The 72,089-nt window shown below is 42.2% G+C and overlaps 1 protein-coding gene across 2 annotated transcripts; it reads left to right on the top strand.

Annotated features, from left to right (window-relative positions):
- The first annotated feature begins 58,331 nt into the window (after positions 1–58,331).
- On the top strand, positions 58,332–65,607 carry LOC123403010 (serine protease SPPA, chloroplastic). Of its 2 annotated transcripts, XM_045096988.1 has the most exons (13): positions 58,333–58,772; positions 59,127–59,310; positions 59,397–59,534; positions 59,867–60,037; positions 60,109–60,212; positions 60,999–61,066; positions 62,009–62,175; positions 62,484–62,553; positions 62,638–62,792; positions 62,982–63,087; positions 64,439–64,526; positions 64,598–64,741; positions 65,166–65,607. In XM_045096988.1, exons 1-13 carry the CDS (start codon positions 58,425–58,427, stop codon positions 65,397–65,399), a joined length of 1,977 nt encoding a protein of 658 aa, XP_044952923.1. In that variant the 5' UTR covers positions 58,333–58,424; the 3' UTR covers positions 65,400–65,607. The 2 variants fall into 2 exon arrangements, with proteins under 2 accessions (XP_044952922.1, XP_044952923.1); XM_045096987.1 differs by having other exon boundaries at positions 58,332–58,772; positions 62,638–63,087.
- The last annotated feature ends 6,482 nt before the right edge of the window (positions 65,608–72,089 follow it).

Genomic DNA, 72,089 nt, shown 5'->3' with positions numbered 1-72,089 from the left:
GGCGGTTTCCAAGCGGAAAGGTAAAGGTTATGACTCCATTGGGAGTTTTTGTTTGATTATTTGAGAGATCAATTATTTTTACAGTTTGGGACTGGGCATCCCTATTACCGCCCTTTTCTCATGCGATGGCGAGTGAATAAACACTCGACCTGAGAATAACCCGCTTAGCATGGAAGATACCAACTACCTCCTGTCGTTCCATGAACGATCCAGGCATACAAAAAGGATATTTATTTGAAGTTTTTAGACATGGCACATGCAAATTTACTTAGGACAGCAGGGTAATACCGCATATAGGTAGGTATGGTGGACTCATCTAGAATAACTTGGGTTTCAGGTTTTTGATGTACAAGCAGAGTTCCCACTTAGTACAGGCGAAGGCTAGCAAATAGGTTGAGAAGCGGCCAGCTAGAGAGCAACAACGGTCATGAACATGCATTATGCATAAGTAACATTGGATTCTAGCATGAGTAGGATACGAACACCATGAACATAAATATAATAGAGGATATGTTGGTTTTGATTCAACTACATGCATGAACATGTGCCAAGTCAAGCCACTCGAACATTCAGAGGAGGATACCATATCATCGTACTACATCACAATCATTTTAACGCAATGTTGACATCCAAGATAAGTCATTATTCACTCCTAGATACTTATGCATGGCATGAGGAACTATAATCTCTAATTGTCATAGCAAACATGTTTGATCATAATAGGCTGAACCATGGATACTAGGTCAAACATATTTACAAAAACACAACAAGTCGAGTTCATACCCGTTTCTCTCTGCCACGGCCAGTTCATCTAATATCGTCATTATTGCCTTTCAGTTGCACGACCGAATGATTTGAAAATAATAATAGTGCAAGAGTGCCATGGACTAAGCTGTAATTTGGAAACATTTTATTCAAGAGGAGAATACAAGGTAATATGGGCTCTTTATCAGATCAATAATGATGCAAATGAGAACCACTCGATATTTTCGTCGTGGTCTTCTCCTTGGTATGACTCAATAAAAATAAAAGAAATTCACAGAAACACACTAACATATTTTTGGACTTTTTGTTTTTTCGCAAACGAGCAAATGAAAAGAGAAAAGCAAAAACGAGAAAAACTATTTACACGGGAAAGCTCCCAACAAGTAAAAGAAGAACAAGGAAATCTTTTTGGGTTTTCTTTTTAGTGCTACAACAATTTAAACTAGGAAGAAAAAATCAAAAAGAAGCAAGAAACATACTTTTGGATTTTCTCAAAGTTTTTCAAACACACAAGAAGAGAACAAGAAAATAAATTAAACATGGATGATACAATGAAAAAGTGTGGACACCGACAACTGGGATGAAATGTGTGAACATGAATGTAATGTATGTGGGAATACATACTCCCCCAAGCTTAGGCTTTTGGCCTAACTTGCTAATCAGTGAGTAGCATGTGTAATGGTCGGAGTGGTAGCTCACGGAGGCTCTCGATGTGGATGCCTCAGCCCGCTGTGCAGCCACAACCGTTGCATTATGAGCTTGGGCCTCGCTCTCAAGAATGTAATATCTCCCCCTGTTATGAACATCAAAGAGAGCAGGTGCAGGCAAATATGTGTCTACCACGGAGTCCTTGTTAAACGTCAAATTATAAGTGAAATTATGAGGATCACCTCTAAGGATCTTATGATGTTTCATAGCATCAAAGTCTAGGTATTGCATGGGTAAAATAGGATCATAGGGTAATGGTGAAACACCCAGCGCTATGGCTAAGCGTGTGGCATAAATTCCAACATAAAAATATCCACTGCCAGTGTTGTGTTGTAACCTACGTGCAACAATCGCTCCAAGATTATAGCTTCTATCACCATAGAGAGCGGTGTGTATGAGGCTCAGATCGGGAACACAAAGTGTACTGCAATATTGCTTGCCTACAATACATTTTCCATCAAATAATGCAAAGTACTGAATTGAAGGAAAATAAACATTCTTTATTCTACCTTGCATCACTCCCCTGGTTTCACCATAGCAAAGACTAGTCAAAAATATTTCAAACTCGGACCTCGGTGGCTCATCGAGCGAACCCCAGAATGGGAATTTGCACATGTGAGCAAACCTTTCTAGAGAAATGGTAAATGGATTTTCATACAGTTTAAATGACACCCTAGACTCATGGGGAAGGAATTTAAATTCTTCGACAAATGATTCAGTGAGGATGAGGTGTTGAACACACTTATCTAAAATGTAGGGACTGAGATCCGCATTGTGAACATATTGCTCAAATTCCTCCTTAATGCCCACGCACACCATATAATCGTTGCATGACCATAAGCATGTTTTGGTGGTGGCACTTTGAATGGAACTCTCACTTGGTTCAACATAAGACCGGCGAGCAGAGCTGCTGCTAGAAGATGCCTCCGAGGATCTCCTCCTCGAAGAACTCCTTCCAAAGAAGTTCATAATGTTCACGTACAATTTTCTGAAGAAAAAAATTGGTCACTTTTAAAAAAAAACTTCATAAGAGTGGTAACAACTACTCATATGGATGCATATTAGGCCATAGCAATCATTCAAACTACTTAGAACTCCAAGAATTCAACGTGCAAGCTCATCTACAGCAGCACCAACAGTAGCTAATTAATCCAAATATAAACCACTAAAACAAAAACTAAATGGACATATGGAGGAGTCACAAACCAAGCAACAAATCCCTGAAACAATTTCAGAAACGGAGCTTCGAGCAAAGAGATCAAAATCCACAGTTTCGGGAGTAAGAACACGAGAGAGAGAGAGAGAGAGAGAGAGTGGGAGTGATTTTTTCTGGGTGAATGGAGTGATGTGGGAAGAAGAAGTAAGCGAGGAGGGCACGTGGGGACCACAACCCACCAGGGCGTGCCTGGGGGTCCTCGCATGCCCAGGTGGGTTGTGCCCACCTGGTGCACCTCCCTCTGATATTATTTGCACCAGAAATTCAGAAATATTCAGAACAAAAAATCGTGTTAAATTTTTAGGGCATTCTGAGGACTTTTATTTTCGGGTCATTTTTTATTGCACAGAAAACTCAGAAAACACACAAAGCATGGCATTTTATTTTATTTAACTAAGAAAAAGAGAAAAACAAAAGGTAGGGACACAAGGTAGTGCTCACTAAATTCATCAACTTCATACCTCTCAAAAATGACCCATTAATAAGGTTGATCAAGTCTTATTAACAACCACTTTCGATTAATATGAAACCGAAGAACTTTCGTAAATCACTAAGTTACCTCAATGGGGATATGAATGTCCCCCACAATAAACATTTCATATTTCTTTTAAACAGTAGGTAGGGGTAGTTGAAAACTTCCAATATTGATTTTCGGAGATTTTTCAATAACATTAATACCATTCACTTGGAATTGTTTCTTCAGAAAGTGCACCGTATGCTCATTGCCATTGATATGAATAGTGACATTGCTTTTATTGCAATCAATAAGATCCCCTGTAGTACTCAAGAATGCTCCATCAAGGATAATCGACATGTTGTCATCCTCGGGCATCTCAAGTATAACAGTCAGTCAAAATAGTAAGATTAGCAACAACAACGGGCACATCCTCACAAATACCGATAGGTATGGCAGTTGATTTGTCAGCCATTTACAAAGACATTTCAGTAGGTGTGAGTTTATTCAAATGAAGTCTTTTATATAAAGAGAAATGCATAACACTAACACGAGCTCCCAAATCACATAAAGCAGTTTTCACATGATTTCTTTTGATGGAGCAAGGTATAGTTGGTATTCCTGGATCTCCAAGTTTTTTAGGTACTCCAACTTTAAAAGTATAATTAGCAAGCATAGTGGAGATTTCTGCTTCCGGTATTTTTCTCTTATTGGTGATGATGTCTTTCATATACTTTGCATAAGGAGGCATTTTTAAGATATCAGTCAAGCGAGTTCGCAAAACGACTGGCCTCACCATTTCAGCAAAGCGTTCAAAGTCTTCATCATATTTCTTTTTAGTTGACTTAGGTGGAAAGGGCATAGGCTTTTGAACCCATGATTCTCTTTCCTTTCCATGTTTTCTAGCCACAAAGTCTATTTTATCATATCTTTCATTCTTGGGTTGTGTGTTATCAAGATCAACAATTGGTTCTATCCCAATATCTTTATCTGGTTCTTTATCATTTGTTTGAGTGTCTTCATGAACCTCATCATTATCTTTTTCATTATCAGAAGGTGAGTGTTCATTATGAGATTGAGTTTCGGCATCAGAGATAGAAACTTCATTATCATTATCAGGAGGTTTTTCTATTTCAGGTTCACTAGAGGCAGGCAAAGTCCTATTATTTTTCTTCTTATTTTTCTTTTTAGAAGGACTAGGTGCATCAGTGTTAATTCTTTGAGATCCTTGTTCAATTCTCTTTGGGTGTCCCTCAGGATAGAGTGGTTCCTGAGTCATTTTACCTCCTCTAGTGGCTACTCTAACAACAAAGTCACTTACTTATTGTTCATTTCATCAAGTAACTCCCTTTGAGATTTAGCAACTTGTTCTAATTGAGTTTGAACCATAGAGGCATGCTTTCCTACACCTCTAACATCATTTGAGATTCTAAATAACAAGTCACTTAAGCGAGCAATCATATCAGAGTTGTATTTCAATTGTTTCATAACATTTGCATTGAAGTGATCTTACTTTCCAATGTAATTATCAGACTCACAAAGGCATTGACTAGGATGTTTATTATGAGGATCATCATCACTATCATTGAATTTCATTAAAGATTTTACCTCTACCACCTTAGGTGGTGGTGGTGCTTCAAGCCCATGTATTTCTTCGATAGGTGGTAAAATTTTAACATCCTCGGCTTTAATACCTTTTTCCTTCATAGATTTCTTTGCCTCTTGCATATCTTCAGAACTAAGATATAAGATACACCTCTTCTTCGGAATGGGTTTAATAGGTTTTTCTAGAGGAGTCCAACCATCATAATTTTTCAATATGTTAATCAATAATTCTTCAGCTTGCCCAATAGTTCATTCCCTGAAAACACAACCAGCACAACTATCTAGGAAATCCCTAGAAGCATCGATTAGTCCATTATAGAAGATATCAAGTATTTCATTTTTCTTAAGAGGATGATCAGGCAAAGCATTAAGCAATTGGAGAAGCCTCCCCCAAGCTTGTGGGAGATTCTCTTCTTCAATTTGCACAAAGTTAAATATTTCCTGCAAGGCAGCTTGTTTCTTATGAGCAGGGAATTATTTTTCAGAGAAGTAATAAATCATATCCCGGGGATTACGCACACAACCTGGAGCAAGAGTATTGTACCAAGCTTTAGCATCACCCTTTAATGAGAATGGAAATAACTTGAGAATATAGTAATAGGGAATCTTCTCATCATGAGCAAAAAGGGTGGCTATATCATTCAACTTAGTAAGACGTGCCACAACAGTTTCAGTTTCATAACCATGGAAAGGATCAGATTGAACCAAAGTGATTAACTATGGCTCGACGGAGAATTCATAATCCTTATCATCAATAAATATAGGTGAAGTAGCAAACTCAGGATCACATTTCATTTTAGCATTCAGATATTTTTCCTTATACTTGCATAATAATTTCTCTAGATCATCTTTATCCTTACAAGCAAGAATATCTCTAGTTGCCTCCTCACTCATAGTTTAACCTTCCGGTACCTTTGGCAATTCATATCTAGGAGGACTAGTTCTAGTAGGTGTTTCAAGATTCTCAGTTTGAAGTTCATCATCAGATTCAACAATATCATGCTGTCTTACTCTAGCAATTTGTTCATCAAGAAATTCACCTAGTGGCACATCATCATTAAGCAAGGTACTAGCATCATCATGAGTAGTATTCATAGCAGAAGTAGCATCATCAATAACTTGGGACATATCAGAATTAATAGCATGTTGTGGTGTTGCAAGTTTACTTATAACAGAAGGTGAATCTAAAGCGGAGCTGGATGGCAGTTCCTTACCTAACCTCATCTTAGAGGGGAAAATCATAGTCTTAGCATCCTTTCCATGGTTCTAGGGATTTCTGCACAAAAACAAAACCATGGTAGTCCACAAAACTTTTATTTCTGCACAAAAACAACACCATGGTAGTTCTTCTAAAAACAGCGTCAATCCGGGGTTAGTTTCATTCAAATCATGCAAATTAGAGTCCAAAACAAGAGGAAAAGCATTAGGAAAAGTATATACGTTGGAGACGTATCAGCGGTAGCACCGCTCTATGCGGTAGTGCTCTACTGGTGACTCTGGCCTGTACTGCTCTCCAAAAGTGCAAACACTTTTGTGGACGAGTTTTGCGGTAGTACTGGGTGGTAGTACCGCCCGCAGAGCGATACTACCACTTGTTACTACCGCTAAGGGCGGTACTAGGTGCTCTGCCTCGGTTCTAGCCTGGCCTCCCTTTGCCTGTGCGGCAGTACCGCTCCCCTGAGCGGTACTACCTTTTATAATCGGTACTACTGCTCCGAGGAGCGGTAGTACAACTCTGACTCATGCATAGGGGGTGGGTAACGGGTAGATTCCCTCCCCCACTATATAAAGGGGCTCTTCTTCCGTGAGAACCCTACCTTTTGCGCCCTAATCTCCATTGTTCCTCCAAGCTCCATTTTAGTCCGATCTGTCTCCCTAGCCAACAAAACTTGTTGATATTCTAGGGTTTGGTGGAGAAGGTTGATACGTCCCAAACGTATCTATAATTTATGTATGTTCCATTATCTTTTGGGTGACATTATTATATGTTTTGCTACACTTTCATACCTTTTTACACATATTTGGACTAACCTATTAACTCAGTGCACCCATTGCAGTTTCTATCTGTTGATGTCTTTTTTGTAGGTACTTTTACCCCAATTTACAGAGTCCCAAAAATCCCGAGAAAAATATATAAAAATCAGCGTGACGGAAGCTTCGAGAGGCATCAAGGTGGGCCAGAGGGGAGCGAGGGCTCACCCAGGCGGCCTCCCTGCACGGGCTACCCCTAGCCGCGCCACCAGGCCGCCTGGGTGGGGCCCACCTCCTTTGGTACCCTCCTTCGGCCTATATCTACCTCTCCGATAGGAAACCCTCATACATGATCCAGAATCGTGAATTTCTCCATCGTTCCGCCGCCGCAGTGCTTCCGAGATAGGGAGCGTGAGAAGACCTCTTCCCGGCACCCTGCCGGAGGGAGGATTGACCTCCGGGAGCTTATCCACCACCATGGACGATTCCCGGACGTGACGTGAGTAGTCCTCCTTGGACCATGAGTCCATGACCAGTAGCTATGTGATTTCTTCTCTCCAATCTTGTGCTTCAATGATTAGCCCTTGTGAGCTGCCCTACATGATCAAGGCATCTATGTATTTTTGCTGCTATTGCTATGCTTGGTTTGCTGGAATCCGATGGATTATGAGATTATGTTCGGATTGTGATGAGTTATATATTTGGTTCTACTTTTATATTATGTTCTTTGGTAATTCATGCATGTTCTCCGTTGTTTTTTACTGCTTTGGCCGAGTAGTAGATTGTAACTCCAAGAGGGAGCGTTATGCATGATTAGGGTTCATGCCCCCTCATGTCTAGCTTGAGTGACAGAAACATGAGACTAGGGGATGTGTTGTTGCCACCAGGGAGAAAACAACGGTGCTTGTGACCACGGTTGCAAGGATTGTTTAACTTACGCAAAGTTTGTTAATGCAGTTGTCTGTTGCTTTGAGTTTACACTTTGGGTGGGTCTCGCAACTTAATACCAGCGAGATATTCTGGATAGATATCTCAAGGTGGATGATTAGTAAGTAGATATTGATGGATAAGCGGTCTACTTGTCTTGGCGTACTGCCCATTACTTTTGAGCCTCTAACTTTCTTGTAGCATGATTAGCATTGCGGCGCGTTTATAATTCTGTCAATTGCCCAGCTGTAATTTGTTTACCTAGCATAGTTGTTTATCGTCTTTTGGGAGAGAGACATCACTAGTGAACTTCATGTGACTCCGGTCTATATTACCACCATTGCTTACACCTCCACCATTTACTGCTTTTATTTACTTTTCCGTTGCAATCATTATCACTATTCCCACCTGTGTTTTGATCCTTTGCAAACTACAAGGCCGGAGAGATTGACAACCTCTCTGAACTCGTTGGGAGCAAAGTTATTTGTTGTGTGTGCAGGTCCACGTCTTCCGCTAGCGCCAGAGCAGCGGACACCTACTTGTTGATCCTCGGAGTCCTCCTGGTTCGATAAACCTTACAGTCCCCGTGTAAGGGAAATCTGCTGCTGACTACATCTCCACCTTCCACTTAGGGTAACCAACAAGGGGCGAGAAGTATACCCATCAACTCGTCATCAAAGGCCGTGATCTACACTTCCACCAAGAGAAGTTTGATTCCCCCCCCCCCAATCCCTTGCGGATCTTGTTACTCTTGGGTGTTTGAGCACCCTAGACGGTTGAGGTCACCTTAAAGCCATGTTCCATTGTGGTGAAGCTTCGTGGTCTTGTTGGGAGCCTCCAATTAAGTTGTGGAGATTGCCCCAACCTTGTTTGTAAAGGTTCGATTGCTGCCTTCAAGGAACCACTTAGTCGAATCACGGCACCTCGCATCGTGTGAGGGCGTGAGGATAATACGGTGGCCTTAGTGGCATCTTGGGGAGCATTGTGCCGCCACACTGTTCCAACGGAGACGTACTTCCCCTCAAAGGGAAGGAACTTCGGAAACACATCCTTGTCTTCATTGGTTCCACTTGTGGTTATGTCTTACCTTTACTTGTATTTACTACCTGCTTATTATTGTTGTTGTTTGCATCATATAGGTTGTTCTCGTAGTTGCATATCTAGACAACCTATTTGTTGCTAAACCTAATTTGTTTAAAGAAAAGTTTAAAATTTGTTAGTTGCCTATTCAACCCCCCCCCTCTAGTCAACCATATCAATCCTTTCAATTGGTATCAAGGCATGGTCTCTTTATTAAGGGTTTCACCACCAAAAGAGTATGGTTTACGATGGGGAACGGGTTGGGGAGGTGCCCGAGGGAGTTGCTCCAAACTTGGTCACATGAGAGCAATTAAATGAGGTCATGTCCACATTTAAATCCTGTGTGGCTATCGAAGTCAAGAACATGCTTAAGGATTTCCTTGATATTTAAAAACCGCCTACCGACCCATTGTTGGTGGCTAATCCCACAACTTCGGATACAGGGGGAAATTATGAAAAGGAAAATGCTACTAGTGAAAAAGATAAAACGCCTCAAGGAACGAGTGGGGGCAAATGCCTTTGCCCCAGTTCTTCCTCCCATGGTCTATGGAGGATCCACCCACCGCATATTATTAATCTTGGTCCTCCACCAAAGCTTGTTAAGAATGATTTTGCTAACTGGGTTTTTCGTATCAAGTCTCATTTGAACCACAGTTCAAAACAACTTTGGAGAATCATTGAGCAGGGGTACTACGTGCATGATCCAAGAAATCTCATTCCTAGAGAAGAGGCCGACAATCAGCTCAACCACTCCACCTTGCTCATTCTTCAAGCAGTTGTACCTGTTGAAGACCTTCCTCACTTGCGTCCCTTCACTCATGCAGAATATTGTTGGGAGCACATAATCTCCATGTACAAGGGAAGCTCTAGAATTCAATGGTCCAACTATGAAGTGGTTCTTGATGAGGCCGATGAATTTGCTATGAGCGAGGATGAGGACCCTCGTGAGCTATATCGAAGAGTTACAACTCTTGTTGTTGCTCTTGAGGATCATGGAAGCAAAGATGTGGATGGCACTTGGATTAAGCGTAAGTTTCTCAAGGCCATCATGCCTTTCAACAAGTCCATGTCCTCCGTCATCCGTCGAAGGCCGGACTTTCATTCCTTGTCCTCAAGTGCTGTGTTGGGTGAGTTTATTGCCATGAACATTTTGAACAAGACCGCTGACAATGCTCTAGCCCGAGTTCAACGGTCAAGAAAATACTCCCCCAAGCTTGCTTTGAAGGCCAAGGTTGCTTTGGAGGAAGATGAGGAAGACAAAGAAGAAACTTGTCCTAAAGACACCAAGTATGCTTACCACGAGCACATGCTCTTGCATCAAGGCAGTTTTGGGGCAACAAGAAAAACTCAAGGCCCTGCTTCTCCAAGAACAACTCAAATGGGTCCAAGGGAAAGCAATGTTTCAGAACTTGCTACAATTGTGGCAATGTGAGTCACTTTGTGGCAGATTGTCCCTATGAGCAGAGGGAAGACAATGGTGCCAAGCTCATTCGCAAAGACAAGACCAAGTCCTTCCCAAACAAGAACAACTTCCCCAAGAAGGTGCCCCAGAAGGTTTTGGTGGCTCAAGAAGAGTACCTCTGTGATGAGGATGATGACGATGAGACAAGTAGTGAAGCAATGGGAATGGCCAAGGTGGCAATGTGAGTGACTTTGTGGCATATTGTCCCTATGAGTAGAGGGAAGACAATGGTGGCAAGCTCATTCGCAAAGACAAGACCAAGTCCTTCCCAAACAAGAACAACTTCCCCAAGAAGTTGCCCTGGAAGGTTTTGGTGGCTCAAGAAGAGTAAATCTGCGATGAGGATGATGACGATGAGACAAGTAGTGAGGCAATGGGAATGGCCACAGTGGCCATTGCATCCTCTTCTCCAAGCAAGGCATCTCTCTTCAAGACCCCCAACGAGAACCACATTGCCAAGTGCCTGATGGCAAAGGCATCCAACAAGGTAACCTCTAACGCTCAAGCTACTAGCATCAAAGCTACCATTTCTGCTACAATGGATAGCGGAGATAAAAAGGAAGAGGTAGAGGAGGAGGAAAACTCATTTGGTAAATTCGGTGGGAAACTCAAGGGTAAATCCAAGAAGCATTTTGTTGCTCTCTTGGAACAACTCGGAGAATCTAATGACCTCATTGAATCTCATGAAGAAACTATTTATACATTACAAGGTCATAGTCGTGACTATGCCGATAAGATTGCCGATCTTTCCATTGCTCTTGAAAAGCAGCAAGGACTTCATTTGACTCTTGAGGAATCACCTAACGATGATCTTGCTAAGTTAATGAAAGATCTTGATCATGCTCTTATTCTTACCCATGTGCTTCAATCCAAGAAGAGTGCACTTGGGATTGATCATGTTAGACTCAAGAAAGATCTTACAACACTTGACAAGGCTCACAAGGCCTTGAAGAGTGCTCATGTATCTTTAAAACAGTCTCATGCTCAACTCCTTGCTCTCCATTTGTTTAGTTGATAATGTCCATGCTACTAACACCTGTTGTGAGCATGCACATCTTGTGGAGGAGAACTCCAAATCGAAAGAGCAGCTTGAGAAAGGCCTTGTGACATGCATCCAAGGGGAAAAGATTCTTAATGACCTTTTGAGCAGTCAAAAGGAAGTGGTTGCAAAGGATTCTTAAGTTGTGGAGATTGCCCCAACCTTGTTTGTAAAGGTTCGGTTGCCGCGTTCAAGGGCACCACTTAGTGGAATGACGACACCTCGCATCGTGAGAGGGCTTGAGGAGAATACGGTGGCCTTAGTGGCTCTTGGGGAGCATTATGCCTCCATACCACTCCAATGGATATGTACTTCCCCTCAAAGGGAAGGAACTTTGGTAACACATCCTCGTCTTCATTGGTTCCACTTGTGTTTATATCTTACCTTTACTTGTATTTACTCCTTGCTTATAGTTGTTGTTGTTAGCATCATATAGGTTGTTCTCGTAGTTGTATATCTAGACAACCTATTTCTTGCTAAACCTAATTTGTTTAAAGAAAAGTTTAAAATTTGTTAGTTGCCTATTCACCCCCACTCTAGTCAACCATATCGATCCTTTCAACTTGGTTATCTTGGAGAAAATTAAATGTCTTCAATTTGCTAATTCTAATTTAGAGATTGTTCTCCCTATGGATTTAGATCCTGAAAGCTTAGACCCTATGCATATTAGTGATAAGGATATGACTGCTCAATTTCCTAGTTCAGGATGCACTGCTTACCTAGAAGTTTGCAGTCCTGTTCTTAATACTAAAAGTAGGCCTTGTGGCTTGTCCCATCTTTTTAAAGTTAAATGATAGGGGCTTTTTGGAATGTTCGTGGTTTAGGGCAGCTAGGTAAAATACAGTGCCTAGGAGATTTCCTTAATAACAATTATGTTCACTTTTTTTTGTTTCTTTGAAACTAAGAGAGAGAACATAGATAATAATATGCGTCAGAACATTTCTCGCAGAAATGATTTTGAATGGTGTATCCTACGTGCTATTAACACGGCTGGGAGGATCCTTGTGGGTCCGAAGAGAGATATCTATGAAGTTGTGGGGGTGGTTAATAATAAATATTGTGTCATAGTCACTCTAAAGAATAAAAATGATAGTTTTATGTGGCATCTTATTGTTTTTTATGGTACTTCTTACCATGAATACAAATTGGGAATTATTGCAAAACTACATGAGGGCATGTCTACGTTGACACATCCAACCCTTTGTGGGGAAGATTTTAATCCGGTTAGATGTGTGACAGATAAGAATAATGGTGTTATTAACTTCCAATTCTCTTATTTGTTTAATGACCAGATTAATAAGTGAGCCCTGATGGAAATTAACATTTCCAATAGGAGTTTTACTTGGAGTAATAATCAAGAGAATCCCATCTTTGCCACGATTGATCGAGTTTTTATGTCTGGCTCCAAGAATAATAAATACTATTTATCTATTCTATCAGCTTTGCCTAGGATAGGAAGTGATCATACTCCTCTTATCCTCAATAATGGGGCTCAGAGGGTTACCTCCCAGAAAATGTTTAGATTTTAAAAATGGTGGCTTGACCACCCAGACTTTAAATATTTGGTTAGGAAAATTTGGACTACACCGGTTTCGGGGACCTGTGCCATGGATATATGGCTAAACAAAACTAGGATTTTTAGGAAAAAAAATAAAGGTTGGAGTATTAATATTGAAGTGGCTATTAAGAAAAATAAGAAGGAATTGATGTTGGAATTTGATATTCTAGATGTGTTCTTTGAAAGGAATCAACTTAATGATGGGGACAAAGCCAAAATGAGTGATATTAACAAAGAGATTGAAGATATTTGGCATAATGAAGAAGTTTCCTTGTGGCAACGATTAAGAGATGGGAGGATTAAGGATGGAGATAAAAAACACTGCCTATTTTCACGCGCTCGCTAACCACACACATAGGAAAAATAATTTGGTTGAGCTCAATGGAGAGAATGGTCGTGTCCACACTACTAAAGAAATGCTTGACATAGCTTCTTCTTTTTACAAAAAAACTTTTTGGGTACGAACAGAAACACAATATTAGCCTTGGGCCTTCCTTTTGGGTGGAAGATGAACTTATCACCCAAGAATAGAATGATATGTTGCAAAAATCCTTTTTCGAGGAAGAAATTAAAGCGGTAGTCTTCGGCTTGTATGCTCACGGGGCCACTGGCCCTGACGGACTGTCCTTTATGTTTTATCATGCCTTTTGGGAAGACGTTAGAACTGATTTAATGGCTTTAGTTAGAGATTATGAGTTAGGAAATATGGAGTTACATAGGTTGAACTTTTCTTTAATTGTACTGATCCCTAAACAAGAAGATGAGAAGGATACGAAGAAGTTCATACCTATTAGTCTGAGTAATTGCAGAGTTAAAATTCTTTCTAAGGCAATGACCAATAGGATTTCTCCCATTGGGAAAGGATCATTTCTTCAAATCAAACACACTTTATTAAAGGCATGCATATTTTAGAAAGCGTGGTTATGGCTCATGAGGTGAAAAAATATGGCACTCCTGGGTTAGTGTTTAAATTAGACTATGAAAAAGCTTATGACAAGGGTAGATCGGAGTTGATGTTTGATATGTTACACTGTAGAGGATTTGGGCAGAGGTGAATTTCTTGTATCAAGAGCACATTGATTAATAACACTTTTGGTGTGAGAATCAAAGACACAAATGTACCTCATTTTGTGTGGGGGGATTAAGCAAGGAGATCCCTCGTCTCCTTTCCTGTTTAATTTAGTAGCTGATGTTTTCATAAAAATGCTTAAAATAGCCTCTTCTTGGGATTTAGTTTTCGGGCTTCTACCTCACATAATCCGCGCGGGGGGGGGTGTTAGCTTACAATATGCTGATGACACCCTACTTTTCTTGGAAAATTCAGTGGATAAAGCTAGAAATTTCAAATGGATATTATCCTATTTTGAAAGTTTGTGTTGTATGAAAATTAATTTCCACGAATGTTATGTTAAGACCATAAATGTGAAAGAAGATTTGGCCAACCTTTTTTCTCAAAACTTTTGTTGTAAGGTTGGGGATTTCCCTATTAAGTACTCATGAGTGCCTCTGCACTATGACAATCTTAGGAGAGAAGATCTTCAACCTATTATAGATAGTATTATCAAAGGTATCTCTGGATGGCTAGAGATATATATTACTTATAAGGGGAAGATCATTTTTCTTTGTGCGTGTGTAGTTAGTATCCCTGCTTACCTTATGTCCATGATCGAATTTCCCAAATGGGCTATCAATGCTATCAACTCTCACATGGCTCACTTCTTTTGGGGTAATCTGGGAGGTCAACATAAATATCATCTCGCTAATTGGGGTTTTGTGTGCAGGAAAAAGGATTTGGAGGCATGGGTGTTCCTAATATTAAAGAATTTAATATGGCTTTGTTAGCCTCCTGATGTAAAAGATTCTTTGATAATGACAATAGTGACTGGAAGAAGATCATTTCTGGGAAATATGAGGTGAACTCCCCAAATATTATTTGGGCTAGGAGTGGTGTAGGCTCTACCTTTTGGAAGAGTACCACTTGGGCTCTTAATGCATCCAAAGTTTTTTATAAGTGGAAATTGGGGAATGGTAGGAACATCAGTTTCCCTCGGGACACTTGGGTTGGGTATTGTTCTCTTAAGGTCCAATTTTGGGATTTAGTCTTTATTTGTAACCAACCAGAATGCACTCTTGCACAAGTCTGGGATGGTAGAGATCTTAAACTCTCATTTAGACATTGTGTTGATCAGGATGGTATGAAAATGTGGGAAAAATTGGTGGCTCTAGTGAGGCAATATCCTATTAGTAGTGACCATGACACTCCTATTTGGACCTTGGAACCAAATGGGGTGTATTCAGTTAAATATTTTTATAATAAGATTAATTTTGGAGGGGTAGCTTCTGCTATGGGGGACAAACTCTGGAAAAATCTATGTCCACAGAAAATTCATGTGTTCTTATGGTTGTGCATTTATAACAAAGTGCTTACTAGGGATAATTTGGCTAAAAGGAGGGATGTTACCGATTTAACATGTCTTGTAGTGAAAATGAGTCTATGCAACATCTACTATTTGATTGTGTGGTTCCGAGGCATGTATGGACCTTTGTTGCTGAATGTTTTGGCACTAAGATTATTGATAGTTTTGATGATATCTATGCTTTTTGGCAATCAAAAAAGAAACACTTGGTATTGTATTTGGTAATTGTCGCCTCCTTGTGGAGTATTTGGAAACTCAAAAATGATTTCTGCTTTGAGGGACGCACGTGGAGAAGCATGAATTGCGTCCTTGCCAAGATAAGTGCTCATCTGCATCAATGGAAGGTTCTCAGTGTTGATTCTTAGGCCACTTTGCTGATGAGGTGCATTTGTCTACTCGAAAAAAAACGCGGAAAGGTCTTAAGGATTTCGTGGAGATGATATGAGGACCCAATGAAGGAGCCACTTTCTCTGTGGACCCTTTTCCTTCTCCTGGGTATGTAATAAGTTTAAGTAGAATGTGTGATGTGTGCTGATGAGAGAACTTCTGCTCTCAGGATTTGTAGTTTTTCGTTTTTAGTTTCCCCCGTGGGACATATACATTTTAGTGGCTGAACTATTTTTGATAGAGATTGGGCGGTATGCCTCATTTTAATAAAATGGGACAGGGGGAAACCGCTTTCTATTCTAAAAAAGAATTGGGGGGATACGGAAATGGGGCTCAGGAGGAGGAGCTAAGTACCCATTGGAGCATAGCACTGTCACGATGGAATCCGCTATAGCACATCCCGACCGAGGTCTCCGTGCGCCTTGTTGAAAGTGCATGTAGTCCCCGTGTATGGTTTTGGTAATTGATGACAATCCTAATGGACTAATGTTTGCATTGAGTTATACATTTGAAGGAATGTCATATTTGCAATCCATTAAGAATATTGGATGAATTGAAGGATGTTTGTTCCATGAAGATGCAAGAAGGAGCTCGAGTGAATTCTAAATGAATGTCATATACGTATTTTTGTGCATGCATCAATGATGAGCTTAATGATTGAATCAAATATGATATGATCAAGATGAATTCCATGTGATTTACAATATGTGATCTATGTGGATTTTATTGAGGATCTCAGACATTCTCATGCTTTTGCTTATGGTTTGAACCATGGTGTATCAAGATCTTCAGAGAATAATTAAAGATAAGAATTCTACATATGTCTTGAAAATAGGACCATGATGAGCTCATATGTTCAGTCATGGATGATTATGTCTTCAAGCAAGTAATTCAAGTGAGGAATTCATTATGCCTCTCAGGAGACTATGTTGTGTCATGAAGACGAGAAAGTTATAGCCAATGTGAGATTCATGGAGAAACTTGATATGGTCATGGTGAATCGAGATATTGATAATAATGTCTTGAAGCAACAAAGCATAGTGAAGAAACCAAAAGGGCCTTCAAGACAAAAAAGTTTAATCATGGATCAAGATAAATATTGACCAAGATGAAGATCAAAGATTTAACTCAAATATGACCATCACACAAGCGCAAATGATGTACCACATGGGATCTTGTGGTATGGTAAGTAATTGTCGATTGCACTTTGTGTACTAAACCAAACTATGTGTTTTCTATATCTATGTTGATTAGGTGATTCACATGGGCTTGCATCAAGAGAAAGATTCCAAGTGTCCATGAGAGGATGACGTCAAGGTATGATGATCATGGTTGACAAGGGCAATCTCAAGATAAGCACCCCGAAGGATTACATGCTTGAAGCTTATGGGTGATCACATGATATAAATGTGAAGATAGAATGCAATTGAATAATCCCCACATGGCATATGTGGGAGCTATCTAAAGTCTTCACAAAATGGTGTGATCAAGGTCATGCTTCCATCTTGAGCCAATAATAAATGCCAACATCAAGCTCAAGTGGAATGCTCAAGTCAAAGGTATTAGTTCCTTTGGTTGTAGTTGCATGGATCAACGACCATAAATATATATATGTATATTCCCAAGACCATGGCTACCCTAGCGTTGTGGAGTAAAAAATTCAGCAACGTTACTATAGAACTTTCCAAGTCATGGACTCACCTAGAGGAGTTGATGCACATGAATGCCGATAGGCGAGATATTAGAAGGGTTACCAACAAAATGAATGAACTATTTTACCAAGAGGAGATGATGTGGTTACAACGGTTGATAATCACGTGGCTTAAAGAGGTCAACAGGAACACAAAATATTTTCAGAGCAAGGCCATGTGGAGAGCTAGGAAGAATAAAATTCGAGAGCTTACTATTCCATTGGGATGTACATTCAGATTTAGCTGTAATGAAGAATATGGCAATTGAGTATTTTAAGGGTATGTTCTTGGCTGATGTTAATCTAGATGCTAGTCTAGTGCTGGACCTCTTAGATACATTGGTGACAACAGAGGATAATATTCGATTGTGTGCTGAGTTCTCTAACAACAAAATTTCAGATGCATTATTTCAAATTGGGCCACTGAAATCTCGTGTCTCATATGGTTTTCCTGCACGCTTTTTTAGTGGAATTGGAGCACACTCAAGGATAGCATGCTGGCGGCGGTTAAGGATTTTTTAAGACCGGTATTATGCTGGAGGGTGTCAACTCTACCTCCATAGTTCTTATCCTAAGATATCTAACCCTGTTAGATTGTCTGATTACAGGCCAATAAGTCTTTGTAATGTGATATACAAAGTCATTTCCAAATGCTTGGTGAACCGGAGCACAGTGCTTTCATCCCAGGTAGAATGATCACGAATAATGCACTAGTGGGCTTTGAGTGCATCCATTTTATCAAACAGGAGAAAGATCCAAGCAAAAGTTATGTGCCTATAAACTTGATTTATCAAAAGCCTATGATAAGGTGGATTGGGTATTCTTGAAGCACGTGATGCAAAAGTTGGGTTTCTCTCAACAATGGGTGGACTCGATAATGTCTCGGGTCACACCGGTAAGGTATTCTGTCAAATTTAATGCGACCCTCTTGGATTCATTTGCACCGTCACGTGGTCTTCGAAAAGGTGACTGCTACCTCTTGAGCTTGCGTCGGTTTTTCCATTGAAGAGGAAAGGGTGATGCAGCACAGTAGCAGTAAGTATTTCGCTCAGTTTGAGAACCAAGGTATCAATCCAGTAGGAGTATCAAGACAAGTCACCAATGTACCTGCGCAAAAACAAACAAACTTGCACCCAACGCTATAAAGGGGTTGTCAATCCCTTCACAATTATTTGCAAGGTGAGATCTGAAGGTGGAAAGTGCAACAAAGTAAAAGTGTAGAGCTGAAAATATGATGTGAGGTAGACCCGGGGGCCATAGTGTTCACTAGAGGCTTCTCTCATGATAGCAAGTATTACGGTGGGTGAACGAATTACTGTCGAGCAATTGATAGAATCGCGCAAAGTCATGATGATATCTAAGGCAATGATCATACATATAGGCATCACGTCCAAGACAAGTAGACCGATACTTTCTGCATCTACTACTATTACTCCACACATCGACCGCTATCTAGAATGCATCTAGTGTATTAAGTTCATAACAAACGGAGTAACGCCTTAAGCAAGATGACATGATGTAGAGGGAGAAATTCATGCAATATGAAATAAACCCCATCTTTTTACCCTTGATGGCAACAACATGATGCGTGCCTCGCTACCCCTTTTGTCACTAGGTGAGGACACTGCACGGTATGAACCCAAAACCAAGCACTTCTCCCATTGCAAGAATTATAGATCAAGTTGGCCAAACGAAACCCACAACTCGAAGAGAATTACAAGGATACGAAATCATGCATATAAGAGATCAGAGGAGACTCAAATAATATTCATAGATAATCTGATCATAAATCCACAATTCATCGGATCTCGACAAACACACCGCAAAAGAAAGTTACATCAGATAGATCTCCATGAATATCATGGAGAACTTTGTATTGAACATACAAGAGAGAGAAGAAGCCATCTAGGTACTAGCTATGGACCCGAAGGTCTATGGTGAACTACTCACGCATCATCGGAGAGGCAATGGTGTTGATGAAGAAGCCCTCCATCTCCGAATCCCCCCTCCGGCAGGGCACCAGAACGTGCCCCAGATGGGATCTTGCGGAGACAGAAGCTTGCGGCGGCGGAAAAGTATTTTCGTGGCTCTCTATGGCGTTTTTAGATTTTTGGAGAATTTATAGGTGGAAGAAGTAGGGCAGAGGAGCCACGGGGAGCCCACAAGCTTGCTAGGCCCGCCCCCCTAGGTCGGGGCTAGGTGGCTTGTGACCTCCTCCGAGGTCCCCTGTCTTGGTTCTCAAGTCTCCTGCGTATCTTCTATTATGGAAAAAATCATTCCGCAACTTTTATTCCGTTTGGACTCTGTTTAATATTCTCCTCTGGAAAATGTCAAAAACACTAAAAAACAGAAACTGGCACTTGGCACTGAGTTAATAGGTTAGTCCCAAAAAAGATATAAAATAGCATATTCATGCATACAAAACATCCAAAGTTGACAACATAATAGCATGGAACCATCAAAAATTATAGATACGTTGGAGACGTATCAAGCATCCCCAAGCTTAACTCCTACTCGTCCTCGAGAAGGGAAGTGATAAAGACTGAATTTTTGATGTGGAATGCTACCTAACATATTTGTCCTTTGTAACTTCTTTCTTGTGGCATGAATGTTCAGATCCGTAAGATTCAAAACAATATTTAGTATTGACATGAAAAAAATAATACTTCAAGCAAACTAGCAAAGTGATCATGAACTTTTGAAGTAACAAGGCCAAAGAAAGTTATCCCTACAAAATCATATAGTCTGGCTATGCTCCATCATCCCCACAAAACGAATTTAAATCATGCACAACCCCGGTATTGGCCAAGTAATTGTTTTCACACTCTTACTTTCTCAAACTTTTTCAACTCTCATGCAATACATGAGTGTAAGCCATGGATATAGCACCATAGGTGGAATAGAGTGTGGTTGAGGTTGTGAGGCAAAAAGGAGGAGATGGTCACATTGACACGGCATATCAATGGGTTATGGAGATGCCCATCAATAGATATCAATGTGTATGAGTAGGGATTCCCATGCAATGGATGCACGAGAGCTATAAGTGTGTGAAAGCTCAAAAGGAAAACTAGTGGGTGTGCACCCAACTTCCTTGCTCACGAAGACCTAGGGCAATTTTGAGGGAGCCCATCATCGGAATATACAAGCCAAGTTATATAATGAAAATTCCCACTAGTATATGGAAGTGTCAAACCAAGAGACTCTCTATCATGAAGAACATGGTGCTATTTTGAAGCATAAGTGTGGAAAAAGATAGTAACATTGTCCCTTCTCTCTTTTTATCTTTTTTTTGTTTGGGCTCTTTGGCCTCTTTTGATTTTTTTGGTGGGCATCTTTGGCCCTTTTTTTTATTTCCTCACATGGTACAATGCTCTAATAATGATGATCATCACACTTTTATTTACTCACAACTCAATACTTAGAGCAATGATGACTCTATAGGAAATGCCCCCGGCAGTGTACCGGAATGTGCAACGATCTAGCTTAGCGTATGATGTTGAAACATCTCGCAAGCTATCTTACGATCATGCAATGGCAATATGAAAATGACGGCACAAGTCATGAGACGGAACGGCGGGAGTTGCATGGCAATATATCTCGGGATGGCTATGAAAATGCCATAATAGGTAGGTATGGTGGCTGTTTTGAGGAAGGTATACGGTGGGTTTGTGCACCGGCAGAAGTTGTGTGGCACTAGAGAGGCTAGCAATGGCGGAAGGTAAAAGTGCATCTATACCATGGACTCACATTAGTCATGAAGAACTCATATACTTATTGCGAAAGTTTTATTAGTAATCGAAACAAAGTGCTAAACGCGTACTCCTAGGGGAAGGGTTGGTAGGTGTTAACCATCACGCGATCTCGACCGACACACAAAGGATGACAATCAATAAATCAATCATGCCCCGACTTCCTAACATAGCGGTTCACCATACATGCATGCTACGGGAATCACTAACTTCAACGCAAGTATTTTTAGATACACAACACCCTACTAACATAACTCTAATATTACCAAATCCATTTCTCAAAACTTAATTGTTAGGAATCAACCTTCTCTTACTAATCAATGCACTAGAATATGGAAGTTTTTATTATATCCTATTTGGATGCCTATCATCTTTAGGACCACTTTCATAGCACACGCCAATTACCAAGTTACTGAGAGAGAGCACTCTCAAAAAGATATAAGTGAAGATCGAGAGTTTTTATTTCTACAAAATATGACACCGCCGTGCTGTACAAAGATTTAAGTGAAGCACTAGAGCAAAATTATCTAGCTCAAAATATATAAGTGAAGCACATGCGAGCTAAATTGCCTAACTCAAAAGATATAAATGAAGCTCATTGAGTATTCTAGAAAATTCACGATGAGTGCATGTCCCTCTCAAAAAGGTGTCCATCAAGGATGATTGTGACACACACAAAAAAAAAAGACTCCTATAATACACGACGCTCCAAGCAAAACACATATTATGTGGTGAATAAAAATATAGCTCCAAGTAACATTACCGATGGATTGAAGACGAAAGAGGGGATGCCTTCCCGGGGCATCCCCAAGCTTAGGCTTTTTGGTGTCCTTGAATTTGGCTTGGGATGCCTTGGGCATCCCCAAGTTTGATCTCTTTCCACTCTTTATCCCATTGTCCATGAGAACATCACCCAAAACTTGGAAACTTCACAACACAAAACTTAAACAAAAACTCGTGATATCATTAGTATAAGAAAACAAACTACCAACTCTTTAGGTACTGTAGTAAACTTGATTTCTGTTTATATTGATGTTATATTACTGTATTCTCACTTTTCCATGGCTAGTACCCCCCGATACTATCCATAGTTTCATCAAAATAAGCAATCAACACAACAAAAACAGAATCTGTCAAAAACAGACCAGTCTGTAGCAATCTGTATACTTCGTATAATTCTGGTATCCCAAAAATTCTGAAAAATGATGAAAATTAGGGCAATTCGCATATCAACTGTAACATCCCAATTTTCCTAATTGGGAATGTTCTACAAATGTAGCTAAGCATCTATGCATTTTGTTTGCAATAAAGTTTTGCATTTGATTTCCGTCAAATACTTGCTTTTGCTTTTCTATTTTTCCTCCTCCAGAAAATGCCCCGACAAAATTCTTGCAAGCAAGAAAGAGCGGAGGAAAATGACCCTCCACAATGTGAGGCATTTTTGAAAATTTGTTGAGCCAAGAAAAAAAAACAAGTTTATGGGGAAAATATTTTGCCAAAAGAAAATATAGCATAAGGATTTTTTCTGAAAAAAAATCATTTTTTTAAGTTTTTATTTTGGTTTTGGAAAAATGATAAACAATTAGGAAATATGTTTCTGATGAATTTGGTATATAATACCCTATATTAATTATTTTATTTTGTTTCCTTTTCATTCTTTTAGTTTATGTTTTACTAAAAAAATCCAAAACGGGAATCTTTTAATAGGAAACCGCCCTCAGGTGTTTTTTTTCTTTCTTGGGCCAAATCCCACCGGGATCCATCCCCACGCAGCGCACCCCCCTCTTCCTTTTCTTTTTTTTCCTTTCCTTCCTTTCTTCTTCCTCCTTTCCTTCCCCACGAGCCCCCCCTTTCCTTCCCAGCGCACAGCCATGGCGTGACCTCCTGCCTCGCCGGGATCCGACGGGATCCACCCCGATCTCGGCCTCCCCCTTCCTTCCCTCGCCCCCCCCTCTCCCCCCTATTTAAGCCGCGCCTCCAGCCCCCCTCGCCCCCTCCTCCCCATGCCAGATCGCCCACGCCACCTCACTGGAGCCAGGCTCCAGTAGAAGAACGCCCACGCCACCCTGCGCCACCCCTCGTCCCCCCGCACCAACCAACCCCACCAGAGAGCTCCCCACATCCGTAGCGCCCCATTTTCCCCTCAGATTGCCCCCTCGCCGCCCTACGCCTCCGCCCCTCCACTCGTCGGAGTTTGGCCGACACACGAGCTTCCCAGCCTCCCCGAGCTCTTCCCCGGCCACGAGAAGCTTCGCCGTCGGCGCCATCCGACGGAGGAGAACCGCCGCTGTCGTCTGGTGCAGCTCCCCACGCCGAAACTTCGCCGGAGCGATGCCCTCGACTACCGCCACCTCCCTGCTCGCCGGAGAACCTCCTGCCACGGTGAGCCAGCCCACTGTGAACCCCATCACTTCCTATAGCCGTTGGATCTAGTATAGACGCGCGAGATTAGATGTTAGATACCCCTTCGGTCTTTTAGATAAAACTGAACGGTTTTTATCTTCACTTATTAGTTAGTCGGTGCTTTTGCTTAGATTGCGTCCATTCACTTGTTATTCACCGCAGCACGCACTCCCTGACGAATCAGGAGCTGCCACCTAACCCCCCGTGTCCACTAGCAGTTTTTCTTCTTTTTCTGTTTTAGATTAGAAAACAAAGTAAGTTCCAAATCTTGTTTTGATCATAGCTTTTGATACAGAATTCCAATGGAGTTGAAACTTGTTCCAGTAGATCACAATTGTTCTGTAGTTTTCAAAAACATATAATTTGTCTATGTTTGAAAATTTCAAATTTGAATTAGATCAGATTTAGTTTAAACCTTGTTTTGCTTATTCCAGGAGTTTAAAAATAGCTTTTAATTTGATTCTTTTTGCTACTGCTTCCTAGTGATTATAACTTTCTGTAGTATAAGTTTCAGATTTTTTTAATATTTTTACTTGGGGTTTTAACAGAAACAATTTATGCCTTAGTTAGGTGAAGTGAATTCTTTCACTTTATGCCATAGGTACTTTATGCTTGTGATGTATTTTACTTGTTGATGATTGTAGTACTTATGGTGTGTAATTGTTTGTATCGGTAGATCACCCGGAGTGCGAAGCTTGTTACTTAGAAGCGCTCGATCAAGACAACTATCATCAAGGCAAGTCATTTTGATCATACTATTCGCCTATGTTTTCTATGCATGGTAGTTTCACCTTTCTTTGCCCAATTGCATGCTGAGTAGGTACTTGGAAATTATAGTTATAGGTTGTAGTATCATGTGGTAGGCACACAACAACCCCGATACTTGGCCCGGGACGACAAATTTCATATTGCTATGCTTGAGTAGACGGGATTTTGGTTGAGTGCATAACACGAGTGATGCGAGGATAATTAAATAACCAAGACCGGTTAAGTCAAGATTTTCAAGACCTCGTGAAGCAATGCAACTTTGGGTGAAGGACGGTTTGACGGGCTCCCTGGAGAAACCAGTGGACGACCCCAGGATGCTGGAGACGTGCCATGACATCCTGCGGAAAGCTTCACCCAGGCTCGAAGAGACGGACGGAGGCTTCAAGACCCAAGGCTTACCTGCACAGCCCCAAGTCATTATGGGCTCTGGCTTGGTTGGACAATGCGGCGACTCTGGAAATGCGGTGCTAGCAGATGTAGAAGAACGGTAGGAATGGATGGGCACCGACAGGGATTCAGAGGGACCCGTTGAAAGACCATGTTTTGATCATCCGGTCTTCAAACACGCTGAAGTGCGAGGACATACTCGGAGGCGATCAAATCTTGTGGGGAACGTGTGCAAAACTCTGCAGAGTGCCCAAACCTAATATATTAGTCGTGTCAACGGTCATGGACAACTTGAGCCGAAGGCATTGAAATTTCCCTGAACTCTCGACACAACTTAATAATGATGTGGGAATTATCAACAACTCGGGTACGAGAATTGGTTGGCGGAACCATCTCGTTAACAACAAACAATGTAGTAATATTTTGTTTTCAGCCCTCTCTTGTTGTAGGAGAAAATTTGCTTTATGCTAAAACTTATAGCCCCACCTGCCAAATATGCATGTAGAGATAGTTGGTTATTATTTTTCCCCTCTCTTTCATGACTTGCCGGCATATTCCATATGCTGACCTACACGGCTGCAATGTATCATGTTGCAGAGTACTTTTCCGACCAGGAGTGAGGCTACGATCTACGCTCAACGACATGCCCTGGAGTCGGATGGACTCATCTACATGATGCTTCCGCTAGTCTTCGTTAGATATCTCATGAGACGGCCTTCAGCCACTTTATTGTAATTCATTATTGTAATAAAGTACTCGATATGAGATTTCGATTAATAAAGTTGTGTGATTGAACTCTTGATATATACATTGATGTACTGAGTGTGTACCAGCATGATCTTGGGATGGTACGGAAACACCAGAGGCTTGACTCGTATTGAGTCGGGTCGCTACAGAAATGGTATTTAGAGCACACGCTGATCGTAGGACATAACCTCTAGGAATGGAAAAGCCTTAGGAAGAAAACTATTTTCTTACGTCTATAAATCCTCTATTTCCTCTTCTCATCATTTCTGACTTCTCTCTGATTTTTCAATGTTTTAGATGGCCACCTTCATCCCCGTTAAGTTCACGGAGTTTTGCCAGCCCGACGCCACTATGCCTTTCGGAAAGGAGCTGATACAGATCACCAAGGACTTGAGGATTGCTCTGCCGACTATCAGAGGGAAGCCTACTTCGTCTTACCCGGAGGAATCACGCTACATGATTGAGGTGCACGTTCCCGGAAGGACATTCGAGTCGCGCACTGAGCCTGTGGACTTCAAGTTCATCACACCCAACTGGATTCTCGGAAGGGACATGCGGTCCATTGTGCACTCGGACATATCAAGGAAGTGTACAGAGGCTGCCCTATTTCACCGGACCTATTCACGGTATCCCGGAGAGGAGAAGATGGAGAAATCATCTCAAGCAAGACCAAGGACGCTCTCCTGTCCTATGCCCAGACCTTGGAGAAGCACAGCGGGACTTTGGAGCATCGTGTGATCAAGGACGCCAGGAAGTTCAAGCAACTGTCGCTCTGCGAACTCGAACTCGAAGAAGCAGCCCGGGAAGCCCACTATGAGCACGAATTGGAGGTGAAGGACTTTCTGGAGAGGATCGAGAAGCTGAAGACTCGAGTCACATACCTGGAGGAGGAACTGGACATGGGCGAGAACCTTCATCCCGAAGGAGACGTAGCCCCCTTGATCAGCAATGTGGAGGACTATGAAGAAAGCTCCACCGAAGGACCCACCACCATGCTTTTCTGAGGAGGACACTTAGACTAGTCCACCAAATTTATCTTATCGTTAAACGCTTAGGCTGATGTTTAGGTTATCGAATTTTGTATCCCTATGTGTGAACCTTTTGTGATGGTATTGAATAAAATGTGTGGGGTGATACTTGTTTGTTGCATTTCATATGGGTAGTGTAATTACTCTTTAGACCATTGTTCTATGCTAATCTCACCCCTCTACAAACACCAGATGCCTCCGAGACGTGCCCCCGCTTCCAACTTCCCGCCGGAACTCACTCAGTTGATTCAGCAACCGAATACCCTGATGCAGCTGATCATCCAGAACCAGAACAATAACAACAACCATCATCCACCCCAGGCCGACAATCTCACCCGTTTCCTGAGGTTAAACCCTCCGACTTTCTCCAGCAGCATTGAGCCCATTGTGGCAGATGATTGGCTCCGCAAGATGGAGCGGGAACTAATCACTGCTGGTTGTACTGAAACTAAGAAGGTGCGCTTTTCCGCACATCAACTTGAAGGCCCTGCAGCTGCATGGTGGGAGAACTACACCACCACATACCCCATTGCTCGAGTCACTTGGGAGCAGTTCAAGCAAGCCTTCTGCACCGCACATGTCTCAGCTAGTGCAATGAGTCTGAAGAAGCGTGAGTTTCGCAACTTACGCCAGGGAAATCGCTCTGTGGCTCAGTATGTCGATGAATTCAGCATGCTCGCCCGTTATGCGCCTGGAGATGTGGCCGATGATGCGGCCAAGCAGGAAAAGTTCTTGGAGGGACTCAATGATGAGCTGAGCATTCAGCTGATTGTAGCCAACTTCAACAACTACCAAGAGCTGGTAGATAAGGCCCTCATCTTGGAGGGGAAACATCAGCAGATGGAGAACCGCAAGTGGAAGTATGGCAATGGAAATTTCAACTCCGGCAGTCAGCAGAAGCCTCGCTACACCCCCTATTCAGGGAATACCAGGACTGGATCCGGTAAGTTTGGAGGACACGTCCAGCATAACCACCCAGTGCACAACCATGGAGGCCACAACCATGGAGGAAATGGGAACCACCGCAACAACAGCAACTTCAATAATGGCGGTACCGGCACTCAGCATCATTCAGCTCCAGCTCAGAAGGATCTAAATCACATCACCTGCTTCAAGTGTCAGAAGACGGGACACTACGCCACTGAATGTCCCCAGAACAAGCAGGGAAATGGAAACGGCAACGGCAACTCTGCAGCAAAGAAGCCCAATCCTTTTCCTCGAGCTCAGGTGAATCACATTGATGTTGAAGAGGTCTATGATCACCCCGATACTGTGGTTGGTAAGTTTTTGCTAAATTCACGTCCAGTATTGGTACTTTTTGATTCTGGTGCAACGCATTCATTCATATCAAGGGTAGTTGTGGAAAAGTATAGTTTGCCAACTAGAACCCTCAGCCAGCCTATTAAGGTCAGTTCCCCAGGAGGCATGATGACAGCCGGGATAGGATGCCATGCTTTGAGTCTCAACATCGGGAACCATAAGTTTCCCACCGACCTCATCGTATTAGAGTCTCGGGGATTGGATGTAATCCTAGGCATGGATTGGTTGGCCAAGTACGAAGGGAATATTGATTGTGCCCTTAAGTCAACTTTGCTCACCACCCCCGAGCAAAAGCAGATTAAGTACGTGTCTCAGCGCCCGACACGGAGTAAACGAGTAAACTCTCTCACGGGAGTAGTCCAGGAGGAAGTATCGATTGTACAAGAATACCCAGATGTATTTCCGGAGGAATTGCCGGGCATGCCACCTGATAGAGAGATTGAGTTCCTGATTGAGCTATTACCCGGAACAGCCCCGATATCCAAGAGACCCTATCGGATGCCCGCAAATGACTTGGTAGAAATCAAAAAGCAAATTAAGGAGTTGTTGGACAAAGGGTATATTCGCCCAAGTTCTTCACCTTGGGGAGCCACAATGCTCTTGGTTGAAAAGAAGGATAAGTCCTTGAGAATGGTTGTCGATTATCGTGCACTGAACGAGGTGACCATCAAGAACAAGTATCCCTTGCCGCTGATCAATGATCTGTTTGACGAGTTAGTTGGAGCTCGAATATTCTCCAAGATCGATCTTCGATTCGGGTATCATCAGTTGAAGATTCGTGAATAGGATATACCCAAGACAGCCTTCACCACTCGGTACGGCTTGTATGAGTACACGGCCATGTCATTTGGACTCACTAATGCTCCGGCATATTTTATGAATCTGATGAACAAGATATTTATGGAATACTTGGACAAGTTTGTCGTGGTGTTCATCGATGACATACTGATATTCTCCAAGAACGAGGAGGAACACAAGGAACATCTGCGTCTGGTTCTGGAGAAACTTCGAGAGCATCAGCTGTATGCGAAGTTTAGCAAATGTGAATTTTGGTTGAAGGAAGTCGGATTCCTCGGACACGTCATTTCAGGAGAAGGAATAGCAGTGGACCCTGCCAAGGTCGCAGCAGTCACCGAATGGGTAGCACCCACTTCAGTTAAGGAGATCCGCAGTTTCCTCGGACTTGTCGGATATTACCGGAGGTTCATTGAGAATTTCTCAAAGATCGCCAAGCCCATGACAGAGTTGTTGAAGAAGAAGTCCAAGTATGTTTGGACCGAGGAATGTGAATCTAGTTTTCAAGAGTTGAAGAAACGTCTGGTTACAGCCCCAGTGCTGATATTGCCGAACATTCGGAAGGATTTCCAGGTTTACTGTGACGCTTCTCGTCAAGGACTCGGAGGAGTGCTCATGCAAGAAGGTAAAGTTGTAGCCTATGCATCCAGGCAGCTCAGACCCCATGAGCTGAATTATGCCACACATGACTTGGAGCTAGCAGCCGTAGTGCACGCTCTCAAGACTTGGAGACATTTCCTGATCGGAAATAGTTGTGATGTTTACACTGATCACAAGAGCCTGAAATATATCTTCACGCAGAAGGAGTTGAACCTCAGACAGAGGCGATGGCTAGAATTGATCAAGGACTATGACATGAGATTGCATTATCACCCAGGCAAGACAAATGTTGTAGCCGATACGTTGAGCCGCAAGAGTTATGTGAACACACTCATAGCGGGAGGATTACCCCAGGAGTTAGACGATGATCTCCGAGATCTCAAATTGGAAATAGTTCCAAGAGGATTTGTAGCCACACTGGAAATTCAGTCCACCTTGACAAAAAAGATCCGCGAAGCACAGAAATCAGACAAGGAGATAGCTGAGATTAAGCAGAAAATGAAAGACGGGAAGGCTAAAGGTTTTCGTGAGGATTAACACGGAACTTTATGGTTTGAGGATCGCATTTATGTGCCCAATGATCCCGAACTCAGGAAGTTGATACTTCAGGAGGCCCATGATTCCCTGTACTCGATACACCTCGGCAACACCAAGATGTATCTGGATCTGAAAGAAAGTTTCTGGTGGACAGGAATGAAGAAAGACATTGTCGAGTTTGTAGCAATATGCGATGTTTGTCAGCGAGTAAAAGCCGAGCATCAGAAGCCAGCAGGTTTGCTTCAACCTCTGCCGATACCCGAGTGGAAATGGGAGAAGCTTGGTATGGACTTCATCACAGGATTACCCAGGACCCGTTCTGGCTATGATTCTATTTGGGTTGTGGTTGATCGTTTGACCAAGGTAGCTCACTTCATTCCCGTGAAGACTACTTACACGAGTGCCAAGCTGGCCAAGATATATATGACCAGGATCGTATGTCTGCATGGAGTACCAAAGAGTATTGTGTCAGATAGAGGGACTCAGTTCACATCAAAATTTTGGCACCAACAGCATGAAACCTTGGGAACAAGACTGGAGTTCAGTACAACTTTTCACCCACAGACAGATGGACAGACCGAGAGAGTCAATCAGGTTCTGGAGGACATGTTGAGAGCTTGCGCACTAGACTATGGGTCTAGTTGGGATGACAGTTTGCCTTATGTCGAGTTCTCATACAACAACAACTATCAGACCAGTCTGAAGATGGCCCCTTTCGAAGCTCTATACGGAAGGAGGTGCAGAACACCGTTGATGTGGGATGGAGTTGGAGACCGACAACTTTTTGGTCCCGACCTTATCCGAGATTCTGAAGAGAAGGTCAAGCTGATTCGTGACCGACTCAAGATAGCTCAGTCCAGGCAGAAAAGTTATGCTGACAGCAAACGCAAGGAAGTAACATACGAAGTGGGAGACCGAGCCTATCTTCGGGTGTCCCCACTTCGAGGAATCAAGAGATTTGGTGTGAAAGGAAAGTTAGCACCCCGATTCATTGGCCCCTACAAAATTCTTGAACGTAGAGGCGAAGTTGCTTATAAACTGGAACTGCCGGAAGGATTGTCCGGAGTTCATGATGTCTTCCATGTTTCCCAGTTGAAAAAATGCCACGCTAAGATGGCTGATGTTCCGTTGAGAGATACAGTGCCCCTAGAGGCCATACAGCTTGACAGTGATCTGACGTATGAGGAGAAACCTGTCAGGATTCTCGAGACTGCCAACAGAGTTACCCGCAGCAAGATCCTCAAGTTCTGCAAGGTGTTGTGGAGCCACCACACCGAGGAAGAAGCCACCTCGGAACGAGAAGAAGATCTTCGTCGAGACCACCCGCACCTATTTTCTAGCCAACCCGAATCTCGAGGGCGAGATTCATCTTAAGGTGGGTAGGTTTGTAACATCCCAATTTTCCTAATTGGGAATGTTCTACAAATGTAGCTAAGCATCTATGCATTTTGTTTGCAATAAAGTTTTGCATTTGATTTCCGTCAAATACTTCTTTTGCTTTTCTATTTTTCCTCCCCGAGAAAATGCCCCGACAAAATTCTTGCAAGCAAGAAAGAGAGGAGGAAAATGACCCTCCACAATGTGAGGCATTTTTGAAATTTTTTTGAGCCAAGAAAAAAAAACCAAGTTTATGGGGAAAATATTTTGCCAAAAGAAAATATAGCATAAGGATTTTTTCTGAAAAAAAAACATTTTTTAAAAAAGTTTTTATTTTGGTTTTGGAAAAATGATAAACAATTAGGAAATATTTTTTTGATCAGTTCGGTCTATAATACCCTATATTAATTATTTTATTTTGTTTCCTTTTTATTCTTTTAGTTTCTGTTTTATTAAAAAAATCTAAAACGGGAATCTTTTAATAGGATACCGCCGTGAGGCGTTTTTTTTCTTTCCTGGGCCAGATCCCACCGGGATCCATCCCCACGCAGCGCACCCCCCTCTTCCTTTTTTTTCTTTCCTTCCTTTCTTCTTCCTCCTTTCCTTCCCCACGAGCCCCCCCCTTTCCTTCCCAGCGCATAGCCATGGCGTGACCTCCTGCCTCGCCGGGATCCGACGGGATCCACCCGGATCTCGGCCTCCCCCTTCCTTCCCTCGGCCCCCCTCTCCCCCTATTTAAGTCGCGCCTCCAGCCCCCCTCGGCCCCCTCCTCCCCACGCCAGATCGCCCACGCCACCTCGCTGGAGCCATGCTCCAGTAGAAGAACGCCCACGCCACCCTGCGCCACCCCTCGTCCCCCCGCACCAACCAACCCCACCAGAGAGCTCCCCACATCCGTAGCGCCCCATTTTTCCCCTCAGATCGCCCCTCGCCGCCCTACGCCTCCGCCCCTCCACTCACCGGAGTTCGGCCGACACAAGAGCTTCCCAGCCTCCCCGAGCTCTTCCCCGGCCACGAGAAGCTTCGCCGTCGCCGCCATCCGACGGAGGAAAACCGTCGCTGTCGTCTGGTGCCGCTCCCCACGCCGGAACTTCGCCGGAGCGACGCCCTTGACCACCGCCACCTCCCTGCTTGCCGGAGAACCTCCTGCCACGGTGAGCCAGCCCACTGTGAACCCCATCACTTCCTATAGCCGTTGGATCTAGTATAGACGTGCGAGATTAGATGTTAGATACCCCTTTGGTCTTTTAGATAAAACCGAACGGTTTTTCTCTTCACTTATTAGTTAGCTGGTGCTTTTGCTTAGATTGCGACCATTCGCTTGTTATTCACCGCAGCACACACTCCTTGACGAATCAGGAGCTGCCACCTAACCCCGTGTCCACTAGGAGTTTTTCTTCTTTTTCTGTTTTAGATTAGAAAACAGAGAAAGTTCCAAATCTTGTTTTGATCATAGCTTTCGATCCAGAATTCCAATGTAGTTGAAACTTGTTCGAGTATATCACAATTTTTCTGTAGTTTTCAATAATATATAATTTATCTATGTTTGAAAATTTCAAATTTGAATTAGATCAGATTTAGTTTAAACCTTGTTTTGCTTATTCCAGGAGTTTAAAAATAGCTTTTAATTTGATTCTTTTTGCTACTGCTTCCTAGTGATTATAACTTTCTGTAGTATAAGTTTCAGACTTTTTTTAATATATTTACTTGGGGTTTTAATAGAAACAATTTCTGCCTTAGTTAGGTGAAGTGAATTCTTTCACTTTATGCCATAGCTACTTTATGCTTGTGATGTATTTTACTTGTTGATGATTGTAGTGCTTATGGTGTGTAATTGTTTGTATCGGTAGATCACCCGGAGTGCGAAGCTTGTTACTTAGAAGCGCTCGATCAAGACAACTATCATCAAGGCAAGTCATTTTGATCATACTATTCGCCTATGTTTTGTATGCATGGTAGTTTCACCTTTCTTTGCCCAATTGCATGGTGAGTAGGTACTTGGAAATTATAGTTATAGGTTGTAGTATCATGTGGTAGGCACACAACAACCCGGATACTTGGCCGGGGACGACAAATTTCATATTGTTATGCTTGAGTAGACGGGATTTTGGTTGAGTGCATAACACGAGTGATGCGAGGATAATTAAATAACCAAGACCGGTTAAGTCAAGATTTTCAAGACCTCGTGAAGCAATGCAACTCTGGGTGAAGGACGGTTTGACGGGCTCCCTGGAGAAACCAGTAGACGACCCCAGGATGCTGGAGACGTGCCATGACATCTTGCGGAAAGCTTCACCCAGGCTCGAAGAGACGGATGGAGGCTTCAAGACCCAAGGCTTACCTGCACAACCACAAGTCATTATGGGCTCTGGCTTGGTTGGACAACGCGGCGACTCTGGACAGGCGGCGCTAGCAGATGTAGAAGAATGGTAGGAATGGATGGGCACCGACAGGGATTCAGAGGGACCCGTTGAAAGACCATGTTTTGATCATCCGGTCTTCAAACACCCTCAAGTGCGAGGACATACTCGGAGGCGATCAAATCTTGTGAAGAACGTGTGCAAAACTCTGCAGAGTGCCCAAACCTAATCGATTAGCCGTGTCCACGGTCATGGACAACTTGAGCCGAAGGCATTGAAATTTCCCTGAACTCTCGACACAACTTAATAATGATGTGGGAATTATCAACAACTCGGGTACGAGAATTGGTTGGCGGAACCATCTCGTTAACAACAAACAATGTAGTAATATTTTGTTTTCAGCCCTCTCTTGTTGTAGGAGAAAATTTGCTTTATGCTAAAACTTATAGCCCCACCTGCCAAATATGCATGTAGAGATAGTTGGTTATTATTTTTCCCCTCTCTTTCATGACTTGCCGGCATATTCCATATGCTGACCTACACGGCTGCAATGTATCATGTTGCAGAGTACTTTTCCGACCAGGAGTGAGGCTACGATCTACGCTCAACGACATGCCCTCGAGTCGGATGGACTCGTCTACATGATGCTTCCGCTAGTCTTCGTTAGATATCTCATGAGACGGCCTTCAGCCACTTTATTGTAATTCATTATTGTAATAAAGTACTCGATATGAGATTTCGATTAATAAAGTTGTGTGATTGAACTCTTGATATATACATTGATGTACTGAGTGTGTACCAGCATGATCTTGGGATGGTACGGAAACACCAGAGGCTTGACTCGTATTGAGTCGGGTCGCTACATCAACCAGAAGCAAAATGAATCAACTCAAAAGCTCTTTCTAGATAGGAATTAAAAATAATTTTGTGAGCGCAAAGTTTCTGTCTTTTTCAGCATGATCAAACAACCATCACCAAAACTAATCATAAAGGTTTTACCTGGCACAAACACAAAAAGAAACACAAAAAACACAATCATAACAGAATTATGATGGTGTGGATGCAACAAAACATAAAGCAAAAAAGCAAAGATAAATTCATTGGGTTGCCTCCCAACAAGCGTTATTGTTTAACGCCCTTACCTAGGCATTGATAATTCAATGATGCTCACATAGAAGATAGCAATCTGAGACGAAGAGAGCGTCATGAAACATGTGACAAAAATATCTAAGTCTAACATACTTCATATGCATAGGCATTTTATAGGAAAACAAATTGTCAAGACAACCAATAGTTACCATATGCAAGGAAGAAGAAAGAGACAATATCAATCTCAACAAAATGAGAGGTAATTTAGTAACATGAAAGTTTGTACCACAATATTTTCCTCTCTCATAGCAATTGCATGTGGTACCATAATGAAATTCAACAATATAGCTATCACATATGATATTCTTTTCATGGTCCACATGCATGCAAAGTTGACGCTCTTAAAAATTAGTGGGATTATCATCAACTAAAGTCATGACTTCTCCAACCCCACTTTCAATATTATTGCAAATATCATATTTCTCATGAGGGTTAAACAAATTTTCAAGATCATAAGAAAAATCATCGCCCCAATCACGATCATTGCAACAAGTAGAGGACATAGAAAAACTAGCATCCCCAAGCTTAGGGTTTTGCATATTTTTAGCATGATTGACATTAATAGAATTTATAGTGAAACCATTGCAATCATGCTTTTCATTCAAGGATCCCTCGTGAATCACATCATAAATTTCTTCATCACAATTTTCAGATTCACGCATCTCAAGCAAAACTTCATAAAGATAGTCAAGTGCACTCAACTCACTAGCAATTGGTTCAACATAATTGGATCTCTTAAAGAGATTAGCAAGTGGATGAGGATCCATATCAATAGATTTTCAGCAAGCGGAGATGCAAGCATATTGAAGGCACATAGCACACAAGCAAAGGAAAGGCAAACAAAAAGGCAAATATTTTTGTAAATTTTTGGTTTTCAGAAGTGGGGGAGAGGAAAACGAGAGGCAAAAGGCAAAAAAAGTAAATGCAAGAGATGAGTTTGCGATAGTTACTTGGATATGCTTCACTTAGAATAGTCCCACAACGACGCGAGAAATTGGCACGTTTAAGGGAGACTATTCTTGACTTGATACTCCCCGGCAACGGCGCCAGAAATTCTTCTTGCTACCTCTTGAGCTTGCGTTGGTTTTTCCCTTGAAGAGGAAAGGGTGATGCAGCACAGTAGCAGTAAGTATTTCCCTCAGTTTGAGAACCAAGGTATCAATCCAATAGGAGTATCAAGACAAGTCACCAATGTACCTGCGCAAAAACAAACAAACTTGCACCCAACGCTATAAAGGGGTTGTCAATCCCTTCACGATTATTTGCAAGGTGAGATCTGAAGGTGGAAAGTGCAACAAAGTAAAAGTGTAGAGCTGAAAATATGATGTGAAGTAGACCCGGGGGCCATAGTGTTCACTAGAGGCTTCTCTCATGATAGCAAGTATTATGGTGGGTGAACGAATTACTGTCGAGCAATTGATAGAATCGCGCAAAGTCATGATGATATCTAAGGCAATGATCATACATATAGGCATCACGTCCGAGACAAGTAGACCGATACTTTCTGCATCTACTACTATTACTCCACACATCGACCGCTATCCAACATGCATCTAGTGTATTAAGTTCATAACAAACGGAGTAACGCCTTAAGCAAGATGACATGATGTAGGGGGATAAATTCATGCAATATGAAATAAACCCCATCTTTTTACCCTTGATGGCAACAACACGATGCGTGCCTCGCTACCCCTTTTGTCACTAGGTGAGGACACCGCACAGTATGAACCCAAAACCAAGCACTTCTCCCATTGCAAGAATTATAGATCAAGTTGGCCAAATGAAACCCACAACTCGAAGAGAATTACACGGATACAAAATCATGCATATAAGAGATCAGAGGAGACTCAAATAATATTCATAGATAATCTGATCATAAATCCACAATTCATCGGATCTCGACAAACACACCGCAAAATAAAGTTACATCGGATAGATTTCCACGAATATCATGGAGAACTTTGTATTGAATATACAAGAGAGAGAAGAAGCCATCTAGCTACTAGCTGTGGACCCGAAGGTCTATGGTGAACTACTCACGCATCATCGGGGAGGCAATGGTGTTGATGAAAAACGCTCTCCGTGTCCAAATCCCCCCTCCGGCAGGGCACCAGAATGTGCCCCAGATGGGATCTTGCGGAGACAGAATCTTGCGGCGGCGGAAAAGTATTTTCGTGGCTCTCTCTGGCGTTTTTAGTTTTTTGGAGAATTTATAGGTGGAAGAAGTAGGTAGAGGAGCCACGGGGAGCCCACAAGCTTGCTAGGCCCGCCCCCTAGGCCGGGGCTAGGTGGCTTGTGACCTCCTCCAAGGTCCCCTGCCTTGGTTCTCAAGTCTCGTGCGTATCTTCTGTTTTGGAAAAAATCATTCCGCATGTTTTATTCCGTTTGGACTCCGTTTAATATTCTCCGCTGAAAAAGGTCAAAAACACGAAAAAAACCGAAACTGGCACTTGGCACTGAGTTAATAGGTTAGTCCCAAAAAAGATATAAAATAGCATATTCATGGATAGAAAACATCCAAAGTTGACAAGATAATAGCATGGAACCATAAAAAATTATAGATACGTTGGAGACGTATCAATGACCCACTTTCACCTTTCCTATTCTTATTTGTGGCTGATGGTCTGTCTGCTATTCTAAAGAAAAGTGTTTCTATTGGAGATATTACTCCGATTAAGGTGTGTAGGAGAGCTCCGAGAATCTCACACTCACTCTTTTCGTATGACACCTTATTATTTTTTGAAGCTTCACAAGTGCAGACTGAAAGGGTTAAGGATGCTTTAGAGACTTATGGTAGGGCCACGGGACAAATCGTGAATTTTAATAAATGCTCCATGCTCTTTGGTAGTTCTTGCCCAGAAGATGTACAACAACAAGTCAGAACATCCCTTGATGTGACTAGCTTGGTTTTTGAGGAAAAATACCTTGACTTCCCTACCCCGGAGGGACGTATGTCCAAGGGCCATTTCCAAAATCTCCACACAGGTATGACTAAACATCTATCCAATGGGGTGATGGACTTCTGGCTCAACCGGGTAGAGAGGTGTTGATCAAATCGGTTGCCCAAGCGTTGCCAACATATATTATGGGTGTTTTTAAGTTGCCATTTTCAGTCTGTGATGATCTTACCAGAATGGCGAGGAACTTCTATTGGGGATCTTCAAATGGCAAGAGGAAGGTCCATTAGAGAGGATGGGATCATCTCCTTCAACCCAAATATAAGGGAGGTGCGGGTTTCCGAGACTTCTGTCTATTTAATCAAGCTTTGTTAGCCTGGCAATTGCGAAGGTTGATATCAAAACTAGACAGTTTATGTGCTCAAGTGCTCAAATCACGTTATTACCCGGAAGGAAAATTGCAAGATACTAGCTTTATGGGGAATGCATCTTTGTCATGGAAATACATTAGCCACGGTCTACACCTTCTAAAAAGGGGGCTTGTTTGGAGAGTAGGCAATGGACATAGTATAAGAGTGTGGCGTGATAACTGGATCCCTCGTCCTTTCTCCTACAAGCCAATTTCTCCTTGAGGAAGGTGTCATATCCGTTTGGTCTCGGACCTGCTGAATGACAATGGTTCGTGGAATTACGAGCTTCTAAATGAGTATTTTGTTGAAGTGGATGTGACAGAAATCGTGAAAATCCGGACATCTCTAAGGCTAGGGGAAGATGTACTCGCTTGGGGCCCTGGGAAGCTCGACATCTTTACTATCAATAGTGCATATACTTTGGCCTTTGAGGAAGCGCATAGAGGCAATGCAGTTTCCTCTAGTTCGCACCCGTCTTGCAGTAGGTCCTGTTGGAAATTAATTTGGTCGTGTAGTGTGCCGCCAATAGTGCATAATTTTGCTTGGCGTCTAGCTACAAATAGCCTCCCCACTTGGCAGAACAAAAAAAAACGGCCTCGAAGTGACTAGTCTATGTCCTATATGTGATGTGGAATGTGAGGACAATTATCACCCATTTATTCGTTGTCCTTTGGCGCATGATCTTTGGGCAACAATGGCACAAGTATGGAAGCTTCGTGACTTAAAGTCAATTTTAAACACACGAAAGGAGTGGTTGTTGCAAGTCCTTGGGCCCTTGTGTGATACTGTTTGTTGTATGGTGCTCATGACTCTATGAAGAAGTTGGTTTGTGCAAAATGAACTTGTGCACCACAAGCTAGTGCCATCATTGAAGGTGTCGAGCACGTACCTCCAAGGTTATCTGGACTCTTTGATCGGTATTAAGTTGAATTCCAATATACATCCAAGCAAAGAGAAGATGATCATCTCGTATGATAATTTATCTAAACATGTACGCAATATCAAGCCTATAGTGTCTCTCCCGTGGTTTCCACCTAGTCCTGGGTGGGTAAAATTAAACACTCATGGCTCATTTTCCACGGATGGAACGAGAGGTGCAGGTATGGTCCTAAGGGGTGCCGATGGATCCATCATTTTCTCAGCTTGCAGGGAGCTGAGATCTTATCAGGAGGCGCTTGAGGCGAAGCTTTGTGCATGTATGGAAGGACTCTTGTTTGCTATTTAGATAAGTCACCTCCCAATTGTGATTGAGATGGATTCGTTGATGGCAATCTCTATGCTTCAAGATCGTGAAATTGATAGATCTGTTTATAGCTCGTTTGTGATGGAAATTAGACATTTTATAGGTCTTCAATATACTTGTATTACTCATATTAACCGTACGCAGAATAAGATTAGTGACAACTTGGCTAGTTTTGCTAGAGTAGAGAGGAGGACAATGACTTGGGTTGGATCAGGTCCCGCGAAAGCAGTAGATGTATTCTTGCAGATTGTATGAACACTATCTTTTGAGTAATACTCTCTCTATTTCGGGAGAGTACTGAAGGAGGAGGGGCGATGTGTCGGGGTCCCCTGCGGCCGGTGACTACAATGGGAAGTGAAATGGTACACACCTTGTATAAAGTGGAAGGAAAATTAAAAGGTTTGAAGCTCTTAGAGGCAGAGAAGAAAGTGATTAAAATCGGAAAGAAGAGCGAAAATCACTTGGCAGTGGGCAAGCTACAAGCAGTGGGGAAGCTTTTGTCGGACAAACTAGTGAAATACGAACATCTGGGAAGAACATTAGCACAAGTTTGGTGCCCTTCACTGGATTGGAGTGCAAGGATCTTGGTAAGAATCGTTTCTTGTTCTCCTTCCGTGAAGAGAAGGGGAAAATGAAGGTAGTAGATAATGGACCATGGTTTTTCAATAAAAGCTTGTTGGTGATGGAAGATTTTGCGCCCAATAAAACCATAGGTGAATATCAATTTAAGACCATACCATTATGGGTAAGGGTGTATGGTATTCCGATGGGGGTGATGGATAGAGAAACATGGAATTTAATTGGGGAACAGATCAGTGAAGTCGTGGATATGGAGTTGGATGAGAATGGTTTTGCATTTGGGCAATTTATGAGGATCAAAGCATGAATGGACATCACTCCACCACTAATGAGAGGAATCACTATTGATGGTGAGGAGGAGGATGAGCAGTACCAGAACAATGGAAAAATGTTAGAAGGGGGCAATGAAGAAATGGAGGAGGAGAAGAGGAAAGTGGTTTCATTTGAGTATGAACACTAACCACACTTATGCTATAACTGTGGGATCATTGGTCATAATGACAAAAATTGTACAATGGAAACAAAACGAGAAGGAGGTCGATAGTATGGTCCATGGTTACATGCATCAATCTACAAAGGGCATTTCGGTGAAGAGAAGAGCAGAGGATCAAGTGATAAAGGTGATTTCTGGAAAAGTAGTAGCGTGGGAAGCAAGGGTAGTAAGAAGGGAAGTGACGACCCATCATGGAAAGAAACTCTACCAAGCGAGCGAGCTGGCAATGAAAAAATGGAGATGGAAAGGAAGTTACAAGCCCCTTACAAATAACAAATGAACAAAAAACGGAGACAATAGGGAGTAAAAAGCTGGTTTTTGAGGAAGAACAACAGAGCGCTCACGTGAAGGGAGAAGAAAATGTGAAGGATAAGCACACGGAGAATAAAGAGGAGAAATTACAGGGATCAACAAAGAAATAAGAGGGAGCAATCTCGACCTCGGATGACGCAAAATCTGAATATGTTCTCATGAATTCAGGCTTAAAAAGGTGATAAGCACTTTCAAACGCAGAGAGCCGCAAGAAGGAGCGAAAACGCAAAAACTGTTGGTAACGCCATCAAAGAAAAGAGGGGCAGACCTCATGGATATTGATGAGGAATATGAGTTGGCGAAAATAGTAAGGATGGAGGGTCAGAAAACAGATGGAGTGTTAGGAAAAGAAGTCTCCAACAAAGATGATTCAGACAAGGAAGCTGGGCTGCCACGACAGCCCGACGGGAAGAAATGAAACTTATTGCGTGGAACTGCCGGGGATTGGGTAACGGCCCGGTAGTTCGAGGGCTTCTGGACATCTAGAAGCGGGAGGACTCGGATATTATGTTCGTTTCTGAAATAATACTAGACGAGAGGAGAATAAAGCAGTTTAAATGGGTGTTGGGTATGAAGGAAATGGTGACAAAAGATTGTAAAGGCAAGAGTGGAGGGCTTGTAATGTTCTGGAAGGGTACGGTGAAGGCCGAGCTCCACAATTTCTCCAAATATCACATAGATATCGAGATAATTGAAAAGGATAGCTTTTGGTGGAGAATTACACGCATATATGGAGAACTAGCAAGTGACAAAAAAGAAAATACCTTCACTTTACTTCGGGTTCTGGATGCTCAGCTTGACAGGCCTTGGATCTGTGTTGGAGATTTTAATGAAATTCTCTGTGACCATGAGAAACAAGGTGGACCCCCAAGAAAGCAAGCTCACATGGACAAATTCAAAGAAACTCTTGAAGAGTGTGGCTTGCAGGACCTAGGTTACGAGGGGGACAAATTCACATGGAGAAACCATAGTCATTCGGCTGGTAAATACATTAAAGAAAGGCTAGATAGAGCAGTGGCAAATATGAAGTTGTGTGATTGTTTCCTGGTTTCAAGGTGATAAATGGGGATCCCTGCCATTCTGATCATAGGCCCGTCATAGTGGAAACAGAAGGAAGATAATATAGAAGAGGGAGAGGCTCTCCCCACTTCAGATTTGAAGCAAGTTGGGTCAAAGAAGAAAATTGTGAATCCATCATAGAGAATGCCTGGAATCTGGAGGTGGGTCAGGGAATCAACGAGATAACATATGGACTTCAGAAGGTGGCTAATGAGCTTCAGAATTGGAGTACAAATATTTTGGGCAATCTGGAGAAGAGGACAAAGACTTTAAAGAGGGAGTTGGAGGAAGTCGAAAGAGGTGCAATACCCCCTCAACAAGTCTCACGGGAATTGTTTTTACGTGAGAAATTAGATCGCCTGGAACACCAATGAGATCTTTATTGGAAGCAACACTCACACATCAATTGGCTTAAATCAGGTGACAAAAATACAAAATATTTCCATGCCTTTGCTTTTGAAAGAAAGAAAAGAAACACCATTCGTCGGCTAAAAAATGATAGTGGGGGATGGGTAGAAGGAGATGAGAATTTTAAAAAACTAATAAACGACTATTTTATGTCTCTATTTACAACCCATGCAGAAGAATATAACCAAGAAACCTTAGGCTGTGTAAGGAAGAGAGTAAGCCAAAGCATGAAGAACTTCTTGTGTACATGATTTTCCGAAGAGGAGGTGAAAGCAACCATTGACGCAATAGGGGACCTGAAAGCACCAGGGTCTGATGGTATGCCATCACTGTTTTATAAGCGTTACTAGCACATAGTAGGGGATAAGATCACTCAAGAAGTTCTTTGAGTATTAAGGGGAGGAGACATGCCGATGGGGTGGAATGACAAAATGGTGGTGCTCATTCCAAAAGTGGGCACACCTGAGAGTTTCAAGGATCTCCGACCAATAAGCCTATGCAATGTGGTATACAAGATAATTTCTAATGTGCTGGCCAATAGACTAAAGGCGATCCTACCTAATATTATATCCCCGAACCAAAGTGCATTCATCCATGGAAGAATGATTTCCGACAACATCCTCTTGGCATACAAGCTAACTCATTTTTTGCATACAAAAAGTAAAGGAAATGTCAGCTTCGCAACACTCAAACTCGACATGAGCAAAGCATATGATCGAGTTGAATGGAGTTTCTTAAGAGACATGACGATAAAAATGGGTTCCAACTCTTCCTGGGTCAAACTCATTATGAACTGCATCATCACAGTGCGTTATCAAATAAAGGTAAATAATGATATTACGAATGTAAGCATTCCAGGGAGAGGTGTTCGACAAGGAGACCCCATATCCCCATACGTGTTCCTTATTTGTGCTGAAGGCCTCTCATCAATGCTGCAAAAAGCGGAAGAACATTGCAAAATAATAGGCATCAGAGTATGTAAAAGGGCCCCAAGCATAAATCATCTCCTCTTCCGGATGATTCTTTACTCCTTTTCAAAGCAGAAAACAAAACTGCGGTGGAGATAGATCATATCCAGGAGTCATATGCTGCTTGCTTAGGTCAAATAGTCAATAAGGAGAAATCAGCCATAATGTTCAACAAGAATGCTCAGATGGAGCAAAAGAAAATGATCATGACAACAATACACATTACAATGGAGGCAAGAATGGAGAAGTATTTAGGGCTGCCAGTTTACATAGGCAGATCGAAGGAACAAGTATTTACCTACCTCAAAGACAAATTTTGGAGGAAAATCTAGGGATGGAAAGAAATAATGCTCTCAACGGTGGTAAAGGAGATTTTAATAAAGGCCGTAGCCCAATCAGTCCCGGAATTTGCAATGGCATGTTTTGATCTCACCAAGACATTATGTGACCAGATTAGTGGGATGATATGTAGGTACTGGTGGAGCAATATTGATAAGGAAAACAAACATTGGGTTAGTTGGGAGCGGATGATGTTGCCAAAAAAGAAAGGAGGGCTAGGTTTCAGGGACCTCCATGTATTTAATAGGGCCATGTTGGCAAAGCAAGCTTGGAGGTTAGCAAATGCACCCAACTCCCTTTGTGCGAGAGTTCTATCTCCTAGATATTACCCATCTGGTCAGATTATTAGAGCAATGCCAAAGGGCGTCATGTCTTATTCATGGAGAAGTGTCCTCAAAGGTGTCAAACTGCTAAGAGAAGGAGTAATCTGGAGAATAGGCAATGGTGAGAATGTGAACATATGAAAAGACCCTTGGACACCACGAGGTAAAAGTAGAAAACCACTTACTCCTCAAAGAAGGAATAACATCCTTTGGAAAGTCTCAGAACTAATTAACCTAGTAGAAGGAGATTGGGATAAGGATCTGGTAAAACAAACCTTCAACGGAAAAGATGCAGAACAAATATTGCAAATACCAATTAGTGAAGGCAACGAGGACCAGCTTGTGTGGCACTTTCATAAGAGGGGTTTATTTTTTGTGAAATCAGCTTATCGAGTGGCAATTGAATCAGAATCAAGGCGGGCCCTTCATGGTGGGGCTTCTGCATCTGGCACAAAAACTGAATATATACCCTTCGAGTGGGAGAAAGTGTGGAGGCTCCCTCTACGAGCTAAAATACTGCACTTCTTATGGAGAATGGCGAGGAATAGTCTTCCGATGAGATAAAAACTAATTCGACGAGGAGTTAAAGTTGATCGACGGTGCCCGATATGTTTACGTACTTATGAGGATGGTGGGCACATTTTTTTCAAATGTAAATCAGTAAAGCACATCTGGAGAGCGGCTCAGACGGAAGACATACGACAAAATCTTAGTGATTGGCATAGTCCGAAAGATGTGCTTATTCAAATATATAAACTTGATCGGCAAAAGGGTGCACGATTAAACATTCTCATGTGGCTTTGGTGGCATGAGAGAAACAAAGCTAATAAGGGGGAGGCAATAAGAAGCACGAATGAAATCATAGAATCTCTGGAAATTCACGAAAGTGAATACAGTGAGCTATATAAGAGGAAATGCACTAAAACAATAACGCCCAAGGATAGTTGTTGGAAACCTCCGGTGGAAAACTATCTGAAGATCAATATAGATGCAACTTTCACAAAGGAGCACATGGACGAGAGGATGGGGTTTCATCATGAGAAACTCTGAAGGAGGAGTAGAAGCAGTAGGAGCATGGAGACTCTGCAGACAATCTGAGGTAATTCAAGCAGAAACAATAGCCTTGTTGCATGTTGTTGAGAGAGCAAGCGAGCTGGGATGCAGGAATGTTATTTTTGAAACAAATGCACTGGTGCTAAAACAAGCTGTCACTGGCGATGACTATGACGATTTAGTGTATGGTAGCCTGTTCTGTGAAGCAAAATATAAATTGTTGTATTATTTTCAATCTGTTTCCATCATGTGGTGTTCCAGGTCATGTAATGTAGCTGCTCATAAATTAGCGTCGTTTGGCGCGAGTTTGGTTGAACAAGAAGTGTGTATGTGGCTGTCAGATGTACCAAACTTTGTAGCTGATGCGGTTTCTAGCTATTTAGCTGGACCGAATCTGCAATGGAATAAAGCTTTTCCATTTCAAAAAAGAAAACACTCTCTGTGTTTCTAAATATAAGTATTTTTAGAGATTTTACTATGAGACTACGTACGAAGTAAAATGAGTGTATCTACACTCTAAAGTATGTCTATATACATACGCATGTAGTCTTCTAATGAATTCTTAAAAAAACTTATACTCCCTCCGTCCGAAAAAGATTGTCCCCATGGCTTTTTTGCGATTTAGTCCTTACTATTTTGCCGACCAAACCCGAACTCCACCTTCTTCCTCGCTCTCTTCCTCGTTCTCTCCCGACTGATCACCGCCTTATGCCGCTCCTCTCCACCACCACCCCTCCCGCCCCACTCCGCCTGCTTCTCCTCCCATCGCACGCCACCTGCTCCACCCTTCCCCACACCCCCACCCCATCCCACACCACCTCCACCTTGCTTCCCCCACGCCGCGCCGCCACCTCCTCGTTCCCCACCATGAAGCTTGGATTTTTTAGTCGATCTGTTGTCCGACGGCGCGGCAGCCAACTAGGTCAGTCGGATCTGGTACTGAGTTGGAGCTGGCGCCGTCTGAGCTTGCCATCCCGTGCTAGAGTCATTTGAGCTTGCCTCCCTACGCTGGGAGGTCATCGTTGAGCCGTCAACCCGTACTGGGTGTCGCCTCCAGGGTGGAGGAGCTCACCAACGAGCTCGTCGGAGTAAAAGGTCTCTTTTCCCCCCTTCTCTTCCCTTTGATCTCTCTCAATTTCTTCGTCTTCTTTTCACCCTATTCCAGCTCCTCAACCGCGACCTCATCATCTGGAACTGCACCACCAAGTTCCCCATGCCCGGGCGGTGCGCTCCTCTCCCAGGGGCTGCTCTTCGTCTGGCCTGACGAGAATGGCTGGGACAAGGTCAATGCTACCAAGCCTCCAATGTAAGTATGCACGTCAACACTGCAGCTATGTTGTTGTGCCTCTTGGCTGCAGAATTCAGTTGAGAGCCAGTAAAATAACATCAATAGATGAATGATGAAGTGTTGCTGTGAATGAGAATGAGCAGTCACAAGTCTGTTTATGTCACTGCCATAGTTGCCCGAATGCAAATGAGCAGCCACAAGTCTGTTTGTATTGTCACATTGCCATCGATAGCTGCCAATCACTTTAGATAGATAGAATTTCCCCCAAAACTATGTGGGAAATTTGGTTCAGAATATTTACTGAATTTTGATAGTTAATGGAGCAGCAAATTTAACTGAATTCAGTTAGCCCATAGAGAATTAGAGATACAACGCCTTCCACATTTCATGTTTTCCTGAAGCTTTTTGTAGCCTTCAATATTGTTCTATTGGATGGAAGCCGACGATCCCGAGGACGATAGGGGACGTAGCTGCTGCGAGAGCTGACGAGCCCGACGACGATAGGGGACGTAGCTGCTGCGAGAGCTGACGAGCCTGACGATGATAGGGGACGTAGCTGCTGCGAGAGCTCACGAGCCCGACGATGACAACAAGCTAAAGGCTCCCCCTTGCAAGCTCGATGTGGAATAAAGCCGCGGTGGTGTCTTCTTGGTAGGTTATGCTTCCCCCTTTCATAGATCTTCCTTTGCTTTCTGCGCGATACTAGAGAGCTATTGTCAATTCCTCACTGAAATTGTTACTGAAATTTGTTATGTCAATTCTTTACTGAAATTTCCCCTTGTCGATTTCTTACTGAAATTGTAAGCTTTGTTGCTCAATTACAGAAGTTTATGATGTTAATTCTTATAATGTCATGGAATAAATTCATTGTCTAGACATTTCTGGCCTCTTGGTACAAACAATTTTTGCAAAAAGTTTGTAAGAAAATTTGCTTGAATTATCAAAAATCAGTATGTTTTGTCACAGTCAGAACTGAAAAGTACTTTCAAAATTCAGTAAGATTTGTTGTCAACACTGTCAAAACTGAATTTTTTCAGCAATGCTCATAATTAGCTTTCCTATCAACACTGAACTCATCATCTAGTCTAAATTCAGTGTAAATCCAGTGCCCAAGCTTATTTCCATCAAAATTTGTACCATGCTTGTTCAAGTTTATACTCGACAAAGTATCATTGTTGTTCAAGGATAAATGTTTGACTGTATCTCCAATGCACTCAATCATTCTCTCTGATTACAGTTTGACTGCATCTCCCAAGTAGCATTGCTTGTTCAGATTTATACTGGAGTATCATTGCTTGTTCAACACTGACAAATATGATTGCTTGTTCAACACTCACAAATATGATTGCTTGTTCAAGGACTCCACTATACTGGACAAATGTATTAATCCAGTATAAATATCCAAGGATTATGTGCAAACAATCTCTAGGATCAGTATTTAGTTTAGATGCATATTCAGTCAACACTAGGATCAATATTCAGTGTAACAATATTCTTCTTCCAGGCCATCGAGGGAGCTCTGGCGGCAGCACAAGGAGCAGGGCAGTGGAGGACCAGCACTGGCATGAGCGCAAGCAGACGAGCAACATCGGCATGGGTAGAGATCCACCAGCAGCAGGGAAGAATCAAGGGAGAAGCACGGGCAGATGAGCAGCAGCGACATGAGTAGAGATCCACCGACAATAGGGGAGAAGCACGGGCAGAGCTCAACCGAGGTCCAGGTCAGAGCATGGACAGTGGAGAAGGAGCTGCACCGGCAGAGCTCTACCAGCTCCACTCAGGCGGAAGCGGGAGTGCTACGGCAACAAAAGTTCTTCCCCGGCAGTGGTGCCAGAGATCCTTCTGTCGTCTCTTGGGCTCGCGTTGGTTTTTCCCTTGAAGAAGAAAGGGCGATGCAGCACAGGAGCAGTAAGTATTTCCCTCAGTTTGAGAACCAAGGTATCAATCCAATAGGAGAATCTCGTCAAGTCCAGAGTACCTGCACAAACACAAAGAGCTTGCACCCAACGCTATAAAGGGGTTGTCAATCCCTTCAAGATTGATTGCAAAGTGAGATCTGAAGGCGGAAAGTGCAACAAAGTAAAAGTGTAAGGCTTAAAATATGGTGTGGAGTAGACCCCGGGGCCATAGTGCTCACTAGAGGCTTCTCTCAAAATAGCAAATATCACGGTGGGTAAACAAATTACTGTCGAGCAATTGATAGAACCGCGCAAAGTCATGACGATATCTAAGGCAATGATCATACATATAGGCATCACGTCCGAGACAAGTAGACTGATACTTTCTGCATCTACTACTATTACTCCACACATCGACCGCTATCCAGCATGCATCTAGTGTATTGAGTTCATGACGAAGAGAGTAATGCATTAAGCAAGATGACATGATGTAGAGGGATAATCTCAAACCAATGATGAAAACCCCATCTTTTTACCCTTGATGGCAACAACACGATGCGTGCCTCGCTACCCCTTCTGTCATTGGGTGAGGTCACCGCACGGTATGAACCCAAAACCAAGCACTTCTCCCTTTGCAAGAATCATAGATCTAGTTGGCCAAACAAAACCCACAACTCGAAGAGAATTACAAGGATATGAAATCATGCATAAGATAGATCATAAGAAACTCAAATAAGATTCATAGATAATATGATCATAAATCCATAATTCATCGGATCTCGAAAAACACACCACAAAAGAAGATTACATCGGATAGATCTCCATGAAGATCATGGAGAACTTGTATTGAAGATCCAAGAGAGAGAAGAAGCCATCTAGCTACTAGCTATGGACCCGTAGGTCTATGGTGAACTACTCACGCATCATCGGAGAGGTCATGGTGTTGATGAAGAAGCCTCCGTATCCAAATCCCCCCTCCGGCAGGGCACCAGAACGTGCCCCAAATGGGATCTTACGGAGACACAAGCTTGCGGCGGCGGAAAAGTATTTTCGATGATCTCCTGATTTTTTCTGGGATTTTATGGAATATATAGGCGCAAAACCAAGGGCAGAGGAGGTCCAGGGGGCCCACAAGCCCGTGAGGCCCGACCTCCCCCTTGGCCGGGGCTGGGAGGCTTGTGGGGTCCCTGGGGACCCCCTGCCTTGGTTCTCACGTCTCCCAGTCTTCTTTTGTTTCAAAAAAAATCTTTTCGGGGATTTTATTCCGTTTGGACTCTGTTTAAAATTCTCCTCTGAAAAGGGTCAAAAACACGGAAAAAACAGGAACTCGCACTTGGCACTGAGTTAATAAGTTAGTCCCAAAAAATCTATAAAAGGCATACAAAACATCCAAAGTTTGACAAGATAATAGCATGAAACCATCAAAAAATATAGATACGTTGGAGACGTATCAAGCATCCCCAAGCTTAACTCCTGCTCGTCCTTGAGTAGGGAAGTGATAAAGACTGAATTTTTGATGTGGAATGCTACCTAGCATAGTTTTCCTTTGCAACTTCTTTCATGTGACATGAATGTTCAGATCTGTAAGATTCAAAACAATAGTTTGCTATTGACATGAAAACAATAATACTTCAAGCAAACTAGCAAGGTAATCATGAACTTTCAAAATAACAAGGCCAAAGAAAGTTATCCCTACAAAATTATATAGTCTAGCTATGCTCCATCATCCTCACACAATTAATGTAAATCATGCACAACCCCTGTATGGGCCAAGTAATTGTTTTCGCACTCTTACTTTCTCAAACTTTTATAACTATCACGCAATATATGAGCGTGAGCCATGGATATAGCACTATAGGTGGAATAGAGTGTGATGGTGGTTGTGAGAAAAAAAGGAGATGGTCACATTGACTCAGCGTATAAAAGGGCTATGGAGATGTCCATTAATAGATATCAATGTGAATGAGTAGGGATTTCCATACAAGGGATGCACTAGAGCTATAAGTGTGTGAAAGCTCAAAAGGAGAACTAGTGGGTGTGCATCCAACTTGCTTGCTCACGAAGACCTAGGGAAATTTTGAGGAAGCCCATCATTGGAATATACAAGCCAAGTTATATAATAAAGATTCCCACTAGCATATGGTGGTGACAAAACGAGAGGCTCTCAATCATGAAGAACATGGTGCTATTATGAGGAACAAGTGTGGAAAAAGATAGTAGCATTGTCCCTTCTCTCTTTTTTGTCCCCTTTTTTTTGGGCTCTTAGACCTCTCTTTTTTTCTCTTTTTTTATTTGGGCTCTTTGGCCTCTTTTTTTTATATTTTTATTTCCTCACATGGGACAATGCTCTAATAATGATGATCATCACACTTTTATTTACTCACAGCTCAAAGCATAGAACGATGATGACTCTATAGGAAATGCCTCCGGCAGTGTACCGGGATGTGCAACGATCTAGCTTGGCGTATGACGTTGAAACATCTCGCTAGCTATCTTACGATCATGCAATGGCAATATGAGAGTGATGGCACAAGTCATGAGACGGAGCGGTGGGAGTTGCATGGCAATATATCTCGGAATGGCTATGAAAATGCCATAGTAGGTAGGTATGGTGGCTGTTTTGAGAAAGGCATATGGTGGGTTTGTGCACCGGCGAGAATTGCGCGGTACTAGAGAGGCTAGCAATGGTGGAAGGTGAAAGTGCATCTATACCATGGACTCACATTAGTCATGAAGAACTCACATACTTGTTGCGAAAGTTTTTATTAGTAATCGAAACAAAGTACTAAACTCATACTCCTAGGGGAAGGGTTGGTAGTGTTAACCATCGCGCGATCCCGACCTCAACACAAAGGATGACAATCAATAGATCAATTATGCTCCGACTTCCTAACATAGCGGTTCACCATACGTGCATGCTACGGGAATCACTAACTTCAACACAAGTATTTCTAGATTCCAACACCCTACTAACATAACTCTTAATATTACCAAATCCACGTCTCAAAACTAATTGAGAGGAATCAAAACTTGTCTTTCTACTCAATGCACATGAAGATGGAGGTTTTTGTATCCTCTTTAGGTACCTATCACCTTTGGGACTACTTTCATAGCATAAGCCAACTACCAAGTCACGCACCGCCGCGCTCTAAAAGATCTAAGTGAAGCACATAGAGCAAAATATCTAGCTCAAAAGATATAAGTGAAGCACGATGAGCATTATAGCAAAATCACGATGAGTGCATGTCTCTCTCAAAAGGTGTGCAGCGAGGATGATTGTGACACAACAAAAAGAAAAGACTCCTAAGATACAAGATGCTCCAAGAAAAACACATATCATGTGGTGAATAAAAATATAGCTCCAAGTAATGTTACCGATGGATTGAAGACGAAAGAGGGTATGCCTTCCCGGGGCATCCCCAAGCTTAGGCTTTTTGGTGTCCTCGAATTTGGCTGGGGATTCCTTGGGCATCCCCAAGCTTGAGCTCTTTCCACTCCTTATCTCTTTGTCCATGAGAACATCACCCAAAACTTGAAAACTTCACAACACAAAACTTAAACAGAAACTCGTGCTAACATTAGCACAAGAAAACAAACTACCACTTCTTTAGGTACTGTAGAAATCTTGATTTCTATTTATATTGGTGTTGGGCTACTGTATTCTCACTTTTCCATGGCTAGTACCCCCCGATACTATCCATAGTTTCATCAAAACAAGAAACCAACTCAACAAAAACAGAATCTGTCAAGAACAGACCAGTCTGTAGCAATCTGTATACTTCGTATACTTCTGGTACCTCAAAAATTCTGAAACATTAGGACTGCCTGGGAAAAAGCCATATAAACCAGCAGAAAAAAGAATTAACTCAAAATCTCTTTCTGAATAAAAATGAAAAATCATCTCGTGAGCAAAAAGTTTCTGTCTTTTTCCGGCAGGATCAAACAACCCTCACAAAGTCTAGTCATAAAGGTTTTGCTTGGATCAAACACAAAAAGAAAAACAAAAAACACAATCACAACAGAATTATGATGGTGTGGACACAACAAAACAGAAATAAAAAGATAAATTCATTGGGTTGCCTCCCAACAAGCGCTATTGTTTAACGCCCTTAGCTAGGCATAAAAGTGATAGAATCACGTATCGTCGTCTTTGGTGCTCAAACCATAAGTGGCCCTCATCATGGATTCATAAGGCAATATTATTTTATTTCTAGGAAAGTGTTCCATGCCCTTATTTAAAGGAAATTGAAATCTAATATTCCCTTCCTTCATATCGATAATAGCACCGATAGTCCTTAGGAAAGGTCTACCAAGAATAATAGGGCAAGTAGGATTGCAATCAATGTCAAGCACAATGAAATCCACGGGTACATAGTTCCTATTTGCAATAATAAGAACATAATTGATCCTTCCCATGGGTTTCTTGACAGTAGAATCCGCAAGATGCAAATTAAGAGAACACTCTTCAAGCTCATTAAAACCCAGAACATCACATAACGACTTTGGAATCGCGGAAACACTAGCACCCAAATCACACAAAGCATTGCATTCATAGTTTTTGATTTTGATTTTGATAGTAGATTACCACTCATCATGAAGCTTTCTAGGGATAGAAACTTCCAATTCAAGTTTCTCTTCAAGAGATTTTATCATAGCTTCGATGATATGATCGGTAAAGGCCTTGTTTTGGCTATAAGCGTGTGGAGAGTTTAGCATGGATTGCATCAAGGAAATGCATTCAATCAAGGAGCAACTATCATAATTGAGTTCCTTGAAATCGAAAGTAGTAATTTCATTACTACTCAAAGCTTTAATATCTTCTACTCCACTTTCAATGCTTTTAGCATCAAGATAGATGGACTCTGAATCATTGGGGCTCTTTTTAACCAAAGTGGATTCATATCCAGCCCATCATCATTAAGTTTGACACAATAAAACAAAGATTCAATGGGAGTCACACCAAGCACTTTAAGATCTTCGTGATTCTTATCACGAGAACATGCCTTTTTAAGCCATTCATGTCTAGCACGAATTTGGGCGGTTCTTTCTTTGCTCTCAATCATGGAAACACGCATAGCTTTCAAAGTTTCATCCATATTGATCTTAGGAGGAGCACATCTAACTTTCAAAGCATCAATATCACTAGACATTCTATCAGCGCTCTTAGCCAAATCGTCAATTTTGAGTAGTTTTTCCTCTATGGACACATTGAATTTTTTTTGCGAGTTGATAAACTCTTTGATATTACTCTCTAGATCACAGGGTAATCTATTGTATTTTCCATGAGTGTTGTTGTAGGAGTTGCCAAAGTTATTAGAGGAGTTACTAGGAAAAGGCCTAGGAACATAGTTTCCTCTAAAAGCATTGTTGTTGCCAAAATTATTCCTACCAACAAAATTAACGTCCAAGCTAGCGTTGCTACTCTCAAACAAGGAAGACAAGGGCATATCATTAGGATCTAAAGGAGCACTTCTACTAGCAACCAAATCCATTAACTCATCCATCTTAGCACTCAACGAGTTAATTTCTTCTATAGCGTGTACCTTCTTACTAGTAGGTGACCTTTCAGTGTGCCACTGAGAGTAGTTCGTCATGATATTGTCTAGGAGTTTTGTGGCTTCTCCTAACGTGATTTCCATGAACGTTCCACCTGAGGCGGAGTCCAAGATATTTCTAGAAGCGAAATTCAAGCCATCGTAAAAGATTTGTATAATCATCCAAAGACACAAGCCATGAGCGGGACAATTTCTAATCATCAATTTCATTCTCTCCCAAGATTGTGCAACATGTTCATGATCAAGTTTCTTAAAATTCATGATATCATTACGGAGAGAGATAATCTTAGCCGGCGGAAAATACTTGGATATATAAGCATCTTTGCACTTATCCCAAGAATCAATACTATTTTTGGGCAAAGACGAAAACCAAATTTTTGTGCGATCTCGCAACGAGAAAGGAAAAAGCTTCAATTTAATAACATAATTATCCACATCTTTCTTCTTTTGCATATTACAAAGCTCAATGAAGGTATTGAGATGGGATGCGACATCTTCACTAGGAAGGCCGGAAAATTGCTCTTTCATAACAAGATTCAGCAAAGCGGCATTGATTTCATATGACTCCGCACTAGTGGCGGGAGCAATCGGAGTACTAATAAAATCATTATTATTAGTATTCGAGAAGTCACAAAGTTTGTTGTTTTCATTCATGGTGACTTCGGCAAGCAAGCAAGCACACAAGCGAACAAAGAGCATGCGAGAGAAAAGGGCGAACGAAAAGGCGAATGAAAAAGGCAAATATTTTTTTGTAATTTTTTGTTTTCCAGAAGTGGGGAGAGGAAAATGAGAGGCAAAAAAGTAAATGCAAGAGATGAGTTTGCGACACTTACTTGGATGAGTTCTTGACTTGATCCTCCTGGCAACGGTGCCAAAAATTCTTCTACTACGGCAACAAAAGTTCTTCCCCGGCAGTGGTGCCACAGATCCTTCTATCGTCTCTTGGGCTTGCGTTGGTTTTTCCCTTGAAGAGGAAAGGGTGATGCAACACAGGAGCAGTAAGTATTTCCCTCAGATTAAGAACCAAGGTATCAATCCAGTAGGAGAATCTCGTCAAGTCCAGAGTACCTGCACAAACACAAAGAGCTTGCACCCAATGCTATAAAGGGGTTGTTAATCCCTTAAAGATTGATTGCAAAGTGAGATATGAAGGCGGAAAGTACAACAAAGTAAAAGTGTAAGGCTGAAAATATGGTGTGGAGTAGACCCGGGGGCCATAGTGTTCACTAGAGGCTTCTCTCAAATTAGCAAATATCACGGTGGGTAAACAAATTACCGTCGAGCAATTGATAGAACCGCGCAAAGTCATGACGATATCTAAGGCAATGATCATACATATAGGCATCACGTCTGAGACAAGCAGACCGATAATTTCTGCATCTACTACTATTACTCCACACATCGACCGCTATCCAACATGCATCTAGTGTATTGAGTTCATGACGAACAGAGTAACGCCTTAAGCAAGATGACATTATGTAGAGGGATAATCTCAAACCAATGATGAAAACCCCATCTTTTTACCCTTGATGGCAACAACACGATGCGTACCTCGCTACCCCTTCCGTCACTGGGTGAGGTCACCGCACGGTATGAACCCAAAACCAAGCACTTCTCCCATTGCAAGAATCATAGATCTAGTTGGCCAAACAAAACCCACTACTCGAAGAGAATTACAAGGATATGAAATCATGCATAAGAGAGATTAGAAGAAACTCAAATAAGATTCATAGATAATCTGATCATAAATCCACAATTCATCGGATCTCTACAAACACACCGCAAAAGAAGATTACATCGGATATATCTCCATGAAGATCATGGAGAACTTTGTATTGAAGATCCAAGAGAGAGAAGAAGCCATCTAGATACTAGCTAGGGACCCGTAGGTCTATGGTGAACTACTCACGCATCATCGGAGAGGTCATGGTGTTGATGAAGAAGCCCTCCGTATCCGAATACCCCCTCCGGCAGGGCACCAGAACGTGCCCGAGATGGGATCTTGCGGAGACAGAAGCTTGCGGTGGCGGAAAAGTATTTTTGATGATCTCCTGATTTTTTCTGGGATTTTAGGGAATATATAGGCGCAAAACCTAGGGCAGAGGAGGTCAAGGGGGCCCACAAGCCCGTGAGTCCCGGCCTCCCCCCTTGGCCGGGGTTGGGGGGCTTGTGGGGTCCCTGGGGACCCCCTGCCTTGGTCCTCACGTCTCCCAATCTTCTTTTGTTTCAGAAAAAATCTTTTCGGGGATTTTATTTCGTTTGGACTCCATTTAAAATTCTCCTCTGAAAAGGGTCAAAAACATGAAAAAAACAGGAACTGGCACTTGGCACTGAGTTAATAAGTTAGTCCCAAAAAATATATAAAAGGCATACAAAACATCCAAGGTTTGACAAGATAATAACATGAAACCATCAAAAATTATAGATACGTTGGAGACGTATCAGGGAGCTCGAGGAGGAGGTGCTAGAAATCCCTGGTACACCAGATTATGGTGGGAGGTTCATGAAAGCGCGTAGTGGATTGCTGCGGGAGGGGATCGAGGCGACGCAGGTCCTGGGCGGCAGCGGTGGCGGAGCAGTTCCTGGTGGGCTGCAAATCGCACAGCTGGCTGGCGCCTGCCCCTGACGACGCGCGGGCGATGGGCATAGGAAGAAGATGGGCAGAGGGACTTGTTTGAAATAGTTCCAGTTTTACAAGGTTCTTTTTTATAAAATGACCATTACACTACACTCCGAACATTCTTTTCTGGACGGAGGGAGATTACACTACCTCAGAGACAAAATTTGGAGGAAAATCTAGGGATGGAAAGAAATAATGCTCTCAACGGCGGGAAAGGAGATTTTAATAAAGGCCGTAGCCCAATCAGTCCCGGTATTTGCAATGGCATGTTTTGATCTCACCAAGACATTATGTGACCAGATTAGTGGGATGATATGTAGGTACTGGTGGAGTAATATTGATAACGAAAACAAAATTCATTGGGTTAGTTGGGAGCAGATGATGTTGCCAAAAAAGGAAGGAGGGCTAGGTTTCAGAGACCTCCATGTATTTAATAGGGCCATGTTGGCAAAGCAAGCTTGGAGGTTAGCAAATGCACCCAACTCCCTTTGTGCGAGAGTTCTTTCTGCTAGATATTACCCATCTGGTTAGATTATTAGAGCAATGCCAAAGGGCGGAATGTCTTATTCATGGAGAAGTGTCCTCAAAGGGGTCAAACTGCTAAGAGAAGGAGTAATCTGGAGAATAGGCAATGGTGAGAATGTGAACATACGGAAAGACCCTTGGATTCCGCAAGGTCAAAGTAGAAAACCACCTACTCCTCAAAGAAGGAATAACATCCTTTGGAAAGTCTCAGACCCAATTAACCTACTAGAAGGAGATTGGGATGATGATCTGGTAAAACAAACCTTCAACGGAAAAGATGCAGAACAAATATTGCAAATACCAATTAGTGAAGGCAATGAGGACCGGCTTGCGTGGCACTTTCATAAGAGGGGTTTATTTTATGTGAAATCAGCTTATCGAGTGGCAATTGAATCAGACGCAAGGAGGGCCCTTCATGGTGGGGCTTATGCATCTGGCACAAAAACTGAATATATACCCTTCGAGTGGGAGAAAGTGTGGAGGCTCCCTCTACGAGCTAAAATACTGCACTTCTTATGGAGAATGGCGAGGAACAGTCTTCCGATGGGACAAAAACTAATTCGACGAGGAGTTAAAGTTGATCGACGGTGCCCGATATGTTTAGTACTTATGAGGATGGTGGGCACATTTTTTCAAATGTAAATCAGTAAAGCAAATCTGTAGAACGGCTCAAACGGAAGACATACGACAAAATCTTCGTGATTGTTGTAGTCCGAAAGATGTGCTTATTCAAATATATAAACTTGATCGGCAAAAGGGTGCACGAGTAAGCATTCTTATGTGGCTTTGGTGGCATGAGAGAAACAAAGCTAATAAAGGGGAGGCAATAAGAAGCACGAATGAAATCATAGAATCTCTGGAAATTCACGAAAGTGAATACAATGAGCTATATAAGAGGAAATGCACTTAAACAATAACACCCAAGGATAGTTGTTGGAAACCTCCGGAGGAAAACTATCTCAAGATCAATATAGATGCAACTTTCACAAAGGAGACATGGACGGGAGGATGGGGTTTCATCATCAGAAACTTTGAAGGAGGAGTAGAAGCAGCAGGAGCAGGGAGACTGTGCAGACTATCTGAGGCAATTCAAGAAGAAACAATAGCCCTGTTGCATGCTGTTGAGAGAGCAAGCGAGCTGAGATGCAGGAATGTTATTTTTGAAACAGATGCACTGGTGGTGAAACAAGATGTCACTGGCGATGACTATGACAATTTAGTCTATGACGGTCTGTTCTGTGAAGCAAAATATAAATTTTTGTATTATTTTCAGTCTTTTTTCATCATGTGGTGTCCTAAGTCATGTAATGTAGCTGCTCATAAATTAGCGTCGTTTGGCGCGAGTTTGGTTGAACAAGAAGTGTGTATGTGGCTGATGCGATTGCTAGCGATTTAGGTGGACCGAATGTGTAATGGATTAAAGCTTTTCCATTTAAAAAAATACTCTCCCTGTTTCTAAATATAAGTCTTTTTAAATTTTTTACTATAAGACTACATATGAAGCAAAATGAATGAATCTACACTCTAAAGTATGTCCATATACATCTGTATGTAGTTTTATAATAATTTTTTTTAAAAACATATATTCAGAAACGGAGGAAGTACAAGTTTTGTTTGAAGAAAAGGAAGAACCGAAGAAAAAGCTGAAGAAATTCCAACCGAGCCTTCGTCGAGATATTTTCAACAGAGAGCTCAGAAAAGCGCCCATACTTTCACCTCACGCGCCCAACGTGGCGCCAAGTGAACCGCCCCACACCTATCGCCCCGAGCCGGCCACCTCCTCCGCTCCGCTCCCGACCCCACGATCTCTGGACCCCCCCAGCCAGCGCCATCTCCCCGCTCCGTCCCCCGCCCGCTTCCATTCCCTCCCACCACTCCACCCATCCCCCGACGCCGCGACCACGGGCGCGGCTCTTCCATCCCGCCCTTCCTTCCTCCCCGAAGCTTCGGGAGCAATGGCGAGGCTGCTCGTGCTCCGCTCGGCGCCTTACCACCGGTCCAGCCTCTCCGCCGCTGTCTCCTCCCGCTCGGCGTCCTTCCCCCGCCTCGCCCGCCGCCACCTCCCGTCGCCCCTCCGCGTGCCCGTCCGCGCCGTCGAGTCGTCCTCGGGGGCCACCAAGCAGGGGGAGGAGGCGCCTCTGGCCGCGGGCGAGGCCCAGGAGCCGCTGCCCACGGCGCCGGCGTTCGTGGTGGAGGAGCTCGGCTGGGGCACCCAGCTCGCGGTCAAGCTCAAGATGCTCGTCGCCCCGCCGTGGAAGCGCGTCCGCAAGGGCAGCGTCCTCACCATGACGCTTCGGGGCGAGGTGCGCTGCTCCTGCTCTTCGGCACCGCGCACTTGCTGATTTTGCTACCCTTCTCCATTTCGTGCATCATGGGAGAGCCTAATCATCTTAGCAGATGCCCTGGTACAGTGCTGTTTGTATTGTGGCCAGTTTACTTCTGCTGTTGCAGATCCTGGCACACGCCGTGTGCGTGTGCGTGTGCGTATGCTTGCGTGGGTGGGTGGATTGGCGTGTGTTCCGTTCGCTCATACGCACCTGCCACTGTATTTGGTCATTTTGTAATCTAGACATGTTTGGGCTTTGTTTGAACATTTGTTAGTCTTGATACTGTATTGTGTGGGTTTGGATTTTGATGGTGTGTTTCCGTGGTTGCAGATATCCGATCAGTTGAAGACCCGCTTCTCGTCAGGGCTCTCACTGCCGCAAATCTGCGAGAATTTTGAGAAGGCAGCGTATGACCCGCGGATATCAGGGATTTATCTGCACATAGAGCCGTTGAGCTGTGGATGGGGAAAGGCGGAGGAAATCAGAAGGCACATTGTGGATTTCAAGAAATCTGGTAATCACAAGCTTCTGCTGAATTTGGTGTATCACCTTTATGTTCATGTATGTCATACTATGACAAAGTGTTGGATATTTTTGTAGGTAAATTTGTTGTCGGTTACATGCCTGTCGGAGGGGAGAAAGAATACTACCTTGCTAGTGCATGTGCTGAGCTGTATGCACCGCCAAGTGCTTATGTTGCTTTGTATGGTCTAACCATTCAGCAGACATTTCTCAGAGGTAACTGCATGTACGGCGATAACATAATACCTCTGGTTATTGGTCAAGTGCACCATGATCTAGAAGCGTTATTTTCTGCTGATCCCCAAACCTGTTCCAAAATTACACTTGTTATGGTGCGACAGAACTATAGAAGTGTTTTGCTATTTTTACAGTAAATATCCTTCATCCTGTCATAACTTTCAATGCATTTCTGATAGTTTAGCTTCTCATTGTGAACCAAGTTTTGTAAGCTTGGTCATGCCCTGTGTGTTAAAATGAGACAATCTGAATGCAACCATGTTTCTTTTCTGGTAGCTAACAGTCTAGCACTTTTTAATTCGATTTGCAAGGTGTGCTTGAGAAAGTTGGAGTACAGCCAGAAATTCAACGAATTGGTCGCTACAAAAGTGCTGGAGACCAACTTGGGCGGAAGAGCATGTCAAATGAAGTTAAGGAGATGCTGGGTGCACTGCTTGATAATATCTATGGAAACTGGCTGGATACAGTGTCTTCCACACAAGGTAATTTAAATAGATCTGTTCAGTTTCACATATTTAATTGAAACATCATCATTAGAGATTTTTTTTTCTAGGGAAGAAAAAAGAAGAAATTGAGGAATTTGTCAACTCAGGAGTCTATCAGGTCGAGAAACTTAAGGAAGAAGGTTGGATAACGGATCTATTGTATGATGATCAGGTACAGATTCCCTCCTCAGCTGATCACTCAGGTGGCAAGTAAATTGCACAAGACTAAATCAAGTTAAGTTAGGTGTTAGTGTTACTGCATCTTCTGCCCAACCAATGGTGATTAGTAAATTGTATTAGGAATGTAAGTGATGTTTTAACTTTGACGTTCGTTATTTCCTCTTTTTCTTTCATGTCATCAACATTAAGAAAACAACAAAAGTTCAGTCTCTTTGTTTCGGGGTCTATAGTAACATGTGTTGTAGGCAGATGTTGAACCAGCAGAATGTTATACATCAAAGAAGCACCCATGAACAAGAAATAGAAGACAGAGACGCAAATCTAGTCCAAGAGAAATAAAAGACATGGTACCTAATATGTATTAGGAATGTAAAGTGATGTCTCTCTATTTATATTTTAGGTGTGTAATATAGTGAGATCTTTGGCCATTATTAGTGCACAAGCAAGTCATATCTATACAAGACTCTTCGATTTAGTTAGAAAGGGAATTTTAGGGTCCTAGTTAAGGTAAGTGTCCACAGTTCCACATGTGAGGAAACATCAAATCTTCCTACAACATATACTGATGTACTTGATATGTTAATTGCTAACTCAATTTTAGTTGGAGTTTCTTTATTGAAATGTGGACATGTTCAGGGTATGCGACTTGTCAAACTAGAAAATTAGACATGAAATTTTACATAATAGGTTGTTTATTTGAATTAGAATACTGAGTTATTTAATTTATTTATTTATATTTGTCCGCTATTGTTTTTGTTGGTGTTGTCTTATTCAATAGGTAATGACAATGCTGAAAGAGAGAGTAGGACAGAATGACAAGAAAAGCCTGCGTACGGTTGATTACAGGTAATTTAGATATTCATTGTTCTGGAAAACTGGGTGGAAACTGGAAGCCAGACAAGTCAAGGATTTCTAATAAATTTATAATGATGGCACTAGTCGATTCTGGAACTTTGACTCTTCCATCAATTTTTATGTTTTGCCACCACCGTCAACTTTCAGCCATTACCATACTATTAGTGAAGTGAGGAATGACCAAATTAACCCTGGCTCGCTCCACTTAGGCATGACCAATTACATATAGATGCTTCAAACCTAGATGTATATACTGATATACACATATTTTGAAAAATAGCCATTGATGGTGGTCCTGTCCACCTCTAGGCTGAACAGGCCAAATTGGTTCAGCAGTTGTTATCGGAAACTATACAATAGCCAGTGGAACCCACAACTCTGTCTCTTCTTTGTTGATATGAGCAGAGTGCACGATTGTGAGTAACATTTTTATGGGCTCGGATATTATGGAAGGATTGGGGGCATATAGGGTAGTTGTCGAGGTCAACGGGCGTGGCCCTGGACTCCTGTGAACCAGTGAAAGAGCAGTGGCACCGCTACCACATTACAGGCGGGGTGTGTGTGTGTGGGGGGGGGGGGGGGGGAAGGAGTACAAGGGCTCCTCCTTACCTCTAATTTACTTAAGGCCTAAGCTAATGATATCCCTGTCTTTAAAGAAAATATAAATTTCCTAACTGAAAAGATGACCGGGATCATATCCCATAGTTTTTGTCAGCTTGGGCCAATTGAGCTTTGCCTTGTGAACTGTCAGCTGGTGTGTCCCTGGTCCTAAAATGTTGCAATTTTTCTTTCCTATATTATGAGTTGTTTGTTCAATTTTTTTGCACACTTAATTTGTTTGGTATTATTTGATGTTGTTTGATTAATCTGAAAAGTCGACAGATATAAACACCCTGTTTTACTTACTGAACTGACATTGGTTTGAACTGCCAGTAAATATTCAGGTGTAAGAAAATCAACTCTTGGGATAGGAGGAGGAGGAGACTTAATTGCAGTAATCAGAGCATCTGGAAGCATAACACGAACTCGAAGTGGCCTGAGTATTTCTAGTTCGGGCATTATTGCCGAGCAATTAATCAAGAAGATACGTACTGTTAGAGGTAATTATGATATGTTATCTCAGCAATCAATTTGCGTCTCAGATGCAAATTTGATGTATACATTTGTACCAGGTAGAAAAAATATACTACATCTGAAAATTCTTTAAACTGGATTCAGTTCCCTAATTTATTTATATTTTTAGATGAGATGAGTTTTTTCTGTTTCATTGCAGTGAGCACAGACTGTAGAAGCAATTGGTGTAGCTTATATAAGCACACATATAATGCGAACTTCTGTCATAGTTTATATGTTCTCCAACAGAATAATTTCATCTTATTTTAATGTAAAATTCTCTTACCATTTCCAGAGTCAGACAAGTATAAAGCTGTTATTCTTCGTATAGACAGCCCTGGTGGTGATGCTCTTGCTTCTGATCTGTAAGTTCTGCTCCAGATTTCATTTAGGCAGCAGAAGCAGCAGCAGAGTTTCAGTTATGTATTGATTATTCTTATTTTAACTAGGATGTGGAGGGAAATTCGACTCCTGGCTGACTCGAAGCCTGTGATAGCTTCCATGTCTGATGTTGCTGCAAGTGGTGGATACTACATGGCAATGGCTGCACCAGTTATTGTTGCTGAGAAACTTACTCTGACAGGATCAATTGGAGTTGTTACAGGTGATCCTTGTTACCTTCTATTCATTCTTGCTAAGACTAGAACAAGTTCCACAGTGCGAATTCTATGTTCTCTTCCAACAATCTCAACTTTGAGCTTACATCTATTCTACTCTATCTTAGTTTGGATAGTGAATTTGATTGTCGTGAGTGTTTGTTTCTTATCTTACTATTTCTGTATTGGACTAACAGGAAAATTTATCCTTCAAAAGCTGTATGAGAGGATTGACTTCCATAAAGAAATTCTATCTAGGGGTAGATATGCAGAGCTTAATGCAGCTGATCAACGCCCTTTAAGGTAATATTGACACTTCATTTGTTGCAGTGTATTAGGAAAATAAAAGTAGAAGTAAATTTGAGGAGAGCCCACAGGATCCAGCGACCTTCACCAGATTGTTACAAAAATAGTCTGATACCGTCAGAGTTAAAATCAAGTTAAATTAAGAATAGTATGAAAGCGGTGCACTGGAAATTTGGAATGGTGCTTTTACAATGGTTCGACGTGTCTGCATTTAATAAACAAGTGGAATATTAGTTTATCATGTGATTTCTTCATAAATCAAGCAGATTGTTCATTTTTTCATCATCAAATTATTCGTTTTAACCATAGAACAGCGAATGCCGACTTCTATAATGTTGTTTATTAGGTCTGCTATGGTTGGTAATAGCTGTGATATTTAATAGCCTACGACACATTTAATTTTGTCAATAACCGGGAAGTCCAGGACCATCTATGCTCTGTTTGTTTTAAAAGCATTCTCTGCTAGAAAGAAAGCATCAAGCCAATTTCATTCCCTCAACTCTAGACCGAATTCAGATCTAGCCCCCGTAGACAGTAGACTCCAATACCAGACAACCTTGCCCCTCAACTCTTGAATCCATGGTTTTGGTCTTTTGGATGACATGGCGGTGACTTTCTCACACATGGCAGCCCAGTAGCATATTCAACACATAAACTTCTCAAAAAAGGAATTAAGAAGAAATAAAAAGAAAACCCGTAAAATGTAGAAAATAAATAGAACAACCATAAATTCTAGGGGGTGGGAATAAAAATATATTGTGAAAAACTAGGAAAAATGTGAAAACTTGTAAAAATGGAAAATCCGAAAAGAAGTGTGGAGGCATACAAAGAAAGCAACATCGAGGCTAATTATGCCGGTTTCGACTGTTATCCGCTGTATTTTTTAATTAAATTTACAAATTAATTGTGAGTTTCCCCAGATTTCCTTTTTTTTTCTAGAATACTTCTTAACTCTTCAAAATTTCTGATTGTTCTCTTTTGATTTTAATTTTTATTTCCCTCTTTTTCTCTTCTACTCCCTCCGTTCCTAAATATAAGTCTTTTTAGACATTTCAATAGAAGACTACATACGAAGCACAATGAGTGAATCTAAACTCTAAAATATGTCTATATACATCCGTATATAGTTCGATAGTAAAATATCTAAAAAGATTTATATTTAGGAACGGAGGAAGTAATTCTATTTTTATTTGTTAAATATGCCGTCTGAGTTGCCACCTGGCTGCTTCATAGCTCACTGTTGTTAAAGCATTCTGGTATTCCTCTATTGGCATAGGGGCTGTGTATGTCATTGACTCCTTGTACTGTATATTTAACCCTGCTCATAACAGCTTATATATTTCCACAGACCAGACGAGGCAGAACTTTTTGAGAAGTCGGCGCAAAATGCTTACGCATCGTTTCGAGATAAAGCAGCCATGTCACGCTCAATGAGTGTAAGGATTGATCTCAGATACTGAGTAGCTCATATTTCTTCGAGCATGTGCTGAGTTCTTTCCTCCACCAGATTGACCAGATGGAGAATTTTGCACAAGGTCGAGTTTGGAGTGGCCAAGATGCAGCTTCAAGAGGGTTGGTTGATTCGCTAGGTGGATTCTCACAAGCGCTTGCTATTGCAAAACAGAGAGCTAAGATACCACAGGATAAGAAGGTTGGTTCTTCTATAAACAAAGAGTATATAATGACCAAATGTCTGCCATGCATACATAAATACTCCCTCTGTACCTAAATAATTGTAGTTGGGGAGAACTAGTCTAGTTCTCCCCAACTACAATTATTTAGGTACAGAGGGAGTATATATGTATGCATGTACGTAGAGAGTTTATGAATGTATTGAACAGCAACATAATTACATGCAATTATTTGATTATAGGATTGTAGCTACTGCCTTTTCAATGCTTGACATTCTGATGAAGTAATGAGGGGAAGTGCCCTTCAAGCTGCAGTGTTCATTCATCTGTTTCAGCTGGGATTCCAAGTTGATCCTGCTTGCAAATTCACTTGTTGACATATGTTGCAAGCTACACTGCTGCAGTATTCATAGTGTGGCTCTGATAGTGTGCTGAATAATACAGGTCCGGCTAGTTGAGATCTCAAAGGCCTCGCCGACGCTACCGGAGATCTTGTCAGGTATTGGGGGTTCAATTCTTGGAGTTGACAGGGTCGTGAAGGGGGTGCTGCAGGACGTCACCTCCTTAAATGGAGTCCAAGCTAGAATGGATGGCATCTTGTTTGAAAGACTGGAAAACATGCCAGGAGAAAATCAGCTCTTCTTGCTGGTAAAGGAAATCACAAATTATTTCGGTTGATCACCGGTAAATAGCCAAAGTTCTACGAAAAGCTGTAGATAGGAGAACACAGAAGTAACATGGCAATAGACACCCACCCTACCTAAATTCAGGTAGAATACAATACATTTGGTACTGAGTCATGCTTGTATCGATGCATATGCAAGCGTTGTAACCTGTAACCGCCATACTGAAAATGCGAGAAATGTCAGTTCTCGTGTTTGCTTTATCTTGCCCCAGCTGATAGCCTTTTGCTCTTTGTTGCTGACATCTATGTATGTCACACCGTTATCATATTCTAGTTAGTTCTCATCATTGAAGGGCTTGTAGGACTTCCAAATTCCAAGAGGATCTGTTGTGGATGGAAGAGACCCAGTAAAGCATTGCAAGGAGCTTCAGTGATTTTCGCAGTTACAAATGACTACAGTTTGTAAAATTCTGCAGTCTGGGTCCTAAGTCCTAACCGGCCCTAGCTTCTGGCTTGTATTTGTAGAATGCTGAGTACAACTTCTACATTTTTACAAAGTCAAGACAATCAGTAAAGTGAAAAAATTCAACTTGCTCTGTAGCCATCCATAACCATACAGGTTAAGAACCTTGCCTTTTCTTCGAGAAAAAATAAAGGTCCTTGGCTAAATGTCTGATGCGTGTAGAACAACCATTGCTTTACATCTTCACAGGTGTGTGCACATATGCGCTTTTAATTCCTCATCGCAAAGTGCCCAACCATATCTAGCCATAGTGAGCATAGTAAGAGCATCTACAACCGAACCCCTCAAATGATTCCTTATACATCCGCGGACGCGTCTAGTCAATGACTAGACAAGTGAGAGAAGAAAAAAGTGATTGAACCAAACCCTTCATATCATACCTATATGTCAAATAAGGAGTATAGCCGTCAATGACTAGACAAGTGAGAGAAGAAAAAAGTGATTGAACCAAACCCTTCATATCATACCTATATGTCAAATAAGGAGTATGGCTATGCGGACGGACAAATAGGGGACACGCCCGGTTACTGATATTCGCAAAGCGCCCAACCATATCTAGCCATAGTGAGCATAGTAAGAGCATCTATAGCTGGACCCCTCAAATGATTCCTTGTACGTCCGCAGACGCGCCTAGTCAATGACCGGACAAGTGAGAGAAGAAAAAAAGTGATTGAACCGAACCCCTCATATGGTACCTATATGTCAAATAAGAAGTATGGTTATGCGGACGGACAAATAGGGGACACGCTCGGTTACTGATCTCGCGCGTCCGCGGACGTTTGAGGGCCCGAATTTGCAAGTCGTGGCTGAAGATGCTTTGAGGCCTTATTTGTATGCAAGATGCTTAGGCCTTGTATAATGTAAGGTGCTTAGCAAAATAAATCGAGGAACGTGCTTGTTGGAATTATGTGTCCTGCAACTATATTCAAATAATAGAAATTGCTAATATTTGAAATACCTCATTATTTAATTATACATGTATTTATATATGGAATTATTTTACATGTTTATCATGGAATTATTATTTGTTGGAACATACTTAATTTATGTACTTAAGGAAGCTGGTCGATTATAACTGGAATACAATATACTATTTGTATTGAAAAGACTACCCGAGTACACCGATGATTGGAAGGAACTAGATCGTATAGTTATATTACAACCCTAATATTGATTTACATAATTAGAGAAATTTACACTTTCTTATGGCGCGTTGCTCACAAACATGGTGCTTCTGGGACATAAATGGGTAGAATTTGTTAATAGACAAATATGATTGTGGCTGGTAATTTGATTTGGAGTCTATCCTGAAAAACTAGTTAAAAAGACTAGAAATCTTATCTGTATAAGAGGTGGACTCTTTGTAAAGACGGTATAAGAAGGTCCCTACCCCCTAATCCCAGAGATGCGAATTGTGAGCGGCATCAAAGACAAGCGCAGAGAAATAGAGGATAGACCATAAACACTATATTTCTAACAATGCTCAGGAAAACTGCTTAGATTTTTTTTAAATGTCGGTGTCTATTTATAGAGGACAGATGCTTAATTCTTTCTGTAAAGATAAATACCAATGTTTAACAAAATATGATTTATTTTACTAAGCATCTTCTATCGTATAAGACCTAATTAAGTGTTCATCTTTTATAAATAAGCACCGGCACTTAAAAATGATTTATTTCTTTAAGCATACTCTTTAAACATCTTCCATTGTATAAGATCTAATGCGGTCATATTTGACCACACTCGGCACAGCCTAACACGTTTGTGTGACACGTTCAAAACGGAGGCGAGGCACCTAAATCTGAGAATGGTTTTATAACTAAATCATACTTAAACCATACACGTTCATTTATCTTTCAGAACCATACTTGAATCATACCCATTTAATGCCATTTTTAGCCCAACCAAAACTGAATCCACTATTTTTTTCACTCAAACTAATTAAAACCCGATACATAACCGTGGGTTTAAACCCAGTACATAACTATGTGTTTGCTTTAATGTACATATGATTGCATAAATTAACATGTTAAGAAGTAAATGAGATAGAAAATGCATAAGTACATCTACAACAGTTTGGGAACAAAGTTATCCTTGAGATACGGTTAACACACAGCAAGAGGCAAAAAGGAAATGCCCAAGACTGAAAAGCTCACTAACAAGTGTATTAAAACCAAAATGCTTAGCCAAAGCACAAGCAAACACTTTCGATTTTCATGCGGTGTTTCCCCATAATACATAATTACATAATGCATTACAGCATGCACGTGGATCAACATACTCATTCCCGCTCGTCGTTGGTTATTGCATATAACCAATGCCCAGAAACCGGTTTGGACCCATAGTTTATAACCGCTAATAACCAAACCGTTTAAACCCATAACCAACTATACCCAAACTGGTTTCTCCACATACCCAAACCAAAATCAAACCAAAAAAATCTCAGCCCAATAAAACCTGAACTAATCAAACCCAAAGTAAGAACCGAACCGTTACACCCATTTTTTAATAACCATTCTCAGGTTTACACGCACCAGGTGTTGGCGGGGATGACGGGTCTAGTAGTTGTGCTTTCGACATTTTGAAGTGCCAACTTCTAGGGGCGCTGCCTTGTATTTGCGGGGTGTGGCCCGTCTGAGGCTTGTACAAGCTCTTCTTTCTATGAAGAGATAAATACACTCAGAGTCATTTAATTTGAGGTCAAAGCCCAATACAGTCATTGAGCTTTGGAATACGTTCGTTACAGTCATTGAATAGGCAAAGAAATGATTATACGGTCACTGACTTACCGTAGAGCTTCGTATTTTGAAGTACACCATTCAGAAATTATACTATACATGTCTTTAGATTTTGAAACTGCCGCAGATGACCCAGCAAATTGCACAATACGTGGCTTTAGACCACAAACTGGTTTTACTTATACTGATTCATAAGACTACTCACAATGGGGAGTAACATAGAGTAGTAACATATATATGTTACTAGTCTAAGTTACTACCTCCAGGTGGATAGTAACATAGGGGTAGTAACATTGAGCCTATCATTTATTAAGCTATAGACTCATCTTGCCTTGGTATCCACTATGTTACTCATAGAGGTAGTAACATGCTAAGTTACTCAATTTCTCTCTCTTCTCATTTATTAGTTGCCACATCATATTTTTTACTTAGGTGGCATTTATGTTACTACCTATGTTACTTTCATTGTGGGTAGTCTAATCATTGCCCCCTGCTCCAACATCCTGAATCTCCGTTAAGCGTGCTGTCAAATTATTCAGACGTTTGACCAATTCAAGAAGTGACTGGTTACAGAAATGCAGAAAATCAACCTAACCACGGCTCAGCGACTTCGGCCTCTCGCGCCTCCTGACGACACCCGACGCCTGCTCCATGGCGACCGGGCGGGAGGTGGTGTGCTGCACGACGCCGCAGGGCACGTCGGGGGTACCTGGACCTGGACTACCATCGGTCGTTCCAGCTGACGGAGAAGAGCGACGTGTACAACTTCTGCATGGTGATGCTGGAGCTGGTGACGGGGATGCGGCCCGTGGACGTGGGCAGGGAGCGGTGCTGATGCAACAAAAGACCTTCCAACGGTGCTAGAAACACGTGTTGACGGGAGACTGTTCTTGATACTCCTCAGCAACGGCACCAGGAATCCTTCTGCTACGGCTACGCCTTTAGGGACTTCCTAGGAAAATATGCAAAGGACTTTCCCGTGGCCTTGGAGCCTTGCATTGGTGTTCCCTCGAAGCAGAAAGGGTGATGTAGCGCAGCGGTGGTAAGTATTTCCCTCAGTTTTGAGAACCAAGGTATCGATCTAGTTAAGGAGTATCACAAGTGCTTGCACAAACACAAAGAGCTTGCTCCCAACGCTATGAAGGGGTTGTCAATCCCTTATAGATTGTTTGCCAAGTGAGAACTGAAAGCAACAAAGTAACAAAGCAAAGTAAAAGGGGAGGTGTAAACGATAGGTGTGAATAGACCCGGGGGCCGTAGTGTTTACTAGTGGCTTCTCTCATGAAAGCAAGTAGACGGTGGTGTGAACGAATTACTGTCGAGCAATTGATAGAACCACACAAAGTCGTGACGTCATCTATGGCAATGATTATATCTATAGGCATCACGTCCAAAACAAGTAGACCGATACTTTCTGCATCTACTACTATTACTCCACACGTCGACCGCTATCCAGCATGCATCTAGTGTATTAAGTCCAAAAGAACAGAGTAACGCCTTAAGCAAGATGACATGATTTAGATGGACAATCTCATATCTACGACAAAGCCCACCTTGTTACCCTTGATGGCAACTACACGATGTGTGCCTTGCTGTCCCTACTGTCATTGGGAAAGGTCACCACACGGTAAGAACCCAAAACCAAGCACTTCTCCCATTGCAAGAATCATAGATCTAGTTGGCCAAACAAAACCCAAGACTCAGAGAGACTTACAAGGATATCAAATCATGCATATAAGAAATCAGAAAAGACTCAAATAAATATCATAGATAATCTGATCACAAATCCACAATTCATCGGATCTCGACAAACACACCGCCAAAGAGGATTACATCGGATAGATCTCCATGAAGATCATGGAGAACTTTGTATTGAAGATCCAAGAGAGAGAAGAAGCCATCTAGCTACTAACTACGGACCCGTAGGTCTGAAGTGAACTACTCACGAGTCATTGGAGGGGCGATGATGTTGATGAAGAAGCCCTCCAACTCCAAAGTCCCCTCCGGCAGGGTACCGGGAAGGGTCTCCAGATGAGATCTCACGGAAACGGAAGCTTGCGGCGGCGGAAAAGTGTTTTCGTGGACACGCTGATTTTTTCTGGATTTTTAGGGAATTTATAGGCCAAAGACCTAGGGCAGGGGAGCGCCAGGGGGGCCACAAGCTTGGTTGCCGTGGCCTCCCCCTGGCCGCGGCAACAGGGCTTGTGGGCTCCTTGTGGGCCCACTTGCTTGGCCCTCAAGCCTCCTGATCTTCTTCCGTTCTGGAAAAAATCATTTTGGGGATTTTATTCCGTTTGGACTCCGTTCCAAAATCAGATCTGAAAAGAGTCAAAAACACAGAAAAAACAGGAATTGGCGCTTGGCACAGAGTTAATAAGTTAGTCCCCAAAAAGATATAAAAGGTAAACAAAATATCCAAAGTTGACAAGATAACAGCGTGAAACCATAAAAAATTATAGATACGTTTGAGACGTATCAAGCGGCAGGACATGACGCTGGCGGAGTGGGTGGTGCCCAAGATCCAGATCGGCGAGCTGAGGGAGGTGGTCGACCCACAGCTGGAGGCGCTGGGCCATGGCGGCGGTGCGCGGCTCCTGCGTGAGGCGGCGGCGGACCGCTTCTTGCGCTGCCACCCACCCACCCACGGCAAGCTCCCTCCCGGCTGCCACGTGTTGTGCTTGACTAGTCAATTCACGTTTAGTTAGAAAAGGTTGACCGGTCAACTCAGCAGAATACGGAGCTCTGTGGCGAGTCATTGACCCGTCTAATCAGCTCTTTACGTATTCAATGACCGTAACAAACGTATTTCAAAGTTCGATGATTGTATTGTGCTTTGACGTTAAATTGAGTGACCGTGGGTGTATTTATCTCTTCTATCAATGCATCGGATCATTGAGATTTTGCCTTGTCTCAAATAAGAAAAATCTATGTTTAAAAAATAATCTAGCTACAGTGCATCCTAAAAATGGTTGTTGCACGACTTGTAGCTTCTTTGTTGGGCGGCCAAGCATTGAATGTATGTAATCCTGGTGCGTGTTTCTTGCTACATCTTCGGGGTTTGCTCGGCAACTTGCAGTAACAATTCTCAATTTTTGTTTCTTTAGCTCATTAAAATCAACTGACCGGACGGAACATGTCATGTTTTTTGTGTTTACATTAGAAATTTAGAGTAATGTTGTAAACGTAGCCACAAGACCTTTCATCTCCCCCGCCCTTTTCGTTGAGAGTCGCCCGAGGAGCCCCACCCTCCTCTTTCTCCTATGGTGTCACCGACAGGAGTAGGCATGAGAGAGGAGCACGGGAAGTTTCTGTACATAGTAGGCTAGATTAGGGTTTGTCTTAGAGGAGTTCAACACTATGATGGTCGGGAGAATGTCATTGGTGCTCTATGTTGTGTCTGATGCATAGCGGTTGTGATCTTGTTGTTGTAAATGCTCTATGTTCGAAATATGCCCTACATGCAATAATAAATTGATTATTAT

Source organism: Hordeum vulgare, chromosome 6H (genome assembly GCF_904849725.1).
Source record: "Hordeum vulgare subsp. vulgare chromosome 6H, MorexV3_pseudomolecules_assembly, whole genome shotgun sequence".
Classification (NCBI taxonomy): Eukaryota; Viridiplantae; Streptophyta; class Magnoliopsida; order Poales; family Poaceae; genus Hordeum; species Hordeum vulgare.
The sequence above is the reverse complement of the archived record's forward strand: the minus strand, read 5'-3'. Positions and strand labels throughout refer to the sequence as shown.

Excerpts from the sequence above, each read along its gene's own strand:
- LOC123403010 (XM_045096987.1), top strand. The coding sequence starts at position 58,425 with ATGGCGAGGCTGCTCGTGCTCCGCTCGGCGCCTTACCACCGGTCCAGC. Across the intron at positions 60,213-60,998 it reads ATCTATTGTATGATGATCAG|GTAATGACAATGCTGAAAGA; the intron begins GTACAGATTCCC and ends CTTATTCAATAG. Across the intron at positions 63,088-64,438 it reads GCTGATCAACGCCCTTTAAG|ACCAGACGAGGCAGAACTTT; the intron begins GTAATATTGACA and ends ATATTTCCACAG.